This window comes from Equus quagga, chromosome 11 (genome assembly GCF_021613505.1).
Source record: "Equus quagga isolate Etosha38 chromosome 11, UCLA_HA_Equagga_1.0, whole genome shotgun sequence".
NCBI classification, from domain to species: Eukaryota; Metazoa; Chordata; class Mammalia; order Perissodactyla; family Equidae; genus Equus; species Equus quagga.
This window is the reverse complement of record NC_060277.1, coordinates 94,476,842-94,548,120: the sequence shown is the minus strand read 5'-3', so window position 1 is coordinate 94,548,120 and position 71,279 is coordinate 94,476,842. Positions and strand designations below refer to the sequence as shown.

The 71,279-nt window shown below is 44.3% G+C and overlaps 3 protein-coding genes and 1 pseudogene across 3 annotated transcripts in view; 3 read left to right on the top strand and 1 right to left on the bottom strand.

The window, feature by feature from the left end:
- IGFBP4 (insulin like growth factor binding protein 4) overlaps positions 1-731 on the bottom strand; it is an 11,919-nt gene extending 11,188 nt beyond the window's left edge. The window contains exon 1 of the mRNA XM_046676389.1: positions 85-731. Within this exon, the coding sequence (XP_046532345.1) occupies positions 85-433 (349 nt within the window). The 5' untranslated portion in view covers positions 434-731. The remainder of the gene's footprint in view (positions 1-84) is intronic.
- A 26,632-nt stretch (positions 732-27,363) lies between these two features.
- TOP2A (DNA topoisomerase II alpha) lies at positions 27,364-51,709 on the top strand. Its single transcript, XM_046676970.1, has 35 exons — positions 27,364-27,479; positions 28,317-28,472; positions 28,672-28,762; positions 29,063-29,126; positions 30,302-30,447; positions 30,637-30,734; positions 30,961-31,173; positions 31,512-31,685; positions 32,051-32,152; positions 32,262-32,399; positions 33,726-33,864; positions 35,065-35,222; positions 35,511-35,636; positions 35,946-36,056; positions 36,430-36,535; positions 36,627-36,736; positions 36,988-37,080; positions 37,484-37,598; positions 37,699-37,820; positions 37,956-38,104; positions 39,910-40,141; positions 40,331-40,465; positions 40,590-40,790; positions 40,969-41,164; positions 42,896-42,987; positions 43,092-43,256; positions 43,395-43,478; positions 44,375-44,557; positions 44,867-44,957; positions 48,219-48,368; positions 48,615-48,738; positions 48,851-48,894; positions 49,308-49,448; positions 50,101-50,297; positions 50,613-51,709. Exons 1-35 carry the CDS (start codon positions 27,459-27,461, stop codon positions 50,736-50,738), a joined length of 4,593 nt encoding a protein of 1,530 aa, XP_046532926.1. The 5' UTR covers positions 27,364-27,458; the 3' UTR covers positions 50,739-51,709.
- Positions 51,710-53,877: 2,168 nt separating this feature from the next.
- On the top strand, positions 53,878-57,330 carry LOC124247241 (kelch repeat and BTB domain-containing protein 2-like; annotated as a pseudogene).
- Positions 57,331-65,047: 7,717 nt separating this feature from the next.
- On the top strand, positions 65,048-67,840 carry GJD3 (gap junction protein delta 3). Its single transcript, XM_046676845.1, has one exon. It carries the CDS (start codon positions 65,093-65,095, stop codon positions 65,978-65,980), a length of 888 nt encoding a protein of 295 aa, XP_046532801.1. The 5' UTR covers positions 65,048-65,092; the 3' UTR covers positions 65,981-67,840.
- The last annotated feature ends 3,439 nt before the right edge of the window (positions 67,841-71,279 follow it).

Here is a 71,279-nt window from a genome sequence, read left to right as displayed (position 1 = left end):
CCTTCCAGACTAGCCTGAATGAGAAAAGGGCTTCTGGGAGGGGAGACCATCAGGGAGGGTGTGCAAGGGTAGGGGCAACCTTACCAGAGGGCTGCAGGTTTTCCTGGATAGCCTCGATCTCCGCCAGCTCCATGCACACGCCTTGACCGTGCATCAGCGTGTGCAGGGGCTTCTCCACCCCCCGGGGCGGGTAACAGCGCAGGCCCGAGCCGCAGCGCGGGGTGTACACCCCGCAGGGCATCCCCTTGCCCAGGGCACAAGTGGCGCAACAGCCGCAGCCGGGCTCCCGCACCAGCTCCTCGCAGCCCACGGGGGGGCGGCAGCGCGCCAGCTTCTCCTCGGAGCAGGGTGGGCAGTGGATGGCTTCGTCCTCCAGGCTCGGCCCGGGCCCGGAGGCCAGGAGCAGGGCGGCCACGAGGCAGAGGGGCAGCATGACCAGGCGACGACGGGGCGCGGGCGCGAGGCGCGGGCGGGGGGCGCGGGCGCGCAGGCTGGCAGCAGGGGGCACACGGCGGCAGCGCCCGGCGCGCCTGGAGGACCCGACCCAGAGAGCGCGAGGAGACGGGGCGGCCCGCTGACGGACAGGGACGGAGCCAGGGAAGTTAGCAAGCGGGCTGGAGGGAAGCGAGCCTGGCCGCCGAGGCGCTGCGCCGCATCCTCGGCCCGGCCCAGGCGGCGGGTGGCGGGGGGCAGGGGGCTGAGCGGCTGCCCGGGACCGGCTCCCCGGGACTTTATACCGGCCCCTGGCCACACCCCCAGCGCCTTCCCAGAGGTGGGGGAGCGGGAGGGTGGGGGCGAGGGGGAGAGAGCGAGGCGGCCGTTAGGGGGAGGGGGCGCTGTCCTGAGTCGCTGCCTCTACAACGTCTGAAAGTCCTTTTCTGCCCAAGAAGGAAGCGGCGCAGTTTGGAAGCCGCGGCGGGCGCCGAGAGCGCCTCTGAACCGGAGCCTGGGAGCGGAGAGAAGGGAGAGGAGAAGCGAAGGGGCTGCTCCTTGGCCCCCCTTCCCTGACCTTGGAGGATTCTTCCCCAAGCACACCAAGGCGGCCTGCAGCCCCCGCACTGAGAAGGCGACCTTCTAGCCCCGACTCCGAGCTCCGCGGATTCATCTCCCTGCCAGAGTCCTTTCCCACCCTAGCGCTTTCGGTCTCAACCACTGGAGACCTAGTCGGGTGAGGTGGGGAAAGGGGTGCAGGCACCCAACGAGGCGCCCAGAAGGGTCTGATGGCCCCAAGACGTTAGTAGGCCCTCTTCCCACTTGCCCTTTACAACCTCCCCCTGCCCTTGTCTCCCCAGAGCCCATTTGAGTCCTGGTCCGCTCTGTCTTCCCCAGGACGGAATCAACCGACCTCAGGGGGAGGGAGGTGCCAAGCCTCTTCTTCCTTCCTGGATGATGGCTTCTTCTGCCCAGACCCACTCCCAGAGGGAGACTGGCTGGGGAGATTGCCACTCTCAGTGTGCAAAGTGTGCATTGCACAACTCCAGGGGGCACCATTTCTCTTGTAGTCATCATAGATTTGTATAGCTGTCGTGACAGTTTTCCAGTAGATGGCAGTCAAGGGTTTTGAGGAAGGGGTGCCTTTTTCTAATTCACCCAGTGTTGCTATCTGGCCTAGTGTAGGGGCTGGCAAGGCCCTCTGTGAGATCCTATTGGTACCTGTATCCCCCACCCTGCCTCAGTCCTGCTAGGATTGGAAGCAGCCCTACAGTAGCATTTGAAGCAGGGACCTGTCTCCTAGGTTCTCTCTCAGGTCCCCCTAGTACTCACCCATCCTCCCCCACAAAAGTTTCTGCTATCCTGGAGCTGGTTTCAGGGTAAGGGTGCCTGTCCAGGCATAATCGGTGACCCACTGTGGATTTTTTTGGCCTGGCCTAGCAAGCTGCAGGGCAGCCAAGCTGAGTGCAGGTCAGAGACCCTCTTCCTGCTTCCTCTCCTAGGACAGGGCTCTTTCAGTCTCACAGGGATTGGGCCCCTCTCCTGCTTTCTGCAAGTGCAGACTGTTCAGGTGACAGGAGGAAGAGAGGGATGGAAGCTGGACCTGTAGGGACAGAACCAAAAGTTGCAAACTGACGGCACCTACTGGCAACCATCAAGACTGCAGAAGGGCTGGAGACTTATGGCCAGGGACAAGATTCTTGGATTCCCTCCATGCCATCTCACAGATGAAATGGGGTCTCTTCTGCCCCATCTGCCTTGGAGAAGGACAAGCAGAGCCAGGTTCCTCAAGTCCCTGGGGGAATCCCAGCCTGTCCCTAATTCAGAAAACTGCCCCCAGCCCTCTCCCCCTCCTTCATCATCATGGACCCAACTTATTGTGTGAACTCAGACACTACCTCTTGGAGCTTGAATGTCCCTAACTGAAAAAGGAAGGTAGGTCATCTCCAACTATCCTACCTCTTGGAGATCTTGTGAGAATAAAATGGGACCAGGAAGGATGGTTCTGATCCCAATGCCAGACTTGTCCCCTAGAAAGCAAACCTGGGAGGGATAAAGGTGCTGGGACATGAAGGAAGGAGTGCAGGACAGGCCAGACTGAAGCCAAAAGAAGTATCTGAATGATGCATGGGTGAAGCATGAGTGCAGGTGAGTGTGGGAAATCTGGAAAGATTTCCAGGTGAGACAGATGCTCGCACCTCTACCCCAGCATCCCCCCACAATGTGTGTGGAGAGAGCATCCTCTGGTATCCCCCCCCAACACACACACACACACACATCACTGTCTGGGATAATTCCTAGGAGACAGGAAAATGGTCATGAGAAGGCCTTCCAAATACCTCCCCACCACTCACTCAACACACGCTTACTGAACACCTGTTGTGCACAGGCTTTGTGCTACACACAGGGGATACAGGGATGGCCAAGACCACTCTCTGCCCTCAAGGACTCACTGCCTAGTGAGGAGAGACAGGCATATAAATTAAATAAGTCTAACAAATGTGCAGGTGCCCTGGGGACGTTTATATAGGGGAACAGTGGGGACCCAGAGACACAAGAAGTCAGTACTACATTCAGGGCCTAGAAAGACTTCATGGAGGAGATGACCCTTGCACCAATGGTCTCCCATGCTAGCGGAAAAAGCACAAGTGTTAGCAACAGGCTAACCTGGATTCTAATCCCAGCTTTGCCACTGGACTCACTGGAGAACCTGAGATAAGTTACTCCCTGAGCTTCACTGTCCTTACCTGGAAAATGGGACTTTGTGGTAAGAAAGAAAGGTGGCGAGGGGAGAGAAAGAGTGGCCTGTGCAAATTGCTCAGCACATAGTAGGCACCAAGTGTTTGCTCCCTGATATCCCTCCCTGGTAGAAACTGTAACTTGTGCACAAGGCTGGAGATCCTCTGGTGGCAGGACCTGTCTCCTCCACCGGACTGGAGGCTCTCGGAAGACTGGGTTTAGTGTCCCCTGCTGGTGTCTGGGAGAGGCTCTATACAAAGGAGATGGGATTTGGAGTCAGAGGACCTGAGGTCAAGTTGCAGCACAGTCACTTGAGAGCTGTGTGACCTTGGACATGCCACTTAACATTTTGAAGGGTCATTTTCATCCTCTGTAAAAAAGGAAAAGACAATAATTGGGCTTTCCCCACAGAATTGTTCCAAGAAAAAAAATGGGATAATAGGCAAGAAAGGGCTTTGGAACCCGAGCAATGAGCTGCAGATGCTGCTTATTGGTTTTCTCCACCTGACTGTGGCTGCCTCGAGGACTGCGAGCACCAACTGGAACTCCTTCCCTGCCATCTTTTCCAGCCCAGGGCTCCACCAGAAAAAGAACCTCCTCCTCAGCATCCTTGTCTGTCCTCTCACCTCCTGGGCAACCGGAGGAAGATGCCCCTAGATGGAGGGTTGAAAAGCCCTACTCCCTCCCAGCCTCTTCCACTCCACACCATTGTTGGTTTGGTGCTTAGAAAGAGTCTCACTAGCTCCTTTGTTCGTTCAGTTTCAAAATTCTGCTGGGCTCAGCCTGGGATTCTTAGAAAGTCGATAGGAGGAAAGAGAGCTTGAGTCCCTGGGGAAAGACACAGTCCTGCCCTCAGAGAATCCCCAGTCTGATGGGCTTACCCTGGGGAGCATCTTGTCTGATGGAGTAGGCAAAATACATGTTAATGAGCGTGGACCATATGCTGGACATCGTTCTAAGGGCTTCACTCATGTGTGCTTCACAACAGCCTCATGAAATAGGTACTATCATTATCCCCTTTTTATTTTTTTTTAAGATTTTATTTTTTACTTTTTCTCCCCAAAGCCCCCCAGTACATAGTTGTATATTCTTTGTTGTGAGTCCTTCTAGTTGTGGCATGTGGGACGCTGCCTCAGCGTGGTTTAATGAGCAGTGCCATGTCCGCACCCAGGATTCGAACCAACGAAACACTGGGCCGCCTGCAGCGGAGCACACGAACTTAACCACTCGGCCATGGGGCCAGCCCCTCATTATCCCCTTTTTAGAAGAGAGAAACTGAGGCACAGAGAGGTATGTAATTTACTCAAGGTCACACAGCAAGTAAGTGCAAGAACAGACATTCTGGCTCCAGAGTCTGTACGATTAATCCTTTGTTTTACTGCTTTCCAAAATAGCTGTCAGAAATGTTCTAAACAAATACCAAGGGCAAAAGACTATGGTATAGAGTACAAACTAGATGTAGGGGATCAGAGCAGAGGTGGCATTAGCATGGGACTGGGCCCCAAGCCTCCCCATAACTTTGGCTTCCCAGCCACTCTCTGGCTGACCTGGACTGCCCACTGTGCCCACACTGAGTAAGGAGGTCAGCTCCCCTCCACCTCCATTGATGTCCAGGGCCAGGTACAGCATCCTCCACAGTGCCCCAAGTGTAGGCTGAGCAATGGCACATCAGGGCATCTGCCTCCTTGCCCACCAGGACCCCACACTTGGAGAAACCAGATCAAGAGAGTGAGGATCTCCATAGAGACACCACAGTGCAGAGGGAGGGCTGGTCCAGAGGACAGAGCCTATGTCCTTTCCTCAGGACATGCAGCTCCAGAAGGGACAGGGACAGGGAGGGTCTGAGGAGAGTCTATCTGCAGTTGGGCTGGCCAGGATCTAGCTCCAGTCCAGCCAGCTCCTCTACTTGCCAGCTTTGTAGCCACATCCCCTTCCTCAGCTTCAGTTTTACCATCTGTAAAATGAGGGAGGAGAACTCATTGAATTGTCAAGCCCCTCTAGCTCTGGCAGTCTAGGAATCTAGGACCTCTGGAGTCCTTTTGCATAGTCCTAGTCCCCATGCTGGCTTGGCTCTCAACCCTTCAGAGTTTGCCCTGTTTCCAGGCCGACTGGCACTGACAGAACATCATTGGCCAAAGCCAGCACAGGAGACAAGCCAAGTGAATGATGTTGAGCCATGTGAGGGCTCTGTCACCTCCCAGAGAGGTAATGAGGCTCACCCAAGGGCACACTGCTAGTAAGTAATCAAGGCAAGACTTAAGCCAAATATATTTACTACCTGCTATGGATTGAGCCCCCTGTGCTATGCTGCCTCTGCTGCCAGAGCATCGCCTGAGCCACGGGCTCAGGACTCAAGGAAGGTAGGGGTGGAGGGAGAAGAAGGTGCAACCTGGGAGAATCTATGCAGAGGACATTTGCAAAAGTAGAGACACAGAGGGGACTCTGGGCAGAGAAAGACACATGTTAGGGTGGGGAAATTGTTTGCCCGGCCTCCCCTGACACCTGTTGAGTCAAAGAACAGGGTGCCTGCTTGCCAGGTTCCTGTTGGCCTGACAGCTCAGAAGCCCAGAATCAGAGCAAATCCCATGCCCTTCCCCCACATTCCTTGGAGGGCCTCCTGGCCCTGCCTCCTACTCCCCTGGCCCTTAGAAATCCCCAAAGAGACTCTACCAAGGGGCCTCTGAGCCTAGAAAGACCACCCAAAAGGGTTCTTTACTTAGAGAGATCCCACAGGGGAGTCTTCAGACTCAGTAAAACCCCAGAGAGAGGGCCTAGGATCCAGAGAGATCCCTAACACACACACTGGCAGGTGCACATCTGCACACCTCCCTCTCCCCAGAAGCACTAGGAGTTTACAGATAGCAGCAGCCATGCTTTCTACATGTTTCCAGACCTCTCTTCTGGCCCCATCATCCCATGCCCAGGGCCAGGATCTCTGGTCCCTCACACCAGCCTTTATGCTTCATCCTTTCTCTCCTTCCCACTCCTGCCCACTTCACCCCAGACTTCTTCTTCCCCCTGCCCAGAACATCCTGGCTTGAGAGACCTCCCAAGCTTGGGAGTGACCAGACATCCCAACCCCACTGGGAAAAAGTGGGGAGGGGGCCCCCAGGAAAGGTGAGTGATTGTAAGAAAGGAAGGGGAAAGGAAGTAACTACGGCCTCCATTTCCTCATTTGCAAAATGGGGATGATAACCATGTCTACCTCATAGGATTATTACAAGAAGCTGTACAGAGCAGGTATTAAGAGTGCTTGCTTCTTGTTATAGCTCATTTAATAAATACATATGGAAAAACATAATGGGATACCACTACATATCCACCAGATTGGTAAAAAATTTGAAATACTGATAGTACCAGGATATGGAGTAAAGGGACCCTCATATAATACTGGTAAGAAAACAAAAGTGTGCAAACACTTGGAAGCAACCAACAATTCAATTTATTCCAATTCCATATATTCCTGATATATACCCAGTAGAAATGTGTGTGCATATATATATTCCAACACACATGTGTAAAAGTGTTCCTAGCAGCATTATTCAGAATAGCTGAACATTGCGATCAATAGTAGAATAGATAAATCTATCATTGAATAAACTATTGCTACATCCACCAACATGGATGGATCACATATTGAACAAAAGATTGCTACTGTATGATTCTATTTATATAAAATTCAAAAACAGGCAAAACTAATCTATGGCTTTAGAAATCAGAGGTTACTTTTGGGGACAAAGGTAGGAGTAGTGACTGGAAGGGTCTTATAGGGTTCAGGTAATGCTTATTATTCAGTTACGCAGTGTATTCACTATATGAACATTCATTGAGCTAAACGTTTCTCATTTCTGCACTTTTCTGTATTATATTTTAATTTTTTTAATTTAAAAATTTTTAAGTACCCAGTGAGTGTTAGTTATTAGACATGACCAGCCAAGTGAGTGAGATTAAGAGCCTGGAGCCAAAACGCCTGCACTGCATTCTGGATTTGCCATTTACTAGCTTTGCGACTTTGGCCAAGTGACATCCTCCCTCTTATCCTTAAATGCCCTCAGTTGTAAAGGAGGGATAATGCCAGCCCAGCCAGACGGGGCTGTGCAAGAACCTACAGAGACAATGCATGTAAAGCACTCAGCACACTGCCTGGCACGGAGGAAGGCTCAATACATATTAGCCATTATGTTTATTGGTCACCATGGTAACCCTATAAACCCATTTTATAGATGGGCCTCTGGGTAATAAAAAGATCGGCTTAAGATCACATGCAACTAAGTGTGATTGAAACCCATTTATGGGATGACAGAGCCTGTGCCCAGGCTCCAAGTGGCACTGCCACCGCACCCTAGAGGCATTACAGCCTTGGAGAGTTTTGCCCAAACCCACACAGCACCTCTTCCTCCTGCCAGGCTGCCCCTGTCAGGGTGCAGTGTGCCCAGAGGCTGTTGTGCCTTCCCCGCCTGCCTAGCTCTAGCACCAACCTGACAGTTGTGGTGCCCTCCGTCAGGGTGCTGGGGATGAAGCCCAGAGCCCATATCTAGCCCCAGCTGTGAGAAGAGAGGATCTCAGAGATAAGCCACGTGCCCACCAAGCTTGCCGTGCCAGGGGCCTCTTCTGCTGCAGTCTCCAATTGTCCTTGCCCTGAGAGGTAAAGCTAGTCCTAAAGTTGGCTGGTAGGGGCTGAAGGGAACTTGAGGGCAAGGGAAAGGGCTGAGAGGGCCCCAAAACAAGGCTCATCCTGCCCAGAGCCCCTAATCCACATAGCCCCCACTCTAGTCTCTCCTGAAGCCTGGATTCCTCTCACTCCCACCCCCTCAGCCCTCACTGTTTCCAGAGGCTGATGTTTGGAGCCAGTAATCTTCAAGATCTGTACAGTTTGTTCCTCACCCCCACCCAGCTAGGATGATCTAAAGAGCAGCAGAAGCTGGGCCTCAAGCCAGGGGAAAGCCAGCCAGCCAGCCAGCAATGGAGAAGAGTTTTGCCCTCAGGTTGAGGTGCACAGGCTGTGGGGCAGAGAGCTCTGGCCTTGCAGTCAGAGCCGAGGGTTGAAATCCCAGCTCTGCCCTGATTAGCTGTGCACTGTGGGCTTGTCTCTTCAACATGATGGACCTCAGTTTCCTCATCTGTGAAATGGGGATACCAGCCCCTACTTCACTCTGCAGGGCTGTTAAGGAGGATCAAATGAGGCTATCCATATAAGGGAAAGGACATATATCTCAAAAAACAGCTTACCAATTAGTGGCATCATTATTATGACCTTTCTTGATTCTAAGATTCTATGATGCCTTGAGGTGGAAGGATAGAGAGGAGCAGGGGTACTAGCAAGAGGAAGGCCAAGAGAGGGAGAGACTGAAATATGGAGTAGGACAGAGAGATGGAAAAGCAGAGATGACAGATATGATGAGATGAAGAACGTGGAGACATGGGAGAGATTTAGAGACAGATATGAAACCAAAGATCCCAGTCCAGACTCCCACTCTCCATTCAGTCAATCATTCATTCCTCAGAGAAAGGAATAAGGCGATAGCTACCAAGCTGAACCATGTCTCAGAGCCCACATCTACCCACCAAGTCTGCTCCCTGAAGCACCCAAGGACCCTCTGAGGGCAATAGACTGGAGGATGGGTTTCTACAGTTCCAGGTATCCTCTTCCTCAGATCAGACCCCTGGGGTCACAGTCCAAAGTCAGAGATGGGGGGGCAGATAGCTACCAAGAATGTCAGTCCCCTCCCCGGTACCCTGATTCTCATTAAAGAATGGGAGCGCCCCCCATGCCAGACTACACTGTCAGATTACACTGACATTCAGCCTCTACTCAGGCTCTCCCCATCAGCAAACAAGTAAGCAGATGTGGAGTGGGGGAGGAAGGGAAGGTCCCCTAGAAACCAAAGAGGTGAGATCGTCAGGGAACTAGATGTGGGTAGAGGCATACAGCACCCCACTGCATCCTACTCCTCTCTTCCTGGGTCCCACCTTAATGCTTCCTGTGATGCTGACACCATTCTGACGCATGGGTTTTCCAACACCATCAAGCAATTCTCCAACACAATTGGTGTCCTACAGTTTAACTCAATTCTCACACTATCTACCTGAAGATAGCATCAAATCCCACAGGTTAAGGGCTCAGTCCTACAAGACTGCCCCCTACACACACTTCAGATGACAATCACAAGTCCAGGTTGTCACCTGTGCTTCTGATCAACCAGCTACAGATCAGAGGTTCCCATGACACACCTCCTTGGCTTCGATTAATTTGCTAGAGCAGTCTCAGAGAGACACAGAACTCAGACATTTTACTCACTAGATTACTGGTTTATTATAAAAGGATGTAACTCAGGGACAGCAAGATGGAAGAGATGCATAGGGCAAGGTATGGGAAAAGGAATGTGGAGCTTCCAGGCACTGTCTGAGCAAGCCACTCTCCCAGCACCTACACATGTTCACCAACCTGGAATCTCTTCAAACCTTGTCCTTTTGGATTTTTATGGAGGCCTCATTATGTAAGCACGGTTGATTAAATCATTAGCCATTGGTGATTGAACTCAATCTCCAGCCCCGCTCCCCACGCCAGAGGTTAGAAGGTGGAGCTGAATGTTCCAACCCTCTACTCACTTGACTGGTTCACCTGGCAACCAGCCCCCACCCTTAGGTTACCTAGGGACTGTCCAAAAGTCACCTCATTAACATAACAAAAGACACCTTCTGGCTCTCATCACTTAGGAAATTCCAAGGGTTTTAGGAGCTCTGTGCCAGGAACTAGATGAAGACCAAATGTATATTTCTTATTATAAATCACAATATCATACCTCCCAAGGACCTCATCTGGGATTTCTGCCTATTTTAGAGCAGGGGAGAAAGTGACAGGTCCAGGTGACCCCGTTCTCCACCACATTAGGAGACATAACTGGCTTTCTCACCCCAGGCCCCAGGCCAGCTTGCTGCCCCATTGCAGTCACCCGCAGTTACACTTCTCTCTGGGCCTCAGTTTCCCCATCTGTACAATGAGGAGGTTGGACTTAGTCATCTAAGAGCCAGCCTAGTTCTAATCTTCTCTCTTCCATGGGACTCCAACCCTGCTCCTGACCCACCTTCTGGGTGTGCCTGCCCTGCTGGACCTCCTAAATGTCACACAGTGCTAGTTTGGGTGAGAAATTTCAGGGACTTTGGGACTTTGGGATAACAATAGGGATGGGGTACGGGAACAGAAAGAAGATTGAGGAGTTGGGTTGAGATAGAAAGCCCTCCCATCCCTGCTTATATCTCTGTACATGTCTTGTGTGCTCCAAAAGGGAGAACAAGGGAAGAGGAGTACCCCAGAACTGGGCCCCTGGCATTCCTGGTGAGAGGGGGCTTGTGGGGAGTCCAGAAGTCCCAGGGATCCCCGGCTTCTCAGCACATCTTGTAGCCCCAGATCATCCCCACCTTTGGAAGAAACAGACTAGAGGTGAGGGGTGGATAGTGTATTGTTGGTGGGAGGTGGGTAGTGAGTAAATGGTGGGTGGATTAATGGGTGAATGGTGGGTGGATGACAGATAATAGCATTCTTTGGGTAGAAGTGTGGTTGAGGGTCCTCTGAACCAAGGGTCTGAGGTAAAGGTGGCAACAGGAGTCTCAAACTAAGAACCCAGGTTCCTCCTGAGGCAATCCCTATATTCATACCCAAGTACTGTAATAGGGCCTATAACCCAATAGTCAATTAATGATTCCATGTATGACTCAATTAATGCCCCACCCCCAAGACCACCTTATATTTCCCTAAGTGATCTCAGGGCTATGACACTTTCCCATGTACACATTCTACTCTCATCACAGCTCCCAGCTTGGCCCCACTGCTTTCCCCTATAAAAGTCCCCCACCTCCAAATACTCACCTCCACTACTATGGCTCACCTCCACCCCTCCTGCCTCTCCTTCTAGGTGCAGGATAGAATTAGACCTTGGGTCCCCCTGGCTGCCAAGGGTTTCCAGAACTCCCAGGACCTCAGGGCTACCCTGACCATGACGACTCCCAGGACTACCCTGGATACCTGGAGACTGATGGGCTTCCAGGAACCCTGGGGACACAAAACCTTCCTGGATCCCAGGACTGTGTTGGCCCTCCAAGGCTACCAGGCCCAGGGGGGCTTCCAGGGATCTCAGGGACCAGAGGGGTCCTCCGGGCCAGAGTCTCTTCCAAGCCGACAAGGTCCACAGGTGAGAAGAGGCCATCCATCCCAGCATTTTACTCCTCTATCCCAAGCCCTCCCGAAACCTCCCTAACATCCTTTTTTTTGAGGAAGATTAGCCCTGAGCTAACATCTGCTGCCAATTCTCCTCTTTTTGCTGAGGAAGACTGGCCCTGAGCTAACATCCGTGCCCATCTTCCTCTATTTTATATGTGGGATGCCTACCACAGCATGGCTTGCCAAGCGGTGCCATGTCCGCACCCAGGATCCGAACCAGCAAATCCCAGGCCGCCAAAGCGGAATGTGCAAACTTAACTGCTGCACCACTGGGCAGGCCCCTCCTAACACCCTTTTTAACTTCTTTCTGGGGACCGCTCTTTATCACTGAGCCTTTTAGCCATCCTTTCTCTGGTACTCCCACTGCCACAGCTAGAATGTGAGTTACTGGATTCTACAACTGAGCCTTTCTTTCCTCCTCTTTTCCTTATTTCTTTACTCTCTCCCTCACTCCTTGTCTTTAGTGCCTTCATCCCCACCCCACCCCCCATCCTTCCCTACACCCTTTCCTACAACAAATGCTGCTCACATGTAAGGCACTGTGTCCCACACATCCCAGCATGGTCTTCCACTGTCACATGATAGGTGCTCAGTAATACTTGTTGGTTCACTGACCCTCTACCTCACCTCCCATGGTATCTCCTTCCTCTTGGGGAATCTTGCCCCAGGGCTAGAGAGCCTGTCATCCTGTGTCCTACCTCCTTTCCCAGTACAGGGCCAGAAAGGAGAGAAAGGCTCCAAGGGTGTCCCAGGTTCATCCCAGAGGCTTGGCGGGGCCTCCTGGAGCCCCAGGTCCATCTGGAAAGCTTATCTATACTCAGATGGATCTCCCTGAGAGAACAGGCTAGAGTGCCCCTCCCTCTTTCTCTTCTGCCTCCTCTTCCTCCCTGAAGCAACTCTCTCAATTATGTCTCTCAAACCTTACCTTGCACCATTAAAGATTAATTCCCTTGGCTTTGAGGAGGTAGTGTGTATACTAGAACATCAATAAGCTGGGAATTGTGTCATCTTGGACATGTCACTCCTTATATGTCAGTGAAGCCTATGAAAATATCTTTCTTTTCTCTAGATAAATGATTCCAGATGCCTCCCTAACTCTCTTCTCTCTTCTGTTTGCTCAAAATTTAAGTCATTGGCAATATACTGCCATTTTCCTCATTCCTTCATCTGTTCCACCTCTCTCAAAGTGCTCTGGGATAAGTGGATGCCCTCCTCACTATTGCCTCCAATACCACCATCACCGCCCCCCAACACACACCTTCTGCCTCCAGGTAGCCCCAAGTAAGAGAAGTAGGAGGGTGTCTATAGAGACACTCTGTGACTGCCCTGTCTCTACTTCCAGAGGACAGAGTTAACCTGGTTCCCATCTCCCTGCCAAACTCAAGTGAGGCATGTGGATGAAGGAGCACCTCACCCATCAAAACCCCCATCTCACCCCATCCTTAGAAGTGATCTAGGAAGAGCAGAACCTCTGAGAGAAGGGTAGGAAAAAGGGGACTTGTGAATGAGATTGCTTGAGATGCTGACTCTTTGTCCACTTTCCAGTTAGGAGCAGGGTGCGTTCACCCTAGAGAATTCTCCTCCAACCCCTTTCACCTCTTGGTGATGCAGCCTTACTCAGGAAAAGTCTCCCCTGGGACTCTTGCAGCTGACCCCTTCTGCCCCTTCTGGGTTTTCATTCCTACAGCTTCCTCACTAGATCTTTGAGTTCAAGGTGCAGATGCTCCAGGACAGCCCCAGTGTCCCCAAGGACAGCCTAGCCAACGTCAGAAATGGTTACTGAGCCTTCCACTGCATCCCCAGAGGATGGAGCAAACCTCTGGTACAGTGCGCCCCAGCTTCCAGGGGGCACAAGCAGAGGCATGTGTGGACCTTCCCCAAACTTTGAGGTTTGACTTTGCCCAGCCATCCCTCCAGAGTTCCCGTGCTCCTGCACAAAGTGGTCTGCTGTTGGGTTGCTGCCCCCAGGTGGACAATGATAGTACTGATAGGACCATCTACAGAGGGCCTCCCGGGGAGTGAGCATTGCACTGGGTGATGAGGGTTCCAAAGGCGCAGGCAAATCCCTGCCTTCAGAAGAGCTTGTGGTCTAAAGAGGTAGACCTGTGGGTAAACACACCATGATCAGTGTTGTGTAATAGAGAGAAATGCACTGAATGCCAAGAAAACAGAGAGGAGCCCAGAGTGGTTAGGGAGAGCTTCAAAGGGAGGTGACATTTGGGGCTGGCCCCTTGGCCGAGTTGTTAAGTTCACGCACTCTGCTTTGGCGGCCCAGGGTTTCACTAGTTGGGGTCCTAAGCGCATAACTGCCACCGCTCATCAAGCCATGCTGAGGCGGCATCCCACATGCCACAACTAGAAGGACCCACAACTAAAATATATAACCATGTACTGGGGGGCTTTGGGGAGAAGAAGGAAAAATTTTTTAAATTTGTTTTAGTTAAAAAAAAATTTTAAAAGGGAGGTGACATTGGATCTGAGTCTTGAAAGAAAAGAAATTTGCAGCATTAAGGAAATTACCTAACCCCTCCAAGCCTCAGTTTCCTCAGTTTAGAGGGTTATTGTAAAGATTAGGGGGGATATTATGTAAAGTACTTATTACAGTGTCTAGTACATTATTGGCACTCAAAAAATTTATGTATAATTATTTACTTTAAGGAATTGGCTCTGATTGTAGGGGCTGGGAAGTCTGCAGTCTATAGGGCAGATCAGCAGGCTGTAGATTCTTGCATGATTTCTATGTTACAGTCCTGAGGTAGAATTCTTTCTTTCCTGGGAAACCTCCGTTTTTTGCTCTTAAGGCCTTCCTCTGATTGGATGACACCTACCACCGTTATGGAGGATAATCCTTTTACTCAAAGCCAGCTGATTGTAGATGCTAATTACATCTACAAAATAATTTCACAGCAACATCTAGACTAGTGTTTGACCAAACAACTGGACACCATAGCCTAGCCAAGTTGATACAGAAAATTAACCATCAAAGAAGTCATTCCACGCAGAGGCTATTCCAGACAGGAACTATAATACATTTTCCCATTTGATTACACTTTTTGAAAAATCACTCTTTGTTAAACTAGTAAAATAAAAATGTTAAAGAAGATTAGGTTTGATTATGAAAAACAATTTATAGCATGGTTTATAGAAGTATGAACACCTAGGTAAAATCACCATAACATCTTAAAGTTAGAAGGCATCTCATAGCTCTTTGAATCCAACTCTCACTCTGGAGAGATCTCTCGTGCAATATACCTGGAAAATGGTCACCTCTAGATTCTTCTTGAACATTCTAGTGGTGGAAGAAGCCCCAATCTCCTAAGAATGTCCATTCTTGGACAGTTCTAATTGGAAATTTTTTCTTTACGTGGTACTTTCTTAGATCAGCACCTCTCTTATTAATAGTTCCTTCTTACCTATCAAAGACTAAACTTATTCTGGTTTTTTGCCCAATGTCAAATAGAATATTTGCTTATACTTGCCCTAAATGTTCATCTATTAGGTCAAAACTTCCTTCTTAGACATTCAGAGAGCTTCAAGACAGCTTGATTTCAAAAGCCCATGCAGGCTTTCTCCTATTGCAGCTTCTAGTTCGTCTAATAAGAAAAGGTCTACCTGCCTGCTCCAACTGACAGTCTTCCCTATACTTTGTAAAATTCCCGCCTTTATGCTCCTGTAGCTTCTTTCCTTTCATGATCAAGAGGGAAGAGAGAGAAATATGTAAGCAGCATTTAGCTGCAGGCCTTTGGGAAGTATGATTTTCTTCAATCCCAAACAGAAGGGTAAAGCTTTCTATTTTCTTGAGGTGAATAACTTGCTCCTAGCTCCATTTCACCCCTTTCCAACCTGCCTGGTCTCTCAGATAATCTGTGAATGGGGCCCTGTAGACCTAAACCTGGCCCTGATGGCTGTGAACATATCAGCAGAATGGACAGCTGTCAGATTAGTCTCAGACAGAAGACAACTCAGAGATGTACTTTTTTATTCCTCTTCCTAGGTGGAGGATTCTGACACAGAGTTCCTCAATGATGACCTTCCATGCTCCAGAGTGATCAGGTAAACTGTACCAGGAATGAGAATTCAGGTAGCCTGACCATCAAGATACTCAATTCAGCTTTGCCTCCCCTTCTTGGTTTGAGAAGCTGAGTGAGAAGAGAGGCCCAGCCCTGGCCTCTGTTGTCAAATGGGACGGCCTCCCTGACCCACTCCCTTTACCACTTTCACTCTGTGGGGTATAGAGGAAGGATGTGGGGAGCTGCATAGTCTCGGGGTGAGGGAACAGGGAGGGGTTCATGACAGTGTTTGCCTAGGTTGTGCTGACCAAGCCTCCAGCAGGCACAGAAGCCAAGCCCAAATTCCAGTTCCAGCAGTTGCCATCAGCAGCCGCTGGTGCTAGAAAGGGGCAGCTGGGGAGTCTTGGGGTCCTGGCAGAGATCTAAGTTCAGATCAGCCATGCCACTAGTCCAGGAGGTGGGGGAAGGGGTGTCACATAAGGAGTGGAAAGAATCAGAGACCATTCTCCCCCGTAGACACCGTGGGCTTGAGCTCCTATGCAGCTCTGGGCTGAGCACTGTGGGGGAAGAGGAAGACAAAGATGCAGGCTTACCCTGATTTAAACCAACTCAATGCACAAAAAATCACAGTTGGAATTACACTATTAGAACTAGAAGGGCTCTGAGAGTGATGTCAGCATCATGGCAGAGTGAGCTTTCTCAGTAATCTCTCCCCTCCACCATACAACAAAAAAGACATTCAGGGGCCAGGCCCATGGCCAAGCGGTTAAGTTCGTGCACTCTGCTTTGGTGGCCCAGGGTTTCGCTAGTTCAGATCCTGGGTGCAGACATGGCACCACTTGTTAGGCCACATTGAGGTGGCGTCCCACGTGCCACAACTAGAAGGATCCACAACTAGAATATACAACTACGTACTGGGGGAATTTGGAGAGAAAAAGCAGGAAAAAAAAAAAAAAGAAGATTGGCAATAGTTGTTAGCTCAGGTGCCAATCTTTAAAAAAAGAAAAAAAACAGACATTCATACTCCAACAGAGGACATCCAGACACAACACAAAAGATGTCTGAGAGACCCATGCAGCCATATAACAGAGGGCGGAGAGGTTGGAGCCCCTCTCAGAGGATGTGGAATGAAGTAAGAGAAAACTTCGCTCCCTCCCCAAAAGACTGAAAACTGGGCCCATGGGCAGCCACTGAGAGGGAAGGAATGGGGGAGGGGATGTTCATTCATGGGAATGTGAAAGATCCCCAGGGCTCTTGCAGGCCAGAGGGATACCCTCTACCAGGGTGAAAGCTATCACAGGGGGTGACCTCATCAAGCCAACACCCAGGAGAGCAGATAGTAAGAGCAGAGCAAGAAAACCCCAAGAGCAATCAGAAGAAAGAACCCCTCCCCCTCACCCGCCCAGTGCCAGCTCCGGTTCCTGGGATCTCAGCTGAAGGCAGCGGGCTCAGAATACACAGCTCTTGACCCCCACCCAGTGGTGACAGGCAGTAACTGTGACCAAATACTACCATGATGTGCAAAAACAGAGCCACATCCTATAGCAGTACCAAAAATTATATTAAATCTCCAGACCAGAGAGAAAATGACAAGTACCCAGAAATCAGTCTTGAGGACACAGAAATATGTGATCTAGATGACAGAGAATTCAAAATAGCTATCATCAAAAAACTCAATGAGTTAAAAGAGAATGTAGAGAAACAATTCAACAAGTTCAGGAGTTACTTCACAAAAGAGACTGAAACTATAAAGAAGAATCAATCAGAAATATTGGACATTAAAGACACAATGGAAGAGATAAAACAAAATGTGGATTCCCTGAATGCTCGAGCAGACATCATTGAGGAGCAAATTAGCATAATCGAGGATAGGCATGTTGAAATGCTCCAGATAGAGGAGGAAAGAGAACTAAGACTAAAAAGAAATGAAGAAAGTCTCTGAGAAATATCTGACTCAATTAGGAAATGCAACATAAGAATTATAGGTAGTCAAGAAGGAGAAGAGAAGGAGAATGGAGCAAAAAGCTTGTTCAAAGAAATAATAGCAGAGAATTTCCCAAACCTAGGGAAGGAGATGGAAATCCATGTGAAAGAGGCTACCAGATCTCCTAAATAGGTCAATGTAAAAAGACCTAATGCAAGGTATATAGTAGTGAAACTGGCAAAAGTGAATGACAAAGAAAAAAATACTAAGGGCAGCAAGGAAGAAGAAAATATCTACAAAGGAACCCCTATCATGCTTTCAGTGGATTTCTCTGCAAAAGCCTTACAGGCTAGGAGAGACTGGAATGACATATTCAAATCTTTGAAGGACAAAAACTTTCAGCCACGAATACTCTATCCAGCAAAAATATCCTTCAGATATGATGGAGAAATAAAAACTTTCCCAGATAAACAAAAGCTAAGGGAGTTCATAACCACAAGATCACCCCCCCACACACACAAGAAATCCTCAAGAAGGCCCTCATACCTGAAAAAAAAAGTGGAGAAAAGGGTTACAAAACACAGAGTAATGAGACAAATAGGTAGACAAAATCAGAAAATCATAGCTTTAGATCAGAACAGTTTAGCAAATACTCAAATATAGCATTAAAGATAAAGAGAAGGAAAACACCAAAACCAAAGATAATCTTGTCATTTTAACCACAAACTCACAACACAAGATGGAATAAGAAGTGAGAAAAACAACTTAGGAGGGTAAGAGGAAAGGGACTGAATTGATTTAGTCTAAGGAAATAAGAGGCCATCAGAAAATGGACTATCTTATCTATGAGATTTTGAATACAAACCTCACGGTAACCACTAAACAAAAAAGCAGAACAGAGAGACAAATAGTAAATAAGGATAAAACAAAGAAATACAACATTAAAAACTACATAAATCAAGTGGTAGACCAAAACACATGGGACGAGAAACAAAGGAAGTGCAGGAGAATCCGAAAATGGCAGCATTAAGCCCTCATATATCAATAATCACCCTAAATGTAAATGGATTGAATTCTCCAATAAAAAGACACAGAGTGGTGAGATGGATTAAAGAACAAGACCCAACAACATGCTGCCTCTGGGAAACACATCTCAGTTCAAATGACAAACACAGGCTCAGAGGGAAGGGATGGAAAACGATACTCCAAGCTAATGGCAAACAAAAGAAAGCAGGTGTTTCAATGCTTATATCAGACAAAGCAGACTTCAAGAGAAGACAGGTAGGGGCTGTCCCTGTGGCCGAGTCATTAAGTTCACACGCTCTGCTTCGGCAGCCCGGGGTTTCACTGGTTTGGATCCTAGGCATGGACATGGCACCCTTTGTCAGGCCACAATGAGGCGGCATCCCACATACCACAACAAGAAGGATCTACAACTAAGATATACAACTATGTATTGGGACTTGGAGAGAAAAAGCAGAAAAAAAGAAGAAGATTGGCAACAGTTGTTAGCTCAGGTGCCAATCTTTAAAACAAAAATAAGATAAGACAGGTAAAGAGAGACATAGAGGGGCAGTAACCAAAGGGACACTCCACTAAGAAGACAGAACAGGGGCTGGCCCCGTGGCCGAGTGGTTAAGCTCGCGCGCTCCGCTGCAGGCGGCCCAGTGTTTCGTCGGTTCGAATCCTGGGCGCGGACATGGCACTGCTCGTCAGATCACGCTGAGGCAGCGTCCCACATGCCACAACTAGAGGAACCCACAACGAAGAATACACAACTATGTACCAGGGGGCTTTGGGGAGAAAAAGGAAAAAAATAAAATCTTTACAAAAATAAATAAATAAATAAATAAATAAAACAGGCAGTTATAAAAAAAAAAAAAAAAGAAGACAGAACACATAAATATCTATTCACCCAACACAGAAGCACCAAAGTACATAAAGCAACTATTAACAAACCTAAAAGAAGATATTAATAATAAAACAATAACAGTAGGGGACCTCAACACTCCACTCACATCAATGGATAGATCATCCAGACAGAAAATCGACAAGGAAACAGTGGAATTAAATGAAAAGCTAGACCAGTAGGACTTAATAGACATATATAGAACACTTCATCCAAAAACAGCAGAATACATATTCTTCTCAAGTGTGCACAGAACATTCTCAAGGATAGACTGTATGTTGGGAAACAAGGTAAGTCTCAATAAATTTAAGAAGATTGAAATAATAACAAGCATCTTTTCTGATCACAATGCTATGAAGCTAGAAATTAATTACAAGAAAAAAGCTGAGAAAGGGATAAAGATGTGGAGACTAAACAACACGCCATTGAACAACCAATAGATCATTGAAGAAATTAAAGGGGAAATCAAAAAATATCTGGAGACAAATGAAAATGAAAACACATCATACCAACTCATATCGGATGCAGCAAAAGCTGTATTAAGAGGGAAATTCATCACAATACAGGCAGACCTTAACAAACAAGAAAAATCCCAAATAAGCAATCTAAAATTACACCTAACTGAGGTAGAAAAAGAAGAACAAATAAAGCCCAAATTCAGCAGAAGAGAGAAATAATAAAAATCAGAGCAGAAATCAATGCTATTGAAACAAAAAAGGCAGTAGAAAGAATCAATGAAACAAAGAGCTGGTTCTTTGAGAAGATAAAGAAAATTGACAAACCCCTAGCCAGACTTACAGAGAAAAAAAGAGAGAAAGCTCAGATAAATAAAATTAGAAATGAAAGAGGAGAAATAACAACGGATACCGCAGAAATACAATGGATTATATGAGAATACTACGAAAAGCTATATGCTAACAAAATGGACAATCTAGAGGAAATGGATAAATTCTTAGATTCTTACAACCTCCCAAAGCTGAATCAAGAAAAAAATAGATAGTCTGGGGGCTGGCCCCGTGGCCAAGTGGTTAAGTTCGCGTGCTCCGCTGTGGCGGCCCAGGGTTTCGCCGGTTCGGATCCTGGGCTCGGACATAGCACCACTCGTCAGGCCACATTGAGGTGGCGTCCCACATGCCATAATTATAAGGACCTGCAACTAAGATATAAACTATGTTTGGGGGGGATTTGGGGAGAGAAAGCAGAAAAAAAAAAGAAGAAGATTGGCAAGAGTTGTTAGCTCAGGTGCCAATCTTTAAGAAAAAAAAATCAGCTTCCTTCTAAAAAAAAATAGTCTGAATAGACCAATCACAAGCAAAGAGATTGAAACAGTAATCAAAAGCATTCCAAAAAATAAAAGCCCAGGACCAGAGAGCTTCCCTGGAGAATTCTACCAAACTTTCAGGGAGGATTTAATACCTATCCTTCTGAAGTTATTCCAAAAAATTAGGGAAGATGGAATGCTTCCCAATACATTCTACAGGCCAACATCACTCTGATACCAAAGCCTGACAAGGACAACACAAAAAAGGAAAACTACAGGCCAATATTGCTGATGAACATAGATGCAAAAATCCTCAACAAAATATTGGCAACCCAAATACAGCAATACATCAAAAATATCATACATCATGATAAAGTGGGATTTATACCAGGGACACAGAGATGGTTCAACATCTGCAAATCAATCACTGTGATACACCACATTAACAAAGTGAGGAATAAAAACCACATGATCATCTCAATAGATGCAGAGAAAGCATTTGACAAGATCCAACAGCCATTTATGATTTAAAAAAAAACACTCTTAACAAAATGGGGATAGAATGAAATTATCTCAACATAATAAAGGCCATATATGACAAACCCACAGCCAGCATCATACTCAATGGGGAAAAACTGAACGCCATCCCTCTAAGAACAAGAAATAGACAAGGATGCCCACTATCACCACTCTTATTCAACATAGTACTGGAGGTTTTGGCCAGAGCAATTAGGCAAGGGAAGGGAATAAAAGGAATCCAAATAGGGAGTGAAGAAGTGAAACTCTCACTGTTTGCAGACAACATGATCTTATATATAGAAAACCCTAAAGAATCCATTGGAAAACTATTAGAAATAATTAACAGCTACAGTAAAGTTGCAGGGTACAAAACTAAAAATAGAAATAACATATGACCCAGCTATCCCACTACTGGGTATCTACCCAAACAACTTGAAATCAATAAACCAAAGTAACGTATGTACCCCTATGTTCATTGCAGCACTATTCACAATAGCCTAGATGTGGAAATAATCGAACTGCCCATCAACTGATGATTGGATAAAGAAGACGACAATGGAATACTACTCAGCCATAAAAAAGACAAAATTATCCCATTTGCAACAACATGGATGGACCTGGAAGGAATTATGCTAAGTGAAATAAGCCAGACTGAGAAAGACAAACACCATATGATTTCACTCATATGTGGAATATAAACAAACACATGGTCAAAGAAAACAGTTCAGTGGTTGCCAGGGGAAGGGGGGTGGGGGGTGGGCATAGGGGGTGAAGGGGAGCACTTATGTGATGACAGACAAGAAATAATGTACAATTGAAATTTCACAATGACGTAAACTATTATGAACTCAATTTTTTTTTTTGAGGAAGATTAGCCCTGAGCTAATATCTGCTGCCAATCCTCCTCTTTTTCCTGAGGAAGACTGGCCCTGAGCTAACATCCGTGCCATCTTCCTCTCCTTTACACATGGGACGCCTACCACAGCATGGCTTTTGCCAAGCAGTGCCATGTCCGCACCCGAGATCCGAACCAGTGAACCCCGGGCTGCCGAGAAGCAGAACCTGTGCACTTAACCACTGTGCCACCAGGCCGGCCCTATGAACTCAATTTAAAAAATGCAAAAAAAAGCAGAACTAGAAGGGCTCTTAACAATTATTCGCCAGGGTATTTGAAAGAAAAATAATAAGTGATGAATCCTCATTTTCAAATGAAATCTTACACAAAACAGAAATCTTACACAGGATCTAAAAAGATGAACGTGGAGGCTGCTCTGGGTTAGGGAACCTGGGCCTCACTTCCTCTAACTGCCCTCTCCACCTCCACCATTACCTCTCTATGGCTCAACGGAAAGCATTTTGCTGGGCTACCAAGACTTCAGTTTAGAGGTGGGGAAACTGAGACCTAGAGAGAGGAGATGAACTCAAGATCATGCAACCAGTAACAGTAGAGCTAGGCTAGGACTTCCCACCACAGCACACTGTCCTTCAATTCAGTGCAAAAATTGAGTTTTTCTATAGAGTCCTCACCCCTGGGTTCACTTAAACTGCAAGTTCCCCCAGTATATGGAAAATCTATCTCTATCCACAAAACATATTCTCACACTAACTTGTTTAGACAGGTCTGCCTTGCCTTCAGTGAGGTGGGGAAAAGAGATGTGGGTGAGAAGGGTACAGGGTATATAGGTGAAAAGCAACACTTAGAAAGTCACATACTGGGGCCAGTCCAGTGGCATAGTGGTTAAGTTGGCACACTGTGCTTTAGCAGCCTGAGGTTCACAAGTTCAGATCCCCCGCATGGACCTATGCAGGTGTCATGCTTATCAAGTCATGCTGTGGTAGGCGTCCCACATATAAAATAGAGGAAGATGGACACAGCTGTTAGCTCAGGGCTGCTCTTCCTCAGCAAAAAGAGGAGGATTGGTGGCAGATGTTAGCTCAGGACTAATCTTCTTCACATACACCAGAAAAAAGTCACATACTGCCGAAAGGTAATAAACACAGAGAATTATCAAGATCCACAATTACTGAGAGAAATCTTTTGTGTTTATTTAAGCTAACTTTTTACATTATAAAAATAATATGTCTATAATTTTAAATTTTTCAAATAGAATAGAAGGGAAAATATGAATAATTTTCCTCCACCTCCAACTATTTACAGTTCCTTCCAGAAGTTTTCAATGCATCCATAAACATTTACCCAAATGCAATTATGCTCTCCATACCATTCTTCATCTCACTTTTTTTAAACTTAACAAGATATCTTAGTGATACTTCCATATTGGTACATCCAGATCAACTTCATTCTCTTTAATAGCTGCAAATCATTCCATTCCATTAGATTGCTGCCAATTCTTTTTTTTTTCTGAGGAATATTAGCCCTGAGCTAACTACTGCCAATCCTCCTCTTTTGCTGAGGAAGACTGGCCCTGAGCTAACATCTGTGCCCATCTTCCTCTACTTTATATGTGGGACGCCTGCCACAGCATGGCTTGCCAAGCAGTGCCATGTCCGCACCCGAGATCCCAACTGGTGAACCCCGGGCCACTGAAGCAGAACGTGGACACTTAACTGCTGCGCCACTGGGCCGGCCCCCAATTCTTTGCTAATAAAAAGCAGTGTTGCAATAAATAACCTTGTGTGTGTGTGTGTGTGTATATATTTCTTTGCACAATTGTGGGAGTGTATCAGTATTCCTAGAAGTTAAATTGCTGAGTCAGAAAGTGTATACACTTTTCAAATTTTGATAGATACTGGACTGCCAGACTGCCGAGGGAAACCCCTGACTGGACTTGTTGGGGACCAATCTCTGGTCCTGAGCTGCTCCCCACTGGAACTTCCTTTGCTCTCCTCCCAGCTCTGTTTGGTGACCCTCAATGTCCCTTTGTCTGGGGCCACTAACGGTCTAAGGAGCAGACCTACAGTGCCACCAGCAGGGAGAGGCTGAGCTGTATAGGACATTTTGGGTTTTCCTTGCCTCCTCCAACCTGAGGCCGGTATCCCTAGTAAAGAGGACTGATCGAATCCTTCCAGCTGTTAACGTCAAGGTAAACAGGGCCTGTTGGCCAAGCCCTAACCACCCCAGTACCCTGACACTGGCCCAGCCTCATTCAGGAATTCCCAGTATGCTCCAGCCTAGCAGCTCCATCCCCCAAATCCAGAGCCACGCTTTCAGCCCAGCCCCCATCACTTAGTCCTCCCGCTAGAGAGAAGAAACACTGCCCCTTCAAGGGGAGCTCCCACGTGGAGGATGGAGACACAGTTCCTTCAGGACCCCTTCCTCTGCCAGAGGGGAGAGACAGGAAACACAACACTTATCAAAGGAACTCATCCGCATATGCAAATGTACTCCAAACGACTTGAGGGAGCCTCAATAAAAGTGAGGGGCTGAGAAGACTCTTGGACGAGGGGAATTCTGAAGTGGTTTTGGAGGAAGAACTTGGAGAACTGATAGGGGAGTGGGAGGAGGGTCTTGAAAAGTAGAGGTAACAACTGCTAACATGTTTTGAGCATTTACTATTTGCCAAGCAATGCACTAAGCACTTTACATGTATTGTCTCACCCTATGCAGCGGTACTCTCATTATCCCCATTTTAGATGAAGAAATGGAGGCACAGAGAGACTCAGTGTCTTGCCCAAGGTCATACACCCAGCAAGTACTGTAGTCAGGAGTCTGACCCAAGTACTACTCGCTTGGCCCCTACGGGTGGGGGTAGGGATGGGGACAAGGTCCCAATGTCCAGAGTAGCTAGTTTGCACCCCTGCAGAGTTGCCGGAAGGCAGAAGGGGGAGGGGATAATGAGGATGATGGCTGCCCCCTCTCCCCACCACAGCCCCTGGAACTGACTCCCAACCCCTTCTCGCCTTCCAGGACTAATGACTGGCAAGTGCCTGGAATTCCTTCTTTGTAAAAATGTTTCCCAGCCTCTCCCACCCCAGACTTCCTTCAGTGGCCCCCGACAAGTCCTGCAGGACCTCCTGTGACAGGATCTGGAAGGGAGAAGGAGCTGACAAACAGCTTGTGTCGGGAAGAGAGGCTCCGCCCCCCCCAGTCGTCCCTCCCCCCAACCCCAACCCCGACACACACCAAGGCCATCCCGTGCTAGAGGGCTGGAAGATCGTCCAGGGTGCTTCCACATCTCATTTAGCCCTCTGTACCTTTGATAAAGGATAGTGACATGGGGAAACTGAGGCTCAGGGAGATTTCTGACTCAGGCATATGAGACTCCAAAGTCCTTTTGACTCCACAGTTCTGCATCTGCGTTTTGGAACAGAGACCCACACAGTCAGGATCAGGCTAAACTGCAGGGGACTTTTAAAGTTGGGTCCCAGAAAATGGGCTAGAGCTGCTTATTAAATTCCTGTTGCCTCATCTCCAGCTGGGTCTTGCAGGGTAATTATCACATTTAAACGAGTAATGGTAGTTAGGATGAATTGTATTAGTACGTCGGATTGTTAGCAAGAAAAACTATCTGAAACACTCTTGTAGTTCCTGCAGGCTAGGATGAGCTACAGAGTAGAAGCTGAGAGAGGCAGAGGCTGGACTGCCGTCGTTGGGGAATCATGCCCACCCTCCCCTACCGCCTGGGGCCTCTGTGTTCCAGGAGGTAGAAGGCGGTATGGCTGGTCTCGGATTGTCAGGGTCATCCTCTGTCCTGGGGAACCTGCAGAGACTGACAGGCTGGCCCTGGAGCCCAGGGCCTAGTCAGCCTTCTGATGGGCAGCAGCTACTGGAAGGGCCTCCCCACAACTGCTCTGAGACCCTGGTGGTCCTGTGCATTGAGACTGCCTTCCCATATCAACACACGTGGTGAGCAGAGAGGAGCTGAAGACACTCAGGAATTACTGGAGGCCAGGCGACGAGAGGACATGGACCTGGACCACAGCAATGCCATGGCTTTCCCAACCATCCTAGCCCTGGGCTACTTCCATCCTTGACTTCCTGTCACAACACACCCCGTCCTCACTGGCCCTCCCTGGGGCTCTGCAGGCGGAGTGGGCATTGGATCTGCTCGTGGGATTTAACAATTGATTGCCCTCTGATTTCTTTTAGAAGAAAAAAAAGAATGAAGTCCACAAATTGTCAGGGCAGCGGAAGGAAAAATTCCTGCTTCCAGATTCCGATACTGTCAGCCTACTATTCTAAATGCCTTACATTTACTTCGTGTAATCCTCACACAACTCTGAGGTAAGGCTTATTTTTATTCCTTTTTTTTAAGCAGAGGAAAGGAAAGCACCGGGAAGCTGCCTCCATCGAAACCCCACGACTGGCACACGGCGAGGCCAGGATTAAAACCGAGGGAATAATAATTGGAAGGTGGTTCCGATGGTCAAATGTGCAGTTATTTTTTCTAGCATCTAGTAAGGGCAACATTTTTTTGTCTTTTCACCATTGTGGATTGACCAGGACAGAATAAACCCCCTCAAAATGTATATGCTAGAGTAATAAAAAAAAAAAACTTCCGTCTTTGGCATCTCCTTGTCAAATCTGAACCGCTGCTCTGGACCGCAGAATTCAGGGACTTGAACACAGGGGAGGGCAAAAGGAACGCGTAGTAGGGCATGCTATCGGGAGTCTGAGGGGAAAGTTCCAGTCCTAGAGTGGCCCCTAACCCATGCTCAGCTCCTGAGGCGGTGACTCTGAATCATTCCTTTTTATTGACCAGTTGCAGCCCAACGCCCCTCCACTGTGAGACCTGAATGCTGCTATTTTGCGCGGCTTCTCTAGACCCTTCTTTACACGAAAACTAAAAACCACAACTGTAGCGCTTTTGTTTCTCTGAAAATATGTAAATTCTCGGGGGGGAGGGGAGGCTGAGGAAAAGGCCAGGACCTGTTCGCTTGACCAAATCGCCAGGAGGCCGGCGCTCGGCTTCCTCAGGAAAATCGAGCTAGCGCTCCCGTTCCTCTCACGAAAAACCTCAGGCCAGAGGACGGTTTTTAGACTTCAGGGATCTGAAATTAGTTAGCTACTTCTGAGGAATAAGTAGCCTTCTTCCTCGTTTTACCCGAGCCTGCACCTCCGAAAACTCCTTCCCGCTTCCCCAGCACGTCTCTTCAGAGCTTTCTGCCCTGAGAGAACAAACGAGCTCTCCTCATTGGCCGGATTCCCTGTCGGTCTCTCAGCTAGGACTCCGAGTGGTGCGTTTTGAAAACCATCTAGTCCCGCCTCCCCCGCCTCATTGGTTCATTCGACCGGGGCCAACTCAGCCGTTCATTGGTAGATATAAAAGACTAGCTACGATTGGTTCTTCGGGACGGAACCGGTGAGAGCGAGTCAGGGATTGGCTTATCTGGTTTGGGCGGGCTAGAGGAAGGTTCAAATGGGACTGGAGGAACTCGCCTAACCGACGCGCGTCTGTGGAGAAGTCGCTTGCTCCGCGATCGTCTCGTGCGTCCCGCCGGTTTAGTCCCTCGCAGGGTTCTCGAGCCCCTTCACGACCGTCATCATGGACGTGTCACCGCTGCAGGTACAGCTCGCGGGAGAGGCGGGTCGTGGAGCGGTATCTCTGGCTGCCCGCGAGGGGTGAGGCTCCTGGGCTGTGGCCTGGCCGCGGCGGGCTGGGAGCCGGTATTCCGGGGCGACCCTGGTCTCCCGGGCTCGGCGTGATGGTGAGGGGGGTGAAACCCCCTTATGGTGCTGATAGTGAAGTATTCGCGGCTAAAGCGGCCTCGAGGGTGTTGTTTTCGTTTGACTGTTTCTAGGGACGGGCTTCGCCTGGTCCTGTAGTAAATGTGTGTTACCGTGGTCCGCGCGTGACTTGAAGCACCGCACGCGGATGCTTCCCTCTCCTGCCCTCCGCTCGGAAACGGCGTTGAACGTCCCTGAGCTTGGGAGGGGCAGGGCACGGCACAGGGTTCCCATTAAGGAGCCGGCGTGTTGCTCAAAATCTGTCCTTCCTGTTCGGAACGTTAACACGGCCGGAGCATTGATCGATAGCCTCCCAAACGGCTGCTGAACAGGAATCTGTTACGTGTCTGGGACAGAGCAGGCGCTCAGTGAATGTTTGCGGAGTAGATGAAAGAACTGGGTGTATTTTGTTGCTAAACAAAACATTGGAGGAAAATATTTCCACGTCAGACAGACCTGGTGAGACCACACGTCTACTCACACTGCCACCCGGGAACCTGGCCTCAGTTGCCTTAAAATGCCGTATTTGCACAAAACGACGTAAACTTCACCAGTACCTACTAAAAGAGGACGATTTGTTATAGCGTGTATAAGCATATCATCATGGTAGACGTTTATAGTTTCTGATAAACCTATGGTTAAAAATCCCTTTTCTTCCTTTTTCTTAAATTGCTAGCCCATAAATGAAAATATGCAAATCAACAAAACAAAGAAAAATGAAGATGCGAAGAAAAGACTCTCCGTTGAAAGAATCTATCAAAAGAAAACGCAATTGGAACATATTTTGCTCCGCCCAGACACCTACATTGGTTCCGTGGAATTAGTGACCCAGGTAAAGCCAAGCTAATTACATGCAGTTAATTTTCCAGATTAATTTTCTATACTTCATGTACTTTGAGTGTCACTGGAAGTGGCTTAAGCTATCGTATCTATATTGTTGTATTTACTCCAGAAGACTTTACAGTAATCATGATGATAAAACAGAGCCAATATAGGGTAAAAATAACTATGTTCCTTTGCCTTATTTCTAGCAAATGTGGGTTTACGATGAAGACGTTGGCATTAACTATAGGGAAGTCACTTTTGTTCCTGGTTTATACAAAATCTTTGATGAGATTCTAGGTGAGTAAATTCTTTCAGATAAAGATCTACTAGTCCAAATCCTTCATAAAAAGCATCATTCCTAGCAAACCCTCTGTAGCCAGAGCTGTGTCATTTCAAACAATACCTGGCAAAGGTGAGGCAGTTTACTGGAGTCAGGAAGTTGAATTGTTTTCTCGGAACAGTACTCTGAATAAAAATTGCTAAATTAACATCTCATTAATGCTACTCCTGTGCTGTTTGAGATTTTTTTCTTTCTGTATCGGAGAGTTATAGAATGTTTTTTTAAATACTTCACTTACAAATGTGTTTTATTTTCAGTTAATGCTGCAGACAACAAACAAAGGGACCCAAAAATGTCTTGTATTAGAGTCACAATTGACCCGTGAGTCTCTTGGTCTTTTGTTGTTATAGCTCATTGTTACTGTTAGTTGCATTTACTTGATTTATAAGGAGGTTGGCTTTTTTTAAATGAAAGTTTGCAAAAGCACAGAAAGGCAGAATGCTAAAATGAATAATCGATGATACCTATCACCTAGATTCAACAGTTATCAACACTTTGCTATATTTGCCCCATCTATATTTTTTCTGAAGCATTTTAAAATAAATTACAGACATTATCACACTTCATCACTAAATACTTCAGTAAGCATCTCCAATAATTACTGTCAGTATTCTGGGGTCTAGAGCTTTAACTTTTTCTTCTGCTGCTATTCAAATAGTAAACCAGCAGGTGGTGATAGAGAATAATTTGATCTAACATTTCTGGTTATAAATGCTGAGCGTCCTTTTGTGGGTGGTGAGCATCATTATTTCACCTTTGTATTAGCCTGATCAGTTATGACATAAACTATACTTTAGGTTCTTTTTGGGAAATGTAGGTGTTAATGATATACTTGAATGCTCTTAAGGACTTGGTATCATTGTCTTTTAAAAAATATGGAGTTAGTTTTAATTAGTCTTTTTTTTTGGATAATACTAAGTACTATTTGAAATAAGAACCATAGTGTGTATCCAGATAAAATATATTATCTTCTGAAAATTAACTTCAATTAAGAGATAAATAGTCCAAATAAATTTTTAGCATTTTATTGGCAAGGAGGGCAGTTTACAGTTGATAATGTCTTTGCCTTTCATATTTGTTTTGCAATGTGCTTTGTTGGATGGAAAAGCTAAGGGAGCTGGGATAGTACAAATGATCCTCTTAAAAGTGGTATAATAATACTGTTTCCAAATTTTGTCCTTTTCTTTCCATTGGGCATAAATCATTTCCCTCTGTTCCCTAACATTTTAAAATTTCGTGTTTTTTCAACATTATCAGTGTCTGCCCAGGTGTTGGAAAAGATTTAAATTTTTTTCCTCTTGGCTCCTATTTTAGGAGTGTCAGGAACTAAGCATGATAGGAAAGGTATTTCATGCTGAATTTCAGAAGGTATATATGAAAACGAGTCATAAAGAAATTGAGACTTGTGAATTTATGTATTTTAGAAATGATGATATTAAAATATTAAGCACAAGTTTAACTTTTGTTTTACAATAAAAATGTCAATCTTTTCTTAGGGAAAACAATTTAATTAGCATATGGAATAATGGAAAAGGTATTCCTGTTGTTGAACACAAAGTTGAGAAGATGTATGTCCCAGCTCTCATCTTTGGACAGCTCCTAACTTCTAGTAACTATGATGATGATGAAAAGAAAGTAACAGGTAGAGTATTGAGAAAAATAAAGGAAATATTTGTTGCTGAAAAAATGCATTTTTTCAATGACTATGTGTGGCATAAAGTTTAAAAATATGAGAGTAAATCTATAATTGAATACCTTTGCCAGTGATTAAGAAATAAAGCTGTTAATGAGATAATAACAATTAAGTAGTATTTTTTATTTATTTGCCCAGGTGGTCGAAATGGCTATGGAGCCAAATTGTGTAACATATTTAGTACCAAATTTACTGTGGAAACAGCCAGTAGAGAATACAAGAAAATGTTCAAACAGGCAAGTAACTTGGTATCTTGTGCCTTGATTATAAATTATATTATAGCAATTTATAATCGCGTTAATGGTTGGTTTAATTTAACATAATTTGTAAGCTAATAAATTATGGAAAGTTATTCTTGAACCTATATTAGGTTATTTTTTAGGATTTATAAATTTGTATTATTTAGTTGTAGTTTGTGAGATGACTTAAATTTTTCGTCTTTCCTATTCTTTACTTCTCTAGACATGGATGGATAATATGGGGAGAGCTGGTGAGATGGAACTCAAGCCCTTTAACGGAGAAGATTATACGTGTATTACCTTCCACCCTGATTTGTCTAAGTTTAAAATGCAAAGCCTAGACAAAGATATTGTTGCACTAATGGTTAGACGAGCATATGATATTGCTGGATCCACTAAAGATGTCAAAGTCTTTCTTAATGGAAACAAGCTGCCAGTAAGTATTTTCCTGAGTATTAAGGATAATGAGGGACTTGTGAACACTGTCAAAAGCACAATTGATTTGTTTCCCTCCATATGTTTTTCCTACCACTTCTCAGATATGTTTCTGATAAGAAAACAGTATTCCATATTTTTCAGTCAGCTCATTTTAAACTTACTGAAGGAAATTTCTTTCTCAAAAAAACACCTAAATTCGTTTGTGACCTTTAATGACCATTCTCTTATGCCCATCAGTGAACACTATTTCATTAGTTTTGAAAAGTCCTCATAGCCCGTTATTGAATCTACTTTTTATAACTTTTTTTTATACCATTATTTTTAATTCCTGTACAGGTAAAAGGATTCCGTAGCTATGTGGACATGTATTTGAAGGACAAGGTAGATGAAACTGGCAATCCATTGAAAATTATACATGAACAAGTAAACCACAGGTGGGAAGTGTGTTTAACAATGAGTGAAAAAGGCTTTCAGCAAATTAGCTTTGTCAACAGCATTGCTACTTCAAAGGTAATTTTACTGCCAAATTATTAATCATGATTTATCTTTACATATAAGTGTTCTTACTGTTTTTAATATGTAAAATGAATTTGAGTATTTGGCTACTTTGTTATAAAGGAAGGTAAGTTAGATTTTTTTATGCTGAGGAAGATTCGCCCTGAGCTAACATGTATGTCAGTGTTCCTCTGTTATTTGTGTGTCACTGCTGCAGCATGGCTGCCAGCGAGTGGGACCTGAGCCTGGGCGCTGAAGCAAAGCATGCTGAATTTAACCACTAGGCCACAGGACCAGCCCTAGATTTTTTTTTTTAAATGTTTGATTATTATAATTTTAAGGATTCTGAGCTTTGCAATTTGGTATTTTTCCTCATTTAGGGTGGCAGGCATGTTGATTACGTAGCTGATCAGATTGTCACTAAGCTGGTCGATGTTGTGAAGAAGAAGAACAAGGGTGGTGTTGCAGTAAAAGCACATCAGGTATGGTGTTTTAGAACAGTTTTCTTTTTCTAAAGTCAAGGAAGAAGAGAAAGGCTATAAGTAAAGCATGAGTAAGTTTTTAGTGATTTAATACCAACTTTTACTGCAGGTGAAAAATCACATGTGGATTTTTGTGAATGCCTTAATTGAAAACCCAACCTTTGACTCTCAGACAAAAGAAAACATGACTTTACAAGCCAAGAACTTTGGATCAACATGCCAATTAAGTGAAAAATTCATCAAAGCTGTGAGTACTTAGAGGGTAATAAAAAATAGAAGTACCTTACTTTATTTTCCATTGTCCTTCTTGGTTCTGCAGAAACAAAGATTCCTCCCACATGCACTGCTCCAAGTCTTCTCACTCTGAAAAGGAAATTAAAAAAACAGCTTTTATCTCACTGGTCTTACCCAGGGCCTTAATTACCATCTATATGCCTATATTTCCCCATTACATATCACCGTTCAGTTTAGATCAGTTCTGAATTCAGCCCATCTAACTGCATTGAATGCAAGCATTGAATGCCTAAGGTTGCTCTCAGTTGACACATCCACAACTGAATTAATTATCTCCATGCTTAATGATCTCCACACAAGGAGCCCCCCACTTCCCCAAAATAAAACTATTTCCTGTCTTAGTAAAAGGCCCCGGTCAACCACTAGACTGCATAAACAAGAAAGCTGGGAGCCTTCTTTTCATCCTCCTTACTCTCTAATCCAACCAGTAAGAATCACCTCTTGAATACCCTGGTAGCCTCCTGCTATCATCTCTTTTCTGTGTTACTATAATAGGTTCTTAAACGTTCTTACTGTTTCAGTCCTTTTTTTTGCAATGCTCTTAAGTAATCTTTTTGTGTTAAAGCACACATTTTTGTCTTCACTCTTGACGTCTTTCAGTGACTTCTTCTCTTAGAAAAAGTCCAAGTTCCTTATTTGGCCTGTAAGACAGTGCCATGTCCAACCTCATCTCAGTGCCATTTTTTCCTATGTGTAAGTTTCAGTCCTACTTGCTTTAAATTACTCAAAAGCATAGTACTCTTCCCCTCCTTAGAGCTTTTTCACATGCTAATCCCTCTGCTTGAAATGCTTTTCACCTGGCTAACTACTTTAGGTCCTAAATGTCATTTCCTCAGGAAAGCCTTTACTTTCTACCCCTCTTCCCAACTAAGTTGATTCCAATATAGTACTGGGCATATATTATTATATATAGCACACTTTCCACTTATCCATAACATCACACTTGTAATTTCTTGTTTCTGTCTTCCATGTTGTATCTTAAATTCCATGAGGACAAGGACCATGTCTAATTTGTTTTAACCATTAGATCTCCAACATGTGTCTCAGTGCTTGGCACAATATAAGTACATAGTCAGTAAATATTGAATAAATGAACCCAAAGGAACCAACTCCCTCAGTAGTGATAACCTGAGACAGAAAGATGTGCCACCCTCTATCCAGAAATTATTGTTCCACCTCTTTTCAATCTTTGAAATATTGTTATTTTTATAGGAGCTGATTTGTATTCTGGATTTCCAATAGAACTCTTCTTTCCTAACATGAGTCTTCTCCTTTTCAGGCAATTGGCTGTGGTATCGTAGAAAGCATACTAAACTGGGTGAAGTTTAAGGCCCAAGTACAGTTAAACAAGAAGTGTTCAGCTGTAAAACATAACAGAATCAAGGGAATTCCCAAACTTGATGATGCCAATGATGCAGGTACTACACATTTAATAATGTTCCAAACTTTAAATCTTGTAGTTAATGTTTTATTCGTTAACAGCATACCACTGATATTTTTCCCTTGACACTTAATATGCAACAGAATTTGTTTTAACTTTGTTAAAAATCAACCAATTCCTTGTTATAGAACATTTAGGTTATTTCCAACTTTTGGCTGTTATAAATAATGTTGAAATGATTATTTTGGAGTATAAAACAAGGATATTTATGCAGTGATCTTTTACCTAAAGTACAGAAGGAAAAAGTTTTCCTTGACCCTCTTATCTCCCTGGCTAGATCTGAGAATTAAATTGACAAAGACAAACGGGAGAAAAGCATACAAATTTATTTAATGTAAGTTTTATGTGATACCGGAACCTTCATAAGGAAATGAAGATACAAAGAAATGGTTAAACCTGAGTAGTTTTATGCCAGGTTTGATGAAGAATGGAAAGTTGTGGAAAGATATGTTAAGGCAAAGGTTGGGCCAGCCCAGTGGTGCAGCGGTTAAGTTCTCACATTCTGCATTGGTGGCCCAGGGTTCCCTAGTTCGGATCCCAGGTGCAGACATGGCACCGCTTGGCAAGTCATGCTGTGGTAGGCATCCCACATATAAAGCAGAGGAAGATGGGCACGGATGTTAGCTCAGGGCCGGTCATCCTCAGCAAAAAAGAGGAGGATTGGCGGCAGATGTTAGCTCAGGGCTAATCTTCCTCAAAAAAAAAGAAAAAAAGGCAAAGGTTATGAGCTAAGTACAGTAAATGCGGGGAAACTTAGCAAGGCCTGTTCATTCAGATTCTTTTTGGTGTCCCTCTGTTTTGGAGATAAGAATGTTCCTTTCCTCTGGGTATAGGTAAGGCACCTCTCACATAAGGGTCTTATGGCCTGCTTCACGAGAGAAAGTTTAGGGAGGAGGTCAGAGAGATTCCTGCTTCTATCATTTTCTCAAACTTCAGTTTAAAATAGTCAATAGGCCAAGGTGCCGTATTTGGGGTACCATGTCCTGAACTCCATCACCAAGAAATATGTTTAATAGATGATCAAATGAATCTTTAGCAGCAATATAATTATTAGCTCCATTTTATTCCTAAACCAACGTGTTAGGAATTGTAAATTATTTGTGTTTCATCACATGTCTGAGTGAGTATATTTGAGAGTGAACTAAAACTAATATTAATTTGTGTGTTTTTATTTTAGGGGGCCGAAACTCAACTGAGTGTACACTTATTCTGACTGAGGGAGACTCAGCTAAAACTTTGGCTGTTTCAGGCCTTGGTGTGGTTGGAAGAGACAAATATGGGGTTTTCCCTCTTAGAGGAAAAATACTTAATGTTCGAGAAGCTTCTCATAAACAGGTAGAATATAAAAACCATCTTTAGAATGTAAATCTAGTTTTGTAATGCAGGACTTCATGCCTATTTTTCGTTCCCTCACTGGGCATTTTGAAATATATCTTGGACAGCTTGTTCTTGTTATTTTAGGAAATTGGATACGTTATATCATAACTTAACAGATCCTTCTGCCTTATAAATTAGCCTAATACAGAAGCTCAAGAAAATCCAAGCAACATATACTGTTGTATTTTGTTGTTCTTTTCAAATTTGTAAACAAAACATTACTTTTTTGGTGGATGTTCATTTCAGATAATGGAAAATGCCGAAATTAACAATATCATCAAGATTGTGGGTCTTCAATACAAGAAAAACTATGAAGATGAAGATTCATTGAAGACTCTTCGTTATGGGAAGATAATGATTATGACAGATCAGGTCAGATTTGTTGTCAAATACTTTATAGATTGTTAAAGTAAATTAAACGTGTCTTATTGTTTCATTGCTTTCCTGCCATGAGAGGAAATTATTTAACTTGAGAGTTTTATTCATTATCTCTAGTCCATATTTAATCAGATATTTTACTTATATAATGTATATTGCATATACAGGTTAAGTCAGTCTGAATTTGAAAAGCCTTTTCTTTTAATCCCCATAGAAAGTTTTTTGAGAAATGACCTGTGTCAATCATAATTTTTTTAGTTTCTAAAAAAATTTTTAGTGTTTTGGCTTTCCAAATATTTCTAGGACCAAGATGGTTCCCACATCAAAGGCTTGCTGATTAATTTTATCCATCACAATTGGCCCTCTCTTCTGCGACATCGTTTTCTGGAGGAATTTATCACTCCCATTGTAAAGGTATGCTATTTTCTAACATACCATAATGGGTATTTTAACATCCTACTCCTCGGGGCCGGCCCCGTGGCCGAGTGGTTAAGATCATGTGGTCCGCTTTGGCAGCCCAGGGTTTCACCAGGTTCGGATCCTGAGCAGGGACATGGCACCCCTCATCAGGCCACGGTGAGGTGGCGTCCCACATGCCACAACTAGAAGGACCCACAACTAAAATATACAGCTATATACTGGGGGGATTTGGGGAGAAAAAAGAAAAAAAAAAAAAAAGACCCTACTCCTCAACCATGGGTACACATATAATAACCCCAGTGATGAATGGTGGTATGCAGGAGATCCAGCAGTATGCAAAGCAACTGCAATGTTTCCTTTACCACAGGTGTCTAAAAACAAGCAAGAAATGGCATTCTATAGCCTCCCTGAATTTGAAGAATGGAAGAGTTCTACTCCAAATCATAAAAAATGGAAAGTCAAGTATTACAAAGGTTTGTAATGAAACTCATGTAGAACTTCTCATTTTGTTATATATCATTGTACAAGGTTATATGGAGTAACTTGGTGTTTTTGATTTTGTAGGTTTGGGTACCAGCACATCAAAAGAAGCTAAAGAATATTTTGCAGATATGAAAAGACATCGTATCCAATTCAAATATTCTGGTCCTGAAGATGATGCTGCAATCAGCCTGGTGAGTTTGAGTTGTATTTTACACATACATACTAGTTTTAGAAGTCAATGCTTTAGCTAGTCAGTTGAAACATTTAAGTTTTCATATAATAGAATGTTTTACAGAATAGAATGTTTTCAGTAAACATATACCAGAGAAAGGAACCAGATGTTTCAGAAAATTGAGTTTTTGTTGTTTGCTTATTTTTTATAGAAGAGATATTTTGCAACCTATTAGTACCAGTGACATCTTTTTCATCTTCTAATTTGTAGGCCTTTAGCAAAAAACAGATAGATGATCGAAAGGAATGGTTAACTCATTTCATGGAGGATAGAAGGCAACGAAAGTTACTTGGCCTTCCTGAGGTAAAAATTTTACATATATGCCACAAAATATATTATTTGCTGACCTTTTAGAATTGATGTTGTAGCAAATTAAAGTCACTGAATAGTTATTTCAGTAAAAAGTTTAACAATAGATAACTACATAAATATTCTTATTCTTATTTAGACTGCTACATAAATGTATTGGACCTGAAAGAAATTACAAAGGCAATGTACTTTTTTTCTAATTATGCAGCAATTTAGACTTGCTTTATCTTTAAAACATGTAAAATACTTCCGCATAATTCTGTATTTTTGAGGGATTTACAATAGAAATTATACTGTTAAGAGGATTCTTTGTTTTATTTTTGTGTTAAGCGTTGTTAAGACCAGTAATATTTTTTATTTTAAACTAGATGATGTAATATTCTCTTTGGTCCCTCAGGATTACTTATATGGGCAAACTACCACATATCTGACATACAATGACTTCATAAACAAGGAACTTATCCTGTTCTCAAATTCTGATAATGAGAGATCTATCCCATCTATGGTGGATGGTGAGTTCTAATTTATTAGCCTGTTTTTATCATAAGATGGAAATTAATGCCAAGAAATTATTACATTGAGGATACTCATATTTGTACTTTCATTCTGAAGGTTTGAAACCAGGTCAGAGAAAGGTTTTGTTTACATGTTTCAAACGGAATGACAAGCGAGAGGTGAAGGTTGCCCAGTTAGCTGGGTCAGTAGCTGAGATGTCCTCTTATCATCATGGTGAGGTAAACACACAATCTATGATGTTCCCAGAAAGTATTATAGCAGAAATACCTGCAAAGTCATAATCATGGATACATATTATTTAAAGCCTGCAGATTAGATAATGAATCTTTTTTCTCCCCTCCCCACCCCCCCAGATGTCGCTAATGATGACCATTATCAATTTGGCTCAAAATTTTGTGGGTAGCAATAATTTGAACCTCTTGCAGCCTATTGGTCAGTTTGGTACCAGGCTGCATGGTGGCAAGGATTCTGCTAGTCCTCGATACATCTTCACAATGCTCAGGTGGGTATGCTTTAAATTTTTAGTGAATACTTGCCATTTCCAATTTTGAACTATTGTGAGATTTAGTTGACCAAAAATAGAAAAATTCAATTAATCAGAAAATGTGTATTTGATACAGATGCTTAGATTATTAATTTTCAAGCTCATTAAAGTTTAATTATGCTATTCTTTGCAATGAGCAGAAAATCAAAATTCTATTTCAGTTTGATGCCCGAGCCTTTCTGTCCCTTAGAAGTATTGTTTCCTTACCAAACTATAAATGTTTTACTTTCATTTCTTATATTTTCTTTTCTTTCTTCATGTAGAGCAGTGATTCTCAACCAGAGTAGATTTTGCCCCCCAGGGAACGTGGGGCAATGTCTGGAGACATTTTTGATTATCGTGACTAGGGGAGCTGTGCTCCCGGCATCTAGTGGGCAGAAGCCAAGGATATTGCTAAATGCTCTACAATGCACAGGACAGCCTGCTCACAACAAAGAACTGTCTGACCTACAATGTCAATAGTGCTGAAGTTGAGAAACCCTGCTGTAGAGTCTGTTAGAGTAAAGAAGAACTTGATTCTTCCTAAATACCACAGTTGAAATTTTACTTTGTTTACTAGTCTATGGGAAGTACATTATGAATAGTCAATTTTCAGCTGTTATCTTATTCACCCTCAGCAGCACTGGATACAATTTAATCACTCCATCCTTGAAACTCTTTGTGTTTGCCCTCCAAGACACGAGGCTGTTGGTTTTCCTCCTTATTAGTCTTCTTTGCTGGATCCTTCTCGTCTTCCCAACCTTTAAATACTGGCCTACCCCAGGACTCCTTCATCAGATCTCTTTCCACTAGCTATATTTACTTCCCATCCATGGATAATATCTCATACATCCAGTCTCAGAGCTTCAGCCCTGACCTCTAAATTTTATGCCCAACTACCCTCTCATTATTTATCGCTTGGATGTCTAATAAATATCTCAAACATAAGTTCAAAACCAAATCCTTAGTCTTCCTGTCTCAGTAAATGGAATGCTATCCTTCTAATTCTCAGGCTAAAAATCTTAGAATCACCCTTGATTCCTTTTCTCCATACTTGCATCCAATTCATCAACAAATCCTATAGACTCCTTATTAGAAAACTACTAAGCCATCTCATTCATCTAAACTATTATATTCTACCATCCTTCTTTCTTACGGCAGCCAGTTTTTTTAAATAGGTCACTCTGATTCAGAACCTTGGAACTTCTTCATTTCAGAGTAAAATCTGAAGCCCTATTTTAGCTAACTAGACTCTACATGGTCTGTGTCCCCACTCCCCATGTCTTTTGATTCCATCTCTTACTATCTCTGCTCCAAACACACCTTGCCTCTTTGCCTGTACACAAACATGTCAAGCACATTCCCTCTTCGGGGCCCTTTACTTGTGGGTCCTTCTACTTGAAATTCTCTTTCTCCAGATAACCACGTGGCTCATTCTCTCAGTTTCTTCCCTGCTCAAATGTAATCCTATCAGAAAGTGCTTACCATTCTTTAGCATCCCCTCAATCACTCTTACCTACTTTATTTTTCTTCTTAGCATTTACCCTACCACCTGACAAAATGTATGTTTGTTGGCTACCTCTCTGTACTTCCATGTGAGCTCCTTCAAGGCTGAAACTTTATGTCTGCAGTCCCTGGCACATAGAAACTGCTCAAATATTGTTAAATCAGTGTTAATCAGCAAGTAAGGCCAAGGTAATGTTCATGTATATGTATGAGAGAACACATGTCCTTTCCATCAAAGTTAAGTATTTTTTGTAAAATAACATTCTTTGTTTTTTTAGCCCGTTGGCTCGGTTGCTATTTCCACCAAAAGATGATCACACATTAAAGTTTTTATATGATGACAACCAACGTGTTGAGCCTGAATGGTACATTCCTATTATACCCATGGTGCTGGTAAATGGCGCGGAAGGAATCGGTACTGGATGGTCCTGCAAAATCCCTAACTTTGATGTTCGTGAAATTGTGAATAACATCAGACGTTTGATGGATGGAGAAGAACCTTTGCCAATGGTAACTATTCTATATTAGGAACCTTAGTTTTCCTCTGGTTTCAATTCAGTAGACTATGGTTAAAGAAGACACAAATATAAGTTTATTTCATGCTTTAATGTTAGTTAGGTTTTTTGTTAAATAGTCTTGTGATTTCTGTTTTTAGTATCACATTTAGAAAATATATTCTTTTTTAAAACACCAATTTAGCTTCCGAGTTATAAGAACTTCAAGGGAACTATTGAAGAGCTGGCTCCAAATCAATATGTGATTAGTGGTGAAGTGGCTATTCTTAATTCCACAACCATTGAAATCTCAGAGCTTCCCATCAGAACGTGGACCCAGGTAAATAATTGTAGATTTATTTTTTTATTTTTATGATTTTAATACTTTTTGTGTTAATGCTTATTGATATTCAGGACCCTATGTTTTAGAAACTTACAAAAGGATTATTTCTTTCTTCATTCAGACTTATAAAGAACAGGTTCTAGAACCCATGTTGAATGGCACTGAGAAGACACCCCCTCTCATAACAGATTATAGGGAATACCATACAGATACCACTGTAAAGTTTGTTGTGAAGATGACTGAAGAAAAACTGGCAGAAGCAGAAAGAGTTGGACTACACAAAGTCTTCAAACTCCAGACTAGTCTCACATGCAACTCTATGGTATGTCTGGTTTTATGAGAGATACATATGTTTCCATTTATATTAAAGATTAGTATCGATTTTAAAAGGATATCTTAGGCTACTTTTATATTTTCAAAGAATAGGGTCACTTCTCTAAAACCATTAAAGATTAGCCAATTTATCTCTTGTTGGTTTTAATCTTGTTTTTCCTTTTCAGGTGCTCTTTGACCATGTAGGCTGTTTAAAGAAGTACGACACAGTGTTGGACATTCTAAGAGACTTCTTTGAACTCAGGCTTAAATATTATGGATTAAGAAAAGAATGGCTTCTAGGAATGCTTGGTGCTGAATCTGCTAAACTGAACAATCAGGCTCGCTTTATCTTAGAGAAAATAGATGGCAAAATAATCATTGGTATGTTTTTGGAATAATAACTGCCTGTACTAAAACCATAATCATGCCAAACTTCCTTTAAACATTTTTGGTGAGAGTAATGGTGGGGAGAGAGGGCAAAATCCATTTAGTTCTTCTGGTTACATATACAAGCATTTCTTTCAAATGCCTAATTTAGGCATTTATAGTTTGAAAGAGATAGCTTTTCCTAGATTGAGCATCTTGAGAAATCAAGATTTAGTTAACATTTAGACCGGAAGAGAATAGGGAGCTAGAAGAGGTCCCTGTGTAAACTGATCAAGAGAAGAGATAATAAGTCTGATAGGGAAAGAAAAGGCAGGAAGGAAGATTATAAATGGTTTATATTATAAGTAAATTGTATACTCAACACTGAAAGAATCATGTCCTAGGGGATTTTTTTTAAAGAGGTTCTAGAAGCAACAAAGTCAAAGTGTAAGTGACCAGGAAGAAAACAGTTTTGACTAAAACTGGAGTATAAGGAAGGTTAAAAGAAATAGCTCAACTCTGGCCAGGGCTAACTAGGAAAGCCAGATAGCTAATGGGTTATACAATAGCAAGTCCCAAAACATGACAACACAAGTTACTGGTGATCACAAGATAATTTCCTGATAGTACACAAAAATGTTTAACTTAGTGGTTACATGTTCATTTTCATAAATATTTTTTTAAATAACTATATATATACATATATATACATACAATAAACTACTACTCAGCCATTAAAAAAGATGAAATCTTGCCATTTGCAACAACATGGATGGACCCTGAGGGTATTATGCTAAGTGAAATAAGTCAGATGGAGAAGGACAGTTACCTTATGACTTCACTCATGTGGAAGATAGATAAACACACACATAGATAGCGACAATAGATTGGTGGTTACCAGAGGGGAAGGGGGTGGGGGGAGGGCAAAAGGGGTAAAGGGACACATGTATGGTGACGGATGGCACCTAGACTGTTGGTGGTGAACACAGTGCAATCTAAACGGAAGTCAAAATATAATGACATACACCTGAAATTTATATAATATTAAAATCAATGTGACCTCAATAGCAATAGCATATCAATCCCCCAGTTTCACAGATATTATTGCTTAAGGCCAAGCTAAAATGAGTGATATTGGACATGACTCAAAAGAAAAATATAAAGATTGTATTCAGTTGACTGGAATTTAGAAAATACTAAGGACTATCCAGTCTTCTTGAGGAATAAATATAGAGGGCCTAAAAATAAAACCTATGTCAAGTTAACTAATGAAAGGTGGTACTTTAAACCTCATTCTGTCTATAGCTAGTAACTCTCAATATCCCTCATAGTCTAATAAATTGAATGCAGTAGACACTGGAAAAAAGAAAGGGAACAAGTGCATCATAGAGAACCGTAGTCAAGGAAAATTGATGTTTGGATGGGTGGCACTAAAAACTTGCCCAATCAAGTGTTGAAATTAAAAAACCAGGGGGTGTAATTGAAGTAGATGTTATCAGACATAAAGATTTTGACTGTTTTCTATTTTATGATTAGATCACAACTTCATATGTGATTTGACTGCCCCCTTGTGGTAATTTACATTTGTCAATGGTTTAGGGACTTGTCCATATACCAAGATGTACAAATCTATGCCAGATAAAGATAGTTTAATTTCCACTTTTAATCTTTTGATTTAATATGGTAAAACCTTATTCCTTTCCTAAAATATTGCTCAAAACTATTTGTTTATATTTTTTAAAATAGAAAATAAGCCTAAGAAAGAATTGATTAAAGTTCTGATTCAGAGGGGATATGATTCGGATCCTGTGAAGGCTTGGAAAGAAGCCCAGCAAAAGGTAATTTCTTGGGTAACATTTTTCTATATTATTAAAGACTGTGTATAATCTAATGTCTGTGTTTCACGTTTCCTATTAAAGCTGCATTTTAATTCCTCATTTAGGTTCCAGATGAAGAAGAAAATGAAGAGAGTGACAGTGAAAAGGAAACTGAAAAGAGTGGTTCTGTAACAGATTCTGGACCAACCTTCAACTACCTTCTGGATATGCCTCTTTGGTATCTAACTAAGGAAAAGAAAGATGAATTGTGCAAACTAAGAAATGAAAAAGTGAGTTGATGATAGGATGGTACATGTTGCTTAAGTTATGTCCTAATGATAAAAGCAAAAACTTAATTGTGTGCTTGCTGCATGAAAATGCTGTTTGGTGCACATGAAGTAACTTAATTTTCTGATTATTTTCTGAAGGAGCAAGAGCTGGAAACATTAAAGAGAAAGAGTCCATCAGATTTGTGGAAAGAAGACTTGGCTGCTTTTATTGAAGAATTGGAGGTGTGTAGTTTATAATGCCCATGTTAGAATTTTTATTAATGAAATAATGTATTCTAGCAATATATCTCTTTGTGAAGAAGTTTCACAATTGGAAATAGAAAGAATATAGGAGGCATAATGAAACATTCCAAGATAACACATAAAAGAACGGATTATTAAATGCTATTAGAATAAAGTAAATGATGCCAGGATATATACTACCCAGAAGTTTTTGAACAAAGAGAGGAAAGGGCGCAGGAGTTGATTTTCATAAAAGGAAGGACCTCCTGGGACTAAGAAGATAAAGAGAATTTAAATGTGGAAGACTAACCCAATCCCCCAAGTCAACTTAAAAGGACAGAGAGCTAGCTAATCAGTAGTTTCAGGAGATCCTTTGTTACCTAAATCTCCCTAATAATGTTTGTCTTCCAACATTATTTTAACATAAGAAAAACATCTCATTTCGTAAATTAAGCTAAAAGACTTAGCATGCAAATTTATATTACATTTCAGTATGGATGTCCAGCTTGCAATCAGTTGATTAGATAAGTGTACATTACTGATATCACATCCTTTCTCATTTCTTATTTGAGTTTACAAATATACATATATATATGTATATGTTTTATCCTCAACCCAATTTCCCCTTCTTATTCTCAGAAAGATCAAGTGGTAGAATCAAGTAGAACCTAATCTTTTGTCTCCATACTTAGCTTTTCAAGGTGTGCCTTAATTATATCTTCACTGTTGTGGTGGTATATACCTAGTTATGGAACAGGTTATCACAAATTTATCTTAAGATGTAACAAATTGAAATCAATTTAACTGTTGCGTTTTAGTCTATCCCTGTAAAGTAACACAGATGTTGTAATGTCTTTGTTAGCTTATAAACTTCCTTTCTTATATTCCTTTTGTAGGCTGTCGAGGCCAAAGAAAAACAAGATGAACAAGTAGGACTTCCTGGGAAAGGGGGGAAAGCAAAGGGGAAAAAAACACAAAGGGCTGAAGTTCTGCCTTCTCCAAGTGGAAAAAGAGTCATCCCCCGAGTGACCATAGAGATGAAAGCAGAGGCAGAAAAGAAATTTAAAAAGAAAATTAAGGTGAAACTCTTGAAAATGTTATACATAAAATACTTTAAGCATATTTCCACTTAAAATTGGACAAATTATATTACAAAATTTCTAGTTCCATAGTTGGAATTCGTCCCCTATCTAATCATAACCTTCTTATGAGCCTGATTTTTTAGTGTTTAAGTAGCTTGAAAAAATCATTCTTTTACCTTTATTCAGAGCTCCAACCAAAACTCAAAGGAAAAAAAAACACTCTTTGACCAGATATGTATTTGACCTTATATTATTCCAAATAATAAGTTGGCAGAATTTGACCATTTTTGTCTTGCTGTCTTTTAGAGTGAAAATACTGAAGGAAGCCCTCAAGAGGACGGTACAGAGGTAGAAGGCCTAAAACAAAGATTAGAGAAGAAACAGAAAAGACAACCAGGTATACCATTTACGGAAAATGATATAGAGTCGAGATTAAATTGTGTCTGTTACCTAGAATGTTCCACATAGATAATAAGTTCTTTTATTTTTTTCCCAAAGAATTTTTTTTTTCCTTTTTCCTCCCCAAAGCTCCCCGGTACATAGTTGTATATTCTTAGTTGTGGGTCCTTCTAGTTGTGGCATATGGGATGCTGCCTCAGCATGGCCTGATGAGTGGTGCCATGTCCGCACCCAGGATTCGAACTGGCGAAACCCTGGGCCACCGCAGCGGAGTGCATGGACTTAACCACTCAGCCACGGGGCTGGACCCAGGTGATAAGTTCTTATTAAGTAACATGAAGGAGGACTATGTCTGAAGTATGCCTGAACCTCCATAGTATTGCCTGGGATTTGATTTATTTTAAAAAAGATCATTTTTTTAATGAAATAGTCTGTTAATTTGACAACTTGAATTCCTCAGTTGGGATCTAAAGAAAACAGTATATTAGATCCTACTTTTTTTTTTAATTTCTTCATTAAGATATTCACATGCTAAATTTACTCATTTAAGTGTACCATTCAATGGTTTTAGTATGCTCAGAGTTTTAGAACAATATCTCACTGCAAAAACAAATATTGTTTCCATTATGGTCATTCCACATTTCCCCCCCAACTCCTCCTAACCCTGAGGCAACAACTAATCTACTTTCTGTCCCTAGATTTGCCTGTTCTGGACATTTTGTATGAATGGAATCACATAATACATGGTCATTTTATGACTGGCTTCTTTCACTTAACACAATGTTTTCAAGAGTCATCCATGTAATAACATCTATCAATATTTCATTTATTTTTATTGCCAAATAGTATTTCATTGTATGGATATACTACATTTTATTTATCCATTTATCAGTAAGTGGACATTTGGGTCTACCTTTTGGCTATTGTGAATAGTGATGCTATGAACATTCATGTACAAGTTTCTATTTGGTCTTATGTTTTTATTGGGTAGATACCTAGGAGTGGAATTGCTGGGTCATATAATTATTTTATGTATAAGTTTTGGAGAATTACCACGCTGTTTTTGAAAGCAGCTGCACCTTTTACATTCCCACCAACATATGAGGGTTCCAGTTTCTCCACATCTTTACCAACACTTGCTAATTGTCTTCATTTTGATCTAGCCATCCTAGTGGATATAAAGTGGTATCTCATTGTGGTTTTGGTTTGCATCTCCCTGTTGGCTAATGATGTTCAGCATCTTTGCATGCGCTCATTGGCCATTTATATTTCTTTGGAGAAATCTATTCAGATCCTTTACCCATTTTTAAGTTGAGTTATTTGTCTTTTTTATTGTTGTAAGAATTCTTTATATATTCTAGATGTCACTTATCAGATAGATGATGTGCAAATATTTTCTCCCATTCTATGGGTTTTCACTTTCTTGAGGATGTCCTTTGGTGCGCAAGTTTTTAATTTTGATGAAATCAAATTTATCCATTATCTTTCTTTTGTTGCTCATGCTTTTGATGTCATATCTAATCTTTTGGGATTTACCCCTATGTTTTCTTCTAAGAGTTTTATAGTTTTAAGTATTACATTTAGGTCTGTGATTCCTTTTGAATTAATTTTTTATAAATGGTGTAAGGAAGGATTCCAAGTTCATTCTTTTGCATGTGGGTATCCAGTTGTCCCAGCACAATATATTGAATTGTCTTCACCCTTGTCAAAAATCAAGTGACCATAAATATTAAGGTTTATTTATGGATTCTCAATTCTGCTCCATTGATTTATATGTCTATCTTTAAGTGTCTATTCTTGATAACGTGTGCTCAGTTCTGTGGGGATACAAAGGTGACTAAAACAAATGGAAATATCTTAGGATTAAAAAGAAGTAAGAAAAGTGTGTTGTGTGTGCCATGCTGTGCAAAATTCTATATTGGCCTTAGAATGCAGCACGCCTTTAACTTTAAACTTAGCTAGCAATCATTTAGCATGTAAAACCGATGAATCAGTTAAGTATTTTGAGCATTTATGTTCCCATCACTAGCAAATATTGTGAGGGCACGAGAAGTGGGAGAGCATGGGCATTTACCTTCAAGAGGTTTATCAAGAAAGAAAGGTAAAGCAGTATATACAGGCCATGTACGGATTTAGAGAAAGGGGAGGTCAGTGTGGGCACCTGTGGACTATAGAGGCTTTGTGAAAGAGGTCAAACCTGGGCTAGAGCCTTGAAGATTGAGTAAGATTTAGGTATCCCTAGATTGGGAGAAGAAAAATGAGCATATAATATGTATGAGACAATGAAAAGGCCCTCTTAATAGAGTGGGAGGTTTTATATTGGGAAATAGAAGAAAATATAGTTAAGCCAGATTATGGAAAACTAGAAAACCAGGTTGTTGGGGGAGGATATATAAGATTAAATGCAACTAGGGAATATGAAATGGGTATACTTAAGGAAAATTCATCTAACAAGAATATGAAGAAAGGACTATGTCAGGCCAATAAGGAGACTGCCATTGTAACCTTTGTGGGCCAAGAAGAGGGAAGTAAAGATCAAAGGATGGGTATGAGAGTCATTTGGGGAACAGAATTAACAAGACCTAGTGACTTTAAACCTCCTAACTCATCAGCCATTAAATGCCCCTCAAGGTTTGGTCCTAGCCATTCTTTTGTCTTTGAATTGTCTCCCTTGCCTTGATTTCAGCAATAACCTTCTGTTGATCTCTTTGCATCTATTCTTGCCTCTTTCCAATCTCCACACTGCGATCTGAGAGAACTTTTTAAAATGGAAATCTGCTCATATAGGTTCCCTGTTTAAAACAAAATCCTTAAGAAGACCAGTCACCCTCCCCCTGGCTTATGCTTTCCAGCCATAATGGATTTCTTTCACTTTCCCAAAGGCACTATGTTTTCTCACAGGGCCTTTGTACATGCACTTTCCTGAATTGGAATGTTTCATCACCCACCTCTTTTCAACTAGTTAACTCTTATTTAACCTTCAGATAGCTCTCAAGCATCTCTTTCTTAGAGAAGCCTCGTATTTATACACATGTAGATACATACCACATGCCCTACATAAACACATTGTATTTATTCATGGAATTAGATGATCCAGTTCCACAGGAGGAAGGACTGTATCCATTTCTGTTCACCATTGTATTCCCCGTACTAGCACAGAGCTCAATAATAAATATTTGAAGGATGGGTGGATGGATAGAGATGGAGAAAAATTGAGTCTAAAATTATCAAAAGTGGTTAATTTCTCTCTCCCTTCTAGATACCAAGACAAAGAAACAAATTACATTGCCATTTAAACCAGTCAAAGGAAAGAAGAGAAACCCTTGGTCTGATTCAGAATCAGATATGAGCAGTAATGAAAGTAATTTTGATGTCCCTCCACGAGAAACAGAGCCACGGAGAGCAGCAAGTAAGGAAAACTGAAGAACATGCTAGATAGGCCAAAAGATTTGAATGGACCATACATTTCAGGGCACTTAATTCCAGAAATTGTTGTATCTTAGAGCAGTAATTATGTTAGATTTGTAAAAAACTAAAGCATCTTTTAGGATATTAAACTGAAGCTTAAATCTTCATGAAATGTTATATCAATCTGTGGACGAAATATTTCTCCTATTATCCTCTTTGATTCTTTTTATATGTATGTTTTTAATAGCAAAAACCAAATTCACAATGGATTTGGATTCAGATGAACCTTTCTCAGATTTTGATGAAAAAACTCAAGAGGAAGATTTTGTCCCATCAGATTCTAGTCTACCTAAAACTAAAACTTCCCTAAAGTAAGTATCTTCTATAATATGGATTTTATGATTGCTTTTAATAGTCAGTAATATATTCTTCGTTGTTTGATACATTTAGAATTGGTTGTCAGGATGTTGTTTTTTATTCTAGACATGCTAACAAAGAACTGAAGACACAGAAAAGTGCAGTGTCAGGTATGTGTTTAAAAATAGTGAGGAATCTGCTTTACTGGGGCACTCAGGTCCACCTGGGTTCTAATCTGGACTACACTATCCAAGTCCTGCCTTTGAAAATAAATGTAAGTTCTTGTTAGCATTACATTGATGTTGTTCATTAGGTTTAGTTTTGGACATAAAGAAGTTCTACATTTAATATACTAAAAGTAATCATGTGCTTACTAGGTACTGTGCTAGGTGCTAGAGATAAAAAAAAATAACTGTTTTTGCTGCTGGAAAACCTAGAAATTTTAACAAAGTTATAAGAGTGTGTTTTAAATATTCCAGAAAAGTCGCAGACTTGGTGTTTAAATAGAAATTCATAGCAGCAACAAAGCAGTAAATGGATTTTCACATGTTGCTTATATGTACTATTTTCCTTTCCACTGAAGTAACAGACCTTGATGCTGATGATGCCAAGGACAGTGTATCATTTTCTCCAAGCTCTTCAGCTGCTGATTTCCCAGCTGAAACTGAAATTATAAATCCTGTTTCTAAAAAGAAGGTGACGGTGAAAAAAATAGCAGCAAAAAGTAAGCCTAAATCTTTGAGATGGGTTAATATTGGGATTAACTAACTGGCTGACACAAACCAATTTGATTTTTTATTCCCAAAATTTACTATTGATAATTGAAATTAAATCTTTTCCAATTGAAAGCAAATCTTTACATCTTTATAATCAAAACTGGTGGTCAAGGGGCCAGCCCAGTGGTGTAGTAGATAAGTTTGCACACTCTGCTTCAGCAGCCTGGGGTCTGTAGGTTTGGATCCCGGGCACAGACCTACACATTGTTCATCAAGCCGTGCTGTGGTGGAGTCCCACATTCAGTACGGAGGAGGACTGGCACAGATGTTAGCTCAGGGACAATCTTCGTCAGTCACACACACAAAAAAGATGGTCAAAAGTTTTGACATCAGTGTGTTTCTCAAAATGCCAGGCATGATCTGGCTCATTCCTATAACATGGATAGGATTTAGAAACAATTGCAAATATTTAATGTAAAACATACACCTATAAAAAAATTGTATGCCTAAGGATACTTTGGTTCTCTAGTGTATTTTCAGCTCCATTAGGCTGTCTTTTCCTATGTTAAATAAAAGCAGTCAACAGTTTGCCAAAAAAAGTTCACAGTGAGAACAGTTCATCTAAGAGTGGCCATGATAAATGCCTATGTTGACTTGCAGGTCAGTCTTCTACCTCCACTACCGGCACCAAAAAGCCTGCACCAAAAAGAGTCAAGAAAGATCCAGGTTTGAATTCTGATGTCTCTCAAAAGCCTGATATGCCCAAAACCAAAAATCCCCGCAAAAGGAAGCCATCCACTTCTGATGATTCTGACTCTAATTTTGAGAAAATGATTTCTAAAGCAGTCACAAACAAGGTGTGTATTTATCCTAGTCAGTCCATTTGCTATAGGTTTTTTGAAACAATAATCAAGCTTTGCTCTTAATAACTTAGCACATTTTTAAGAAAATAAATTTAAATCCCATAACCCATTAGCTTTTACTATATGTTTAGTTGTAACAAAGTTAAATATGCCACTTACTTAGTCAATGCAAGTTGCCTTGAATCTATTTCTTACTGCTTATTAGAAGGTGGAAAACTCCTTGAATTGTAGTCTGTTGATATATGTTTTACATTGAAATTATGCTGTCAGGTTGACATTATGCAAATTACTTGGGCTTTTCTCTTTTAGAAATCCAAGGAGAATGATGACTTCCATCTGGACTTAGACTCAACTGTGGCTCCTCGTGCAAAATCCGGACGGGCAAGGAAACCTATAAAGTACCTCGAGGAATCAGATGAAGATGATCTGTTTTAAAATGTGAGATGATTATTTTAATTAATGGTTCTATTGAGCCCAGGACCAGTTTTAAAGTTACCTAAAGCTCTTGATTTCCTCCTTTCTGAATTTACTTTGGGGGAAGGTAGTTTTAATCTGGAGCCGTCAAAGTGAAGTACGTAGACCCCAAGTGTCCAATACTGTCTAAATAGTAACCATCTCGTGGGCCTTGTTTTCTTCTCTGCTTTGTCTGTTTTGTCTGTTTTCTTTTGTCTTTAAAATCTGTTTTTAAATTCTTCTGGACAGGTAGCTGTGTGGTTACTTCAGCATAATGTAGTTTGTTTATCGGCCATTAAGCTAAAATTGGATCACTTTGATATAAAAGTGTCTGCTCTGCCTCCTTTCCTACTTTCAGTATCTATGAGATAAAGCATGATTCTCTGTTTTATCTTAGTTTTATAGGTAATTCTCCATCAAATAGAACTTTGTAGTTCTAGTACAAATACTTCCCACTCAGCCTTTTATGTGCTGATTTTTTGTTGAAGCAATGAGAAATTGCTCATATTCTTCATATCCTTTTGAATACCACCAGAGGCTGAAGAAAAACACCCTGACTGTGTCTGTACAACCTCAACACAGTCAATAGGATGAAGAAAATTAGACCATAAGTTATGTGACTATCTCAACTCTTGACTTGTCCCCTCTGGCTGCCTCTGAGTCTAAATCTCCCAAAGAACAAATTTCTAGGGAGCACTGGATTACAGAAGAGTTAGGGACAACATTTGCGCAAAGATCGTACATATTAGATCAATACCATACTCAGCAGTGAGCTATTATATCCATTTTGGGAAATTGCCATAATTTTCAATTTGTAAACTTTGAGACCTTTCTGCAGTGTTACATGTGTGTAACTTGAGTATTGTTATCAATGTTTTTGTAAATATTTACTATGTTTTTCCATTTAGCTTAACTTCAACAATTTTGTACTTTAATAAAATGTTCAAAACATTGCAAGTCATTGATTGCCCCTTTTTTGCCCCTGCACTACACTCTTTTCCTTACTCTAAAATATATCCCTTTTCACTTCCTTTTGAGAGCTATTCCGATCATATTCTGATGTGCCTGGCAGCCACAGTGATAGGTCTAAGAGATAGGCATTATGACCTAATAGAGGCCCATCAGGTTTTTTTTTAATGATTCCCTACTTTAACAACTATTTTGATAACCTGGTCAACTGCTTGATGATATCAGTAAATTGGGGCCACTGGCTAATCTTTTAGAAAAAGAAATGTTAGATAAATCCAATCCCTTCCTCACATCTTACACCAAAATTAAGTTCAAATAGACTAAATATTTAAATATCAAAAACAAAACTATTAAAAAAGGTACTAGAAGAAAAGTAATCGTGAGTTACAGACGGATATCCTAAACATATCCCCAAGGGTAATGTTGACAAAGGGAAAATGAGCCCTTTCATCAGAATCTGGACAAAAGGCCAAGCTCTTTGTCCCAGCAATTCTCACTTTTAAGAAGTTTAGTTCAAGAGAATTGGACATGTGCCAAAAGCTGTGGAAGCACACACAAATTTGAGTTCAAGTAACACAGGAAATAGCAATATCCTGATTATAATTTTGCAAAAGGTTACCATTGGAGGAAAGTGGGCAAAGTGTACGAGGGGTCTCTGTACTATTTCTTTCAACTACATGTGAATCTATAATTATCTTCCAAAAAAGCTGTATACAAAGATGCTTATTGAAGTTTCTGTAATAATAAAATTGAAAGTAACCTCAATGTCCAACAATGGGCGACATTTGGTAAAACAATTAGTTTAAACAAATTGTAGTACAATGGGAATACCATGTGTCCATTAAGAATGATCATGTATATAATCTATTGATGTGAAAAGATGTTCATGACATGGAGTGAAGAAAGGTTACAGATCAAAGGTGAAATCCCTGTCTGGTAAGTAGGCATTTGTTTATAAAATAAATTGTGGGAGAAAAGCTACAAACCCTCTCTAGAAAGAAAAAAATAAGAAATGTTTCCCTTTTAAAAGGAAAAGTTTGCTCCTAATCAGTAAAATGTCTATTATCTAAAAAGACTTCAAGTGAATACATTCCTTGACTTTATTCATTATTCCTTAAGCCACTGACATTCTAGGAGATAAAAATTCTAGTGCTAATAACTTGGACATTTTAGACCCTTTATAGAGTGTAGTTAGTTCCTATAAATTTGAGACATTGCTTAAATGCATATTATATCAATTATAAATTACAAAAGAATGGTTACTGAGAAAATAAGGATTCAAAATTTGTATTAGCTGATAAATGACACGAACTTACTAAGCCTTTTTGGTTTTTGTTTTTTAAGATTTTATTTTTCCTTTTTCTCCCCAAACTGCCCTGGTACACAGTTGTATATTTTTAGTTGTGGGTCCTTCTAGTTGTGGCATGTGGGATGCTGCCTCAGCGTGGCTTGATGAGCAGTGCCATGTCTGATGAGCAGTGCCAAGTCCGTGCCCAGGATCTGAACCAGCGAAACCCTGGTCTGCCAAAGTGGAGCGTGCAAACTTAACCACTTGGCTGGGGCCAGCCCCACCTTTTTGTTTTTTAAGGTACATTGCACCCCACTGTTCTTGCTGCAATGGAATTTTTTTTTTTTTTAAATTGGCACCTGAGCTAACAACTGTTGCCAATCTTTTTTTTTTTTTTCCTGTTTTACCTTCCCAAACCCCCCCCCCCCCCCCCCCCCCCGTACATAGTTGTATATCTTAGTTGCAGGTCCTTCCAGTTGTGGGATGTGGGACACCGCCTCAACGTGGCCTGACGAGCAGTGCCATGTCCACGCCCAGGATGCAAACCCTGGGCCGCCTCAGTGGAGCACATGAACTTAACCACTTGGCCACAGAGCCAGGCCCTGCAATGGAATTTTTTTAAGTGAATTCTGGACATTTTTTCTGAAACCCACAGAAAATTTTTTAATTCGTTAACTTTTCTTCTAGAGTAATGGACGTCTGTTCTTGCCTGCCCTGTGTCCTTTTCCTTCGTAATTCCACTTTTGGAAAAGTATCCTAAAGACTGAAAAACAAAAAGCTTGTGTCCAAAAGTGTTCATTGAAGGGAACAGCAGAAATGTCCTAAAATAGAAGAATTAGTTAAACTGGTACATCCTTACTTACCATGTATTACACAGCCATTAGAAGTAATGTTTTCCCCAAATAGCACAGGAAAGTCCTCATGTTGGGTAGAGGGGGAAAAAGATACAAAACTATCCCGTATAATTTGTCAAAACACATTGAATTATAATAAAGGTGCATTTTATTGTGTGTAAATTATACCACAATAGAGTAGGAAGGAAAAACTGTCTTTTAGACAGTATGAGGCTCGAATATAAACTAGTGCTTCTCAAACTTGTGCCTACAAATCCCTTCAGGATCTTGTTAAAATGCAGATTCTGATTCAATAGGTCTGAGGGGGGCCTGAGATTGTATTAAGCAGTTCCCAAGTGATGTCAATGCTGGTGGTTGGAGACCTTACTTGGAATAGCAAAGGTGTAACTACATGCCAGTTCATCTTGATGTGTGGTCTCTGGACCAGCAATATTACCATGACCTGAGGGCTTGTTAGAAATTCGGATTATCCGGCCCACCCAAAAACTACTGACCTAAAGCACTTGTTTTAACAAGCGCTCTGGTTAATGCTGACGCACACTAAAATTTGAGAACGAATGCTATGTGCATTGAAAGACCTATGGCAAATTGCAACAAAGTGCTAGCTGCTTTTCTCAGGATGATAAGATTTGGGTGATTTTTGTTTTCTTCTTTGCATTTTCCTATAGTTTACAAAAGTAGTAAATGTTACATGTTTTTCAAAATGAAAATAACTATAATTTTTTTCTGGTTATAAAAGTAATATATGGGTTCCAGTTCTAATATCATGCTGAACTGGTACCACTCCAGGAATCAGTCTCAGGTGTTTTTCACTTGTGCTGTACGATTGCAAATCTGAACAGGATGTCTTCAGAATGTGTTGAAAAACTATGATGGTTAATTGTGTGTCAACTCCCCTGGGCCAAGGGATGCCCAGATAACTGGTAAAGTATGATTTCTAAATGTGCCTGTGAGGGTGTCTCCGGAAGAGACTAGCATTTGAATCAGTAGACTGAGTAAAGAAGCTCACCCTCCCCACTGCACGTGGGTATCGTCCAATCTGTTGAGGACCTGAATGGAACAAAAATGGAGAGGAAGGGCAAATTCCCTTTCTCTAAGCTGAAACATCTATCTCCTGCCCTCCAACATGGGCGCTCCTGGTTCTCAGGCCTGGGAACTCAGATTTATATCAATGACTCCCCTGGTTCTCAGACCTTCAGACTTAGACTGAGTTGCACCACCAGCTTTCTCTCCAGCTTGCAGACTGCAGATGGTGGTATTTCTCAGCCTCCATAATTATGTGAGCCAATTCCTATAATAAATCTCTTCTTATATATATATATCCATATATATCCTATTGGCTCTGTTTTTCTGGAGGACTCTGACTAATACAAACTCCAAAGTCCATGTTGGTACCTAAAGAACCCAGGATGACCTAGGGTAGTGGATCTGCCAGCCTCGGTTCTGAGCTGCAGATGAGACCACATGGAGCTCCTCCTTACTTTACTCAGGAATCATTCACTTGATCCTCTTTCGTTAGAAAGACCGACTTGTGGGGTCGGCCCGGTGGTGCAGCAGTTAAGTTCGCACATTCCCGCTTCTTGTCGGCCCGGGGTTCTCCGGTTCAGATCCCAGGTGCAGACATGGTACTGCTTGGCCAAAGCCGTGCTGTGGTAGGCGTCCCACATATAAAGTAGAGGAAGATGGGCATAGATGTTAGCTCAGAGCCAGTCTTCCTCAGCAAAAAGAGGAGGATTGGCAGTAGTTAGCTCAGGGCTAATCTTCCTCAAAAAAAAAAAAGACCGACTTTTCCAATCTGATTCTACAGAAATTAACAGAATACAGTCATGTCCATCACAACAAGAAGAGACTGATCTTGAATATGCTGTGTCTGCTGGAACAGCTAAAACTCTTTAATAAAGAGCAGTTCCTCACTGGCATAGTGTTTGCTGTTGAAGGCGTTGAAGTCCCTCGTCATAAGGTGGTTCTTGCAATGTGTAGTTCTTATTTCAGGCCACGCTGTGAGTGAACTAGTGATAGCAGACACGCTCACACCTAGGGAATGTTGGTGTCACTACACTGCCTAATAGACAAGAGAAACTTAGGCACACACAGTAACTTGGCAATAAATGACAGCACTGTATAACAGTTTTATGAAACAATGTGCTTTGTGTAAGTAGACGTGTTGCAACAATGTCAAAAACATATAATTAAAAAATAATCAATGCAGAGAATTGTTGAGTTTTGCAGATTGTGAGGAATTAAAGTGCCAAAAGATTGGTGGGCACAATTTCACTTCTGGGTACCACCAGAAAGCTTTCATGCTGCTGCCACCCAACCTACTGATTGATAAGTGTTTTCAGTAGTGACCACTTACCTGTGGAAAATGAAGGGACAGTTTGCAAAGCTGCTGAGCTGTGGCTAGAGCTCAACCCAGAATCACCTTCACAATATTTCTCAGCCATATCAAAGTGGATGCTCTTGAGATGACGAAAGAGAAGATGATGATTTCCATCAAAGCATCTTCCAAAGAGCCTTGCAGCCTTTACTTTTCTGTTCGTACAACCCCAGATACAAAAAGTTCACAAGCTATACAGCCCACCAGCTGATTTGCGTAAGGTTGGACAGTTGTAAGTCTTGATAATGACATCTCTAGAGCAGGCGGTCAATTTGCTCTGAAAAACACATAAAGGAATCAGTGAAAACAAGCCAACATCAAGCTACCTTCAAATCTGGAATTACTTTTACTGGTCCAATCACAGCAAGATTCCCAAAGACCCTGATGCTTTTTGTCCACATAAAGCCACATCTTTGGTTTGCTGTGAAGACTACAACTATAATCTGGAGGAGAGAGTGTAGGGAGAGAACTTAACCAGAGGCCTGCTGAAAGGTAGGACACTGAGGAGTGTGCGCAGACAAGGGTGAGCCCGTTTTCTTGTGCTCAGCAGTCATGGTCCACAGTGCAGTCATGTGATCATACCTTCTAGTAGAGTCACTTTCCAAGGTCTGGAACAGTGGCCATGAGGCAGACTAGCAGGGCCTTTAACTCGGGTTGCAGCTTTTGGTAATAATATTTTGTATAGTGCATAAAACTTTCTTCTGACACAGTAGATGGTTCTTCAGTACTTGTGGAAAATCACAATGTGAATAAATGTGGGAAATGGCCAATATTCCTGCTGAGTGATGCTCTGACCCGCCCCCCCCCCCCATGTTAGAGCTGTTGTAATCTCAGATTCTGTGTTTTTATGCAAGAAACCCACTTAAGAGAGAGAACTAAAGATGTCACCTACCAGTATGATGTGGAATTGACCAGAACATATACTGTGGTTACTGGGGAGAGATTTTCAATGCACCATAGGGAAACTCTTGATCCTGCCTTGAAGAATCTCCATGGAAACCATTTATGTATCTTTTCTTGCCGGATGGAACAGAGGAGTTTGAACTGGATGGAGAAATGGTTGCATTACCAACTGTTTGGCTGTAGAACTCAGGCAGTGCATACCCGGATTATGTGCTTTGTAACTGTCTTTGCTAAACAAGAGACATGAAGCAACAAGCATGAAAAGGCGAAAAGTGAGAACATAAACATACCTTTAATAAATTCCAAAGCAAAAAAGTTACCTATATGATGGAGAGCTCTAACAGACACCACATTAACTAAGCGATCAATAATGAGACAGAATGGCATACCACACTCCCCAGGCGAAGCAACGGGAAACGTACATCATCCCCCAGGCAGTAGTCTCGTCAAAAGACTTACCCTACACCTAATCTTGAGCAAAGATTCACACATATTGAATTATAAAACAAATTCCTACTGAGAGGGGTGAGCTCGGGCACTCTGTCGACAAAGCAGAGGGGGTCAACCACAAGAAAAGAGTCAACCTGGTCCCAAACCTCAGTCTTGAATTTCTAACCCTTAATCTGTCTTGATGTTTTTCATTTAGAAATTCTCAGTCCACCTGACGGGATTAAACTGTTAGTTGGGTAGAGGACTCCACAACCCTGAAGGGAAAGATAGAAAGACAGAAATGATGAACTAATTGAACCCAAAGTATTTATAATTTTGTGTTAAATTTAGAAATGTTTCATAATCATTCAGGATGATGTGTTTGTATTACATATTTTGAATGTCCCTAAAGTTTAAGAGAATTTAACCGACAGGTTAGCCTTGCAATTTCTATTTAAATGTATAATTTATCTTTACATGTGATTTTAATTTAAAAGTTTTAAGAAATCCAAATAAATTTGTAAACACTACTGTAAAATTGAACTTGAACTGCTACATTTGTACATTTGGTTTATTAGGTTTACAGGAATTGTTTTAATAAATATGAAGATATTACTTGTTAGAGTTGTCAGTCAGTCCCATTAGGCACTGGAAACGTTTGGAAATTTAATTAATCAGGATTGTAATTAGTGCTCATTGCTTAGACAAATTAAACTTCTCAAAATTATGAGATAATTGAATATTAATTAAAGAACAAGTGAAAGTGATTATTATTTTGATACTCAAATTATTAAATGTATAATAGAACAACAAAAGGTATAGTTGAAGGTATAAAAGGAAAAAGTTTTTTTTTTTTTGAGGAAGATCAGCCCTGAGCTAACTACTGCTAGTCCTCCTCTTTTTGCTGAGGAAGACTGGCCCTGAGCTAACATCCGTGCCCGTCTTCCTCTACTTTCTATGTGGGACGCCTACCACAGCATGGCTTACCAAGCGGTGCCATGTCCACACCCGAGATCCGAACCGGCGAACCCTGGCAGCTGAGATGCGGAACGTGCGAACTTAACTGCTGCACCACCGGGCCAGCCCCAGTTTTTTTCATTTAAAGTCTTAATTGAATATAAATTCAAACCCAAGGATATTGATTTTGTGTACAAAAGCATCAAACTCAAATGGATAGAAGCAAGCCAAATTACTCCACTTCATAAAGAATGATAAGGAGAGATGAGCAGAGTGGAGTGTGGGGGAACAAGAGGGTGAAGGAAGAGGAAGAGGAAAGAAGTTTCCCCAGAGAGCTGGAGAGAGAGAGATGTGTAACAATGACTTAGAGGAAGTCTTACTCTCTTTCATGACCTCCTCAAAAGAATTTCAGTACAGACCAACATTGCTTTTTTCTTTTTAAATCAATTTTATTGAGGTATAATTTAGATACATAAAATGCACCCGCTCTAAGTGTACAGATTGATGACTTTTGACAAGTGTGTACTCCCGCATAAGCCACCATCATAATCAAGATGTAACACATTTCCATCAGCTCAAAAACTTCTTATGTGTCTCTTCAACCCCAGACAAACACTAATCTGATTTCTACCATTACAGGTTAGTTTTACCTATTCTAGAACTTCATATAAATGGAATCATACAAATGTATGCTTCTGCGTCCGGCTTCTTTCATTTGGCATAATTTTTCTGAAAATTATCCATGTTGTTGCACGTATCAATTGTTCCTTCTTTTTTTAATTGCTGAGTATTATTCCATTGCATAGATTTGTTTATTCATCCATTCACCTGTTGATGGACACGTGGGTTGTTTCCAGTTGGGCCTATTGTAAATAAAGCTGTTATGAACGTCAGAGTGCAAGTCTTTTTTTTTTTTTTAAAGATTGGCACGTCAGCTAACAACTGTTGCCAATCTTTTTATTTTCTTTCTTTCTGCTTTTTCTCCCCAAATCCCCCCAGTACATAGTTGTATATTTTAGTTGTGGGACCTTCTAGTTGTGGCATGTGGGATGACGCCTCAACGTGGCCTGATGAGCGGTGCCATGTCTGCGCCCAGGATCCAAACCAGCAAAACCCTGGGCCACCGTAGCAGAGCACACGAACTTAACCACTCAGCCACGGGGCCGGCGCTGCAAGTCTTTTTTATAGACATATTTTTTTATTTCTCTTGGGTAAATACCTAGAAGTGGAATCGTTGGGTCATTTGTTAAGTATGTGTTTACCTTTATAAGAAACCGCCAAACTTCTTCAAAGCAGTTGTATCAGTGTACACTACTCCCCCTTACATTTTCTCTTAGTACTTTCTCAAGTCAGATTTGTTTCTTTGGAGTAAGACAGTATCTTCACTGGCCTCAAGGTGGCCCCAATACATCCTGGTAAGTGCAAAAAGATATTCCAGTAAATGTTATTTTGGCTGGAGGAAAGGCAGCCCAATCCACAGGTGACTGTCTTCTGCCTCTAGTAACTTTCCACAACTTTCCAGGGCCTGGCCAAGGGCAGCCCTTGGACCCAGGAGTGTTACTTTTAGGGAGGGAGTTACGTTGATCTGCCCATCAACTGATCTTGAGTTAACCTGATCCCACTTCAGCCCCTGGGGTTATGGAGAGAAAAGGGCCCCAGGCTGCAGGCAGTGATCGTGGTTGCTTGTACCTCTCGGCCTCACAAACGTAGGCCATTCAGAGCTGCATGGAGGGAGAAAGGGACTTTGAAAGCTGCCTCTTGATAACTAACTCAAACCCTTACCCTTCCTCTCACCCCCAATCCCAAAGCAGTTTCTCTCATCTACGAGTTCACTCTGGGCTTTCAAGGAAAAGAAGGGAGGGACTCCCAAGCCCTCTGGTCACTCAGATGAGGCTGCCTGCAGAGCCCAGCCACTTTCAGGCCCAGTTATTGTCCTACTGAGCAAAGATCTCTATAGACAACCTAGAAATGGGTGAGATGGGGAAAAGAGACCAGGTGGGGACCTCCAGCTGGCAGTAATGACTCTTCTGCCCAAGGACGAGAAAGAGGGGATGGGGCTAGGCAGAGGGCATGAAAGAAGACCCAGAGATGCAGTGGTTTGGAAGGACCTGGGGACAGGGTGACTAGACTGGGGAGGCTTCTTGAGGGAGAAGTTGTGCCGAAGTGGCTGGTGGGAGCAGACTTGGGGAGAACTCTCTGACTCTCCATCTCAGCATGAAAGACCAAAGCCAGATGCAGATCTGTGAGAGCAAGGGCTGAATTCTCCTGTCTTGGGTGCAAGGCCACGTAGAATAAAGACTACATTTCCCAGCCTTCCTTGTGGAGGGTCATCCTGGCCAATGATATGTGAACAGGTCAGTCACGTGGCAGCATCCTGGGATTTTTATAAGAGATGGATGTCCTTGCACCTATTTCTCCCACCTTCATCCCTTTCTCCCTCTGCTGCCTGGAGTCCGAATGACTCTGTGGATCACGGAGGAGGAGGGCCACACCCAGGAAGGAACCTGCCCCGCTGAGGACTCTGGAGCACACAGCTGCCCCACCAGCGCTGAACGGCCCACTGCTCTCCACCTTTTATGTGAGAAAGAAACAAGCTTCTCTTGTTTAAGCCACTGTTTAATATTTGTGCTGTTACAGCCAAAACTAATCTTAAATAATCACGGAGCTGAAGGAGGAGGTAAGGCCTGACAGGGAAGCAGGTTCCAGTGGTGACAAAACCGCAGAGGTTGAAGGCCAGGGGAGAGGGGAGAGGAGCTGGGTGGCCAGTGAACCAAAGGTCATCTAGTTTGGAGGGTTTTCAGGCCTGGGGAAGAGTTTGAAGGGTCAGGTACTGTGTGGCAAGGCGGGGGACTAGGAGAAGCAACAAGGAGAACCAACCAGGCCCACCGCCGCCCACCCCCGACCCTCCCACTCAGGCCGAGCTGGGGGCAGGAGATTTCACCATTAACCCATTCCGGAGTTTTCATTTCTACCCAGGACCAGACATTCTGATTATTGATCTCAGTCCAGATTGGCCACTTAAGTGATCACAAGCCCTAGAGGAGATCAGAGGGAGCAACTGAGGCATGGGACCCACCAGAGATCTCATCACCTTGGGGCAGAGAGGATCTGCACCCTCCACAACCCTCCCCCCTTCACTCATTCATCCACCCCACAAATGTTTACTGAGCATCTACTACAAGCCAGGAACTGCTCTAGGCGGGGACAGGACAGTGAACACAGCACCAAAAGTGCCTGCCCTCAGGGAGCTTACAGGCTAATGGAGGAGACACACGCTACACAGGAAAATAAGATAAATATAAATGATGTTACATAGTGATCAGTGCAAAGGAAATAAGGCTGAGAAAGGGGATAGGAAGTAGGGGTTAAATTCCACTTAGGGCTGCTAGGGAAGGCCTCACGAAAAGGCCACATTTATGTCAAGACTTTTAGAAATGTTAGAGGGCGCAGGAGAGAGAAAATACAGCCGTGTGTTGACGATGTCGTTGGTATTAACCTACGGGTACAAACATGAATGTGATGCCTGTGTGCATCTGTGCAACAGGCGCAAGAAGGGGCTCCACAGCCCGATGGGCCAGGCTGGGGTGTCTGGCACAGAGACTGAATGTGACCAGGGCAGGACAGGCCTCTGAGCCCAGCCCAGATCTCAAGTACGGCCAAGAATGGGACCACACACCACCAGCTCTGGGCAGCATCAGCGACACCTGCTCCCAGGCTGGACGGCGCTATCTGAGGAGGATGGGCCCCAGAGATTGTAGAGTCTCTTGTGTCTGGCCCTGTGATATCAGGGGCTGGGGACAGTGCAGGGTGACCATGCGTTCTCCACCTCCCGCCCCATCCTCGCCCACTGCCTCTGCCATTTTGCACTCCCCACAGGCAGATGGGTCTGATGGGGTTTTTCCAGGCTGGGTCAGTGGCCTGACCCAGCAGGGGCCATGGGGACAGGGCAGGGACCATTCCTGGACAGTCAGGGGAGATGAGGTGTGTCCCTGAGCCCCCACAGCTGGGGGCAGGGGTTGGGGGTCTGGGAACAGCTTTGGCAGGAGCAGGCGGAAGTCAGGGATGGGGAGGTCGGCAGTGCCCCCCACCCCACATCCTGTTTTGGAATGTGGGGCCCCAACACATGCGTTCCTTTGGACTTCGTCCAGGCAGTATCTCCCCACCCAGGCCCACTCCCAAGGGAACTGTGCACCAGGGTGGGTAGGGTTCCCCGGCACGCCCAAGCATTAACCTAGGGTTTTTCCAGGCTGGGCTGAGCCCCTGAGCCAGCACGGGTTAAGGACACATTTTCCACCTCTTCCTGAAATCAGGCCAGGGGATCTCCATCAGCACGTGGAAAACCATACAGGCCCCCATGGCTGAAGGGGAGATGAAACATAACAAAGGAGGCGAGTCCTGGCGAGGCACAGCCCACCTCCAGTGCCTGTGCCCACCAGCCCCACATTAAACCCTGGGGACTGTCAGGCCCTGGGATACCACCTGGGAAGCCCAGCCAGGCTGAAGTGGGGACAGTTCCATGACGGGTTTAAGAGCATGGGCTCTGGACCAGTCAAGCCAGGGATGAGGCCGGGACCTGCCATTTACTTGCTGCCTGACTGTGGGAGAGTGGCTTAGATCCTCTGAGTCTCAGCTTCCCTCCTGCCAGGGTTGTCAAGAGAATTAAATGAGCTAATTCATGCCATGGGCTCAGCACAGGGCTGGGCCCAGCACAGGTGGCCAGGTGAGGGAGGGGGATGGTGTGTGGGCTGGGCAGACTCCCAGAAAGGCAGAGGGGACAAATAAAACATCTCAACCTGCAAGTGTCCCCTCCCTGGCCGCTCAGGTCACTGTCCATCCTCCTAACTCTCCTCCTCTAAGGGACAACTTCTCCTGCCACCTAAAGCAGTAGGAAGTGACTCAATTCAGAGCCTTATGGGGGAAGAGAAGCCTTTCTCTCTATTATAAAAACCATGCTCATTATAGTAAATCTGGACATTACGGAAAAGCAGGAAGGAAGCAAAAGCTGTTAACCCCTCTGGTTAGCTGCATGTTTTTCCATGTGGGTTTTTCCCGGGCACGAGTTTGCTTGTTCTCTGTAACATGGTTGGGACCTTAGCATGAGAACAGAGAGCTGAAGGAGACACGGGGTCAGCTGGCCCAGCCTCCTCAGTTGACAAGCCAGGAGACTCTGGCCCAGAGAAGCTCAGGGACTTGTCCAAGGTCAGGGGTGGCAGAGCTGGAACCAGATCCATTAGGTGTTTGCTGCCTCTCAAAATACCAGTGCCCCCAACACCAGCACCAATCCTCCCTCCAGCTCTGAAGACGGCCTTCAAAGGGGACAGTCAATAGCGGATTGAGGCCTTTCAGTTTGGAGGGACAGGTTTCCATGAGTCCCCTGGTTCCCTCAATAAGGGGTGCAGCTCTGGTTGACCCCCCTCCCCCATTTCTAGATGGAGACACACCATGGGATGGGAGTGAGGTGGGGGTAGGGGTGGGTGAGAGACGGAAAGGGAGGACTAGCAGAGCCCAGCAAGGGGTGTGCCCTGTGCCTGTTCCCAAGGGTGGAGTCAGACAACAGGGTCACGCTGTCCCTTTAAGAGAAGGGGGAGAGCTAGCCCCTCTCAGCCATCCTGTCCTGTCATCCATCCCAGCCAAATGCGAAAGGGAAAATGAAAGAGGGACCAGGAGGAACAGGTCCTAGGCATCTCTCAAGGTCCCTCGCTCAGCTCTAACACCCCAGCTCCAGCCACAGGGTGAGTGGGGCTGGTGAGGATCTGGGGGCCTCAGGGCCCCAAGGGACCCAAGTGTGTGTGTGTGTGTGTGTGTGTGTGTGTTGGGGGAGGCTCTGAGGAAATGTGGGAGGAAGCAGAGAGGCACCAGAAGGAGATGGGAGAGGGCTAGGCCCGCATTCCCAACACCCTGGGGTCCGAGTGTTTGGGGACACCTAGGACAAAAGATCCTGATAGAGTTATGGAAATTGGGGCTCCCTTTGTGTCAGGCCCCCCAATTCTGTGAGGAGTCCACTGCAGTAAAAAGGGCAGTAGAAATGGTGGGCGGAGAAAGAAGGAGGGATCCCTCTGGGTCTGGTGGCTCCCACCTCTCCCAGGGGTACCAAATTGGGTCTGGAGTCCCGGGTTCGAGCCACCGTTCTTGCCCATGGAGCATCCCTGAGCACATAAGGGCACCACTGGCTTTCTGCTTCTACAAATGCGGTCAGGGGCTGGCCCTGCTGATCTCCACGTTCCCTGTCTACAAATCCGGACTCTGGAGGAGCACAGGACCCAACCACGCAGGCCCATGGGTGTCTGGCTAGAGCAGCAGGGTGGAGCTCCTCCCCAGCACCCATTGGCCCCAAGGAGAAGGGCGCCCATAGTTGAGAATCACAGAACCCCTCCCGCACCCGCCCCGTTTGCTAACTCATTTGTTCCCACAAAATCCCGCCTCAACCCAGGTCTAGCTGCCCCCCCTGACTCACCCCGAAGTTAGAAGAGGTCTAATGGACTACATCCCGACGGGGATGCAGGGGTGGGGGTCCCTGATCTGCCCCGGCCTCTGACTCCAGCCCTGCGTCCACAGCGCCATGGGGGAGTGGGCGTTCCTCGGCTCGCTGCTGGACGCCTTGCAGTCGCAGGTGCCGCTCGTGGGCCGCCTGTGGCTGGTGGTCATGCTGATCTTCCGCATCCTGGTGCTGGCCACGGTGGGCGAGGCCGTGTTCGCGGACGAGCAGGAGGAGTTCGTGTGCAACACGCGGCAGCCGGGCTGTCGCCAGATCTGCTACGACCGCGCCTTCCCCGTCTCCCACTACCGCTTCTGGGTCTTCCACATCCTGCTGCTCTCGGCGCCCCCGGTGCTGTTCCTCATCTACTCTATGCACGAGACCAGCAAGGAGCCGGGTGGCGCCGACGCCACGCCCCGGGGGCGCCCCCAGGGCCCGTGCGCGCCCTCCGCCCTGCGCGCCCGCCGCGCGCGCTGCTGCTACCTGCTGAGCGTGGTGCTGCGCCTGGCGGCCGAGCTGGCCTTCCTGGGCGGCCAGACGCTGTTCTACGGCTTCCGCGTGGCCCCCCGCTTCGCGTGCGCCGGCCCGCCGTGCCCGCACATCGTGGACTGCTTCGTGAGCCGGCCCACCGAGAAGACCGTCTTCGTGGTCTTCTACTTCGCCGTGGGGCTGCTCTCGGCGCTGCTCAGCGTGGCCGAGCTGGGCCACCTGCTCTGGAAGGGCCGTCCGTGCGCCAGGGGCTCTCGCCAGGCGGCCGAGCGCGACAACCGCTGCAACCGCGCGCACGAGGTGGCGCAGAAGCTGCTCCCGCCGCCGCTGCCGCCGCCGCCGCCGCCGAACCTGCCCTCCCGGCGCCCGGGCCCCGATCCCTACGCCCCACCCGCCTATGCGCACCGGGCCGGCGACAGCGAGGGCGGCAGCGGCCGCAGCAAGGCATCCCTGGCCATTGTCCGCCAGGACCTGGCCATCTAGAAGCGGCCACCTCCTCGGGCGGAGAGTGAGATCAGAGGCCGTCAGACCCCGCCGCCCCCGGCCCTCACCGCAGAAGCAAGAGGTGGCTTCCGCAAGAACTGCTCGCAGGACCCTGCTGAGCAGGAGACACGCAGCGGGGATGGCCTGCAGGGTGGCATCCCAGCCGGGCCGGGTCAGAGGATGAACTAAGGCAGGTCCTTGATGCCCTGACCCAGGTGGAAAGGAAGGAGGCCAGGGGGCTGGGAGAAAGTGGGTGAAAGGAGGGCAGACAGAGTGCAAGGTGGAGGAGGTTCAGATGGTGACCTGGTTGTTTTACTGGGGACGAAAACAACCGTGAGACTAGTCTCTGTGTGGGCTCTCCGTGCATGTGTGCACATGTACACAAATGCGGTGTGAGCTGTGTGCGCGCGTGCACATGTAAAACTTGTGTGAGCCGTTTGTGTGCATGTGTGTACGAACATACACATTCCAGGTGAGCTCTCTGTGTGTGCACACCTGTACATCCTGTGTGGGTTTTGTGTGTGCATATGTATACCCCGCGTGCGTCCCGAGTATGTACATGCATGTGTACGCCCTGTGCGAGCTGTGTGTGTGTGTGATCTCTGATATGCCCTGTGTGGGTGGCCAGGATCCAGTGCCAGCAGCAGCCACAGTGCCTCCCTCCCTACCTGGGGGGTGCATCACAGGAAGGTCTCCCCTCCTGATGGAGCCCACACAGGAAGAGGGGGGCAGGCCACAGCCTGGTAGGGCTTGTGGGCACCTCCACACTCTGGACCTTGCGGCCTGAGCTGGGAGGCGAGCTGCCCTTTCACCGAGGTAGAGTGGGGAGCGGGGGTGGGGCTAGAGGGCAGGACTCTTCTCTTCTAGCTTCACCCTCCTCACCCTGCTACTGGTCCCCACAGTTTATAAACATGCTTGAGTCCCTTCCATCCTCAGAAGAAACGTCCCCCCAAACGTGCTCCTGGCCCCGCATATCCTGCAGCCACCACCCATTTCCCTCCTGGGGGAATACAGAGAGCTGTCTACATGGCTGCCTCTTGTCCCCCTCCTGTCTCTCCTCTATCCCCATCTGTCTTCCTCCCTCACTGCCCAATGGGGCCACTCTCCATAAGATCTTCCAGAGCCTAAGCGACAACTCCAGGGGCCACCATCTGACTGCTCCCCTGGGGCTCCGTCCCCCCTGCTGAGCAGATTGCCAGTGACTCACTCGGCCTGATTTTTCCTGTGTCCCTGGCCCTTCCCTCTCTGTTCCTGCGCTCCTCTTCTGCCGCTCCTCTGCCTGTACTCCACAGGGCGGCCGAGGGGTCTTTCTCAATAGCCCCCCTGCTTAGGCCATTGGGGCTGCTCTGCCCTTTGGGTAAGCCCAGCACCTGAACGAGGCTCCTGACGTCCATCTGGCCCTGCCTCTCAGGCCTCCAGCCCCGTCAGATTGACTTCCCCATGGTTTCTCTGCTCCAGATGACACCGAATTTTCTGTTTCTCCCAAGCCTGGTGCCTGATTCTGCTTCCCAGTGTTTGAACATCCTGTTCCTTCGCCGGGAGCAGCCTCCTCTTTGCAGCCCCACCCTCCCCTGGCTGACACCCAACTACCTGCCTTTTGGTCTCATTTGGGAAGAAAACAGATGCTTTCCCTGACGCTTGCCACTCTCAAGTCACTGAATTCTGGACCCCTCCACGCAAACTCAGATGTGGAGGTCCAGCTGTTTTCCAGATATATTCCTTCAACGAGTATTTGTTGAACACGTGCTTTGCGCCAGGCAGTGTTCGAGATCAGCACTGTTCGGGAGAAACAGGACATGAGCCACATGTAATTTCAAGTTTTCCATTAGCCACGTTAAAAAGTAAAAGGAAACAGGTGAAATTAATTTTAATATATTTTCTTTAACCCAACCTATCCAAAATATAATTTCAATATATTATTTGAAAATATTAAGGAGATATTTTACATTCTTTGTTTGGTACTAAGTCTTTGGAATCTGGTATATATTTTACCCTTGGAGCACATCTCAGTTTGGGCCAGCCATGTTTCTAAGACTCAGTCACCACACGTAGTTAGTGGCTGCTGTATTGAACAGAGCAGATCCAGATGTTGGGCTACAGTGGTGAGCAAAACCTGACTTCATGGCGCTTACATTCTGGTGGGGAGGGCCAACAATAAATGTAGAATGTACTGCCAGGAAGCCATAAGAGTAAGGGGAGAATGACATCCTTGAGGGATGACACTGGAACAGAATGTAACCATGAAGTTGTCTCCAGGAAGAGCATTCCAGGTGGAGGGAATGGCAAGTGCAAAGGCCCTGAGGCAGGAATAAGCCAGAGGTGTTGGAGGCCAGTGTGGCCTGAGTGGAGCAAGGGATGGAGGAGGAGGCATGTCAGCAGCACCTCAAACACAACCTCAACTTCCTTAGTTCTCTTTTCAGTTGCTGATGTCCCCATCCACACAGGTCACCTCTACCCACTGTTGCTGTAGCCTGTCCTCTGCCTGCCTTCCACACTCCTCAATCACCTGTCCTCCCATTTTACCACCTAAGTATTTCCTCCCTGTCTCCTCTCTTCTCCACCCCTCAGAGGCTGCACAGGGTCAGCCCCGTCACCAATGGCCTGGAGAACTCCCACAGCCTCTGCTCTGCACCCCTGCCCCCACACTCCTCATCCTGGATTACTGATCACCTCACTCACTGGCTTAAAGTCCTTCACTCCCATTGCCCTCAGGATCAAGTCCAGCTCCTGAACAGGCGTGACCTGAGCCTGTTCCGGCCGCCACATCCTCACCTCTTCCACCAATCCAACCAAAAACTGAAATGGTTGAGACACAGAGATGGTGGCGATTTCCAATCACGAGAAGCTATTTATCACCTCTGCATCCCACCTGGCTGACTTTCCCTTAGAGATGAAGCTGGGGAGAGGCACCTCTTCCAGGGCGGCTTCCAAGCTCTACCTGAGCCTGGTTCGATGCCTCTGCCCTGCGCTCCCGGAGGCCTGAGCAAGACCCGGTCACCGCCCTCCCCAGGCTGTATCTGCCACCATCCTTGGTGAAGGCGGGGCCTGGTGCAGTGCCAAGCACATGCCAGCCCGTGGTGACCAGACGCCACAGCAGTGGTTCCCAACGAGGGGGCAGTTTTGCTCCCCAGGGGATGTTTGGCAATATCTGCAGACATATTTGGTTGTCACAGCTGGGGAGAAGATGCCACCAGCATCTAGTGGATAGAGGCCAGGGATGCTGCTAAATATCTTACAATGCACAGGATGGCCCCTCACAGCAAAGAATTCCCGAGCCCAAAATGTCACCTGGGCAGTGGTTGAGAAACTCTGCTCTGCAGCAACGCGCTGTGAGCCCCTGAGGGCAGCCCCAAGCCGCAGAGGGTCCCAGCAACAAAGGGACTACCCCAAGGGGCACTTTGTAAATGTGGGGGCCGCTGCTTTAGCTGTCACAACGAGGGGGACCCTGCTGGTGTTTGGTGGGCCAGGGCTAGGAATGCCAAGATGTCCTCCCATAGTAAAGAATTGTCACGCATGACTTTAGAATGTCCCACTGGACATTTACATAGTGAGAAAGCTCTTCATAATTACCTGAGCCCAAAATCTGACTGTTTTACATGTAAAACATTAAGGGTTTAGTTTGGGGAATTTTTTTTTGAATGTTTTTATTATGCATTCTAAGTTTTTATTTCAACAGCCACTCATACTCTTTAAACTTTCCTGGGTTTCTTGTACAGAATAGTTTCTGACCTTCTTACTTCTTTTAAAACCAAATGTATTCATTAAACATAAAAGCGAGCAGGACTGTCACATCTGCCATGTGGTTGTGCTCAAGCATGAGCACACGGAAACTCACAGTACTTTCCCTTCATTTCTCCTTTACAGTACAGCTGATTTTCTTTTTTGAAGATTGGCACCTGAGCTAACATCTGTTGCCAATCCTCTTTTTTTTTTGGTTCTTCTCCCCAAAGGCCCCCAGTACATAGTTATATATTATAGTTGTGGTCCTTCTGGTTGTGGCATGTGGGACGCCCCCTCAGCATGGCCTGATGAGTGCTGCCACGTCCGCGCCCAGGATCCGAACTAGTGAAACCCTGGGCCACTGAAGCAGAGCGCGCGAACATAACTACTGGGCACCGGGCGGCCCCACAGCTGATTTTTGTTAAGCACGTGTGCAGGTATAACTTTCACTTCAGATTCTTAGAGAAAGTCTTAGAAAATAGTTACCAGAAGCAGAGAGCCCCTGCTCCGCGCTCCCTCTAGCCCCAGTCCCGCCGACGGTGAGATAAGTGAGGCGCTGCCGCCACCTGGTGGCTGAAGTAGAAATGGCAGGCGGACTCCAGTGGAAGGAACTCTTCCTGGCCAAGAATCTCTGCTCGCCCAGGCGTCCTGCTAAAACTCCCCAAACACAGCTTCCCCTGCCACCACCCCGCACCGGACCCCTGCCCCAGACCTCGGTGCTTGATGCTTCTTCAGGGGCTTCAGGGATACAGGAAAGAAGCTGAGAAGCTGAGAAAGTGGGAGCCCTGAGCACTAGTCGCTGATCTGCCACTAACTGGCTGTGTGACCCTGGGCAAGGGCACTGCCCTCTCTGGGCCTTGATGTGTACTGTGAGGGATGGGAAAAAAGTGAAGACCCTAGAGGCCTGCCATACTTGATGCTCTCAACCAGGAGCATCCAGGTTCTCCTGCAGCCTCCTGCCCACAGAATGACCGGAGGGGTGGGCAGGACAGTCCTTCTCCAGGGCAGAGAGATGAATGGCTCCTAAGCTTCCATCCCAATCCTGAGTTCTTGTAAGGTTGCGATGAGCCCCTGACCCGGATCTCCATGCCAACTGCCACTCCTCCCTTGAGGTCACTCCAAAAATAGAACTGCTCTGCCACTGAGTGACCCCAGACGCAAACTCTGACTTCCTAGTGGTTACGGTCTCCCTGCGAGCAGAGGCTGGCTTCCTCCCTCAGAATGGGGACTCCCTGAAGGCCGGGCAGTCTCTCGCCTCCCCTCTCCCCGCTGGGGCTCCCTGACACAGGCTGTGTCCGACCCCAGACCGAGGCCTTCCCAAGGGCAGCCCTGTCTCCTTCTACAGGGTCGCCAAAGACCTCAGGACAAGGTCCCAAAGGCAGCGTGGCCCCCAGTGCTCACACCTGACCCCCCAGGCCCAGCCCCAGGCCCAGAGAAGGCGGCGAGGCAGCGAGGGTTGAGGCGTGTGTAGAATAAATATAACTTTATTCTTTATCCAGTAATCTCAGTGGAAAGTCCAACAGTAACAGGGCACCAGCGGGCTCTTGGGGATGAGACCTCAACCCCGGGGCAAGAGGGC

Excerpts from the sequence above, each read along its gene's own strand:
- TOP2A (XM_046676970.1), top strand. The coding sequence starts at position 27,459 with ATGGACGTGTCACCGCTGCAG. Across the intron at positions 32,153-32,261 it reads TTGCAGTAAAAGCACATCAG|GTGAAAAATCACATGTGGAT; the intron begins GTATGGTGTTTT and ends CTTTTACTGCAG. Across the intron at positions 37,081-37,483 it reads AGTTACTTGGCCTTCCTGAG|GATTACTTATATGGGCAAAC; the intron begins GTAAAAATTTTA and ends TTGGTCCCTCAG.
- GJD3 (XM_046676845.1), top strand. The coding sequence starts at position 65,093 with ATGGGGGAGTGGGCGTTCCTCGGCTCGCTGCTGGACGCCTTGCAGTCG.